The sequence below is a fragment of the Galleria mellonella genome, unplaced genomic scaffold (genome assembly GCF_026898425.1).
Source record: "Galleria mellonella isolate WM207_F2 unplaced genomic scaffold, CSIRO_AGI_GalMel_v1 utg150, whole genome shotgun sequence".
Lineage (NCBI taxonomy): Eukaryota > Metazoa > Arthropoda > Insecta > Lepidoptera > Pyralidae > Galleria > Galleria mellonella.
In genome coordinates, this window is record NW_026442002.1 from 367472 (window position 1) to 432002 (window position 64531).

The 64531-nt window shown below is 38.6% G+C and overlaps 4 protein-coding genes and 1 long non-coding RNA gene across 6 annotated transcripts in view; 3 read left to right on the top strand and 2 right to left on the bottom strand.

Moving 5' to 3' along the window:
* The first annotated feature begins 17351 nt into the window (after positions 1-17351).
* LOC128200068 (uncharacterized) lies at positions 17352-24579 on the top strand. The gene is made up of 2 exons (XR_008252519.1): positions 17352-22240; positions 22919-24579. It is a non-coding gene; the product is annotated as an uncharacterized LOC128200068 (long non-coding RNA).
* A 2768-nt stretch (positions 24580-27347) lies between these two features.
* LOC113522233 (uncharacterized) lies at positions 27348-30364 on the top strand. The gene is made up of 2 exons (XM_052892176.1): positions 27348-27623; positions 29513-30364. Exons 1-2 carry the CDS (start codon positions 27360-27362, stop codon positions 30332-30334), a joined length of 1086 nt encoding a protein of 361 aa, XP_052748136.1. The 5' UTR covers positions 27348-27359; the 3' UTR covers positions 30335-30364.
* Positions 30365-31253: 889 nt separating this feature from the next.
* On the bottom strand, positions 31254-50268 carry LOC113509280 (tubulin beta chain-like). Its single transcript, XM_052892175.1, has 12 exons — positions 50117-50268; positions 48264-48375; positions 47713-47838; positions 46560-46661; positions 45684-45811; positions 45045-45212; positions 44540-44654; positions 35603-35673; positions 34479-34618; positions 33862-34021; positions 32309-32410; positions 31254-31508 (listed from the first exon to the last, which is right to left on the bottom strand). Exons 1-12 carry the CDS (start codon positions 50171-50173, stop codon positions 31437-31439), a joined length of 1353 nt encoding a protein of 450 aa, XP_052748135.1. The 5' UTR covers positions 50174-50268; the 3' UTR covers positions 31254-31436.
* A 796-nt stretch (positions 50269-51064) lies between these two features.
* LOC113520943 (zinc finger protein 546-like) lies at positions 51065-60662 on the top strand. 2 transcript variants are annotated; one of them, XM_052892172.1, is made up of 2 exons: positions 51065-51389; positions 54388-60662. In XM_052892172.1, the coding sequence occupies exon 2, from the start codon at positions 54396-54398 to the stop codon at positions 55761-55763; it is 1368 nt and encodes a 455-aa protein (XP_052748132.1). In that variant the 5' UTR covers positions 51065-51389; positions 54388-54395; the 3' UTR covers positions 55764-60662. The 2 variants fall into 2 exon arrangements, with proteins under 2 accessions (XP_052748132.1, XP_052748133.1); XM_052892173.1 differs by lacking the exon at positions 51065-51389 and adding an exon at positions 52165-52310.
* A 1346-nt stretch (positions 60663-62008) lies between these two features.
* LOC116413332 (zinc finger protein 764-like) overlaps positions 62009-64531 on the bottom strand; it is a gene marked incomplete at its 5' end in the record, with an annotated part of 6354 nt that continues 3831 nt past the window's right edge. Inside the window, 2 exons of the mRNA XM_052892193.1 lie at positions 62009-63946; positions 64357-64503. Coding sequence (XP_052748153.1) covers positions 63803-63946; positions 64357-64503 — 291 coding nt within the window. The remainder of the gene's footprint in view (positions 63947-64356; positions 64504-64531) is intronic.

The window sequence follows — 64531 nt, forward strand, 5'->3', positions numbered from 1 at the left end:
GTTGTTATGCCGTATGTTGGTGCATACATAGTTGGGTTGTAACGGGTCGAATTGGAAGGAAACATACTGAATTGTGTTCAAGTACTTGTTAGTATCGGGTCGAATTTATTTGAAACTCACAGCTGGCAACAATGATGCACATATGTCGGGATGTCAGCACATTGAAAACTGACAGTTTGCAGTGCAGTGCACCAGAGACGATGTCGACGAGAGTTACTGCCGGTACAATTATGTCGTTGTACGATCGGCTGTACAACACGTTTATTAAATGCCACATGGATTCCTTATCAAGGCAGGCAATACAAAAACAAAATACAAACGAATTTTAAGTATCTTTAAAGAATATGAGTACTAAAAGAATAGAAAAGGTCTGGAGCATATCACATTTTTACTGAACTTTGCGAGTTGCAGATTAAGAAAAGCGTTCGTCTCCTCAATTTCTTACAAAAAATAAAAAGTGAAAAAAAAACAAAAAATACTTTTGGATTTTTTTTTATACAACTTCGAATGGCAAACAAGCTGACGTCCCACCTGATGGAAAGTGCTAACCGTCGCATATAGACATAGCCATGGACATAATAGAATATACTGTTTCGTCCATGATACCATTCCTGAGGGCTCAGGTTTTATTAACAAGTTTCTGTTACAATATGTTTTTACGTAAGTGTTTTTTACTTGATAATTTGTTTTTACTTGTGATAATAGATGTATACGCACTCTTGGTGTCACGCAGCAAGCGTCGTATTAAATAAAAACAAATATAAGTCAAATAATATTTGTGTTTTTACTTTCTGTTTGCAAACAAGCTTTTTGTTTTCTGTGTGCAACTGTATAGTAGTTAGTAGATTTATTTTTCCAAAAAGTAACATTGTTGTCAAAACCTCGAAGCAATAAAAGAATTACAATGTGAACATAATTTCCCTTTTCTCTCCAATACTATAACGCACCGATTTATAAACACGAATATGAAGCAAATTGTGTTGCTCAACAATTACATTAACAATGCAAAACTGGCGGGATAATCATTTACAATATTTACAGAAGCAGGAAGATATCTACTGAAGATGGGAGATCTACTCGTCGTTTAGATCCCGGCATAGAATGGGCCACCACTTCCTTCCCTGTGAGTGTCGTAAGTGGCGACAAAGGGAACTTATGGTCGAGGGATAAACAGCAACGTCAAGCTCAAAACATCACCAAAGGCCTAACTGCGTTTGCCAACCCGCCTGCCATGCGTGGCAACTACTGACAAAAACCCCCAGCAGTAAACACTATAAGGAAACGACCCCCAGTCTATAACTGTAACCCTATATCTCTCCAAAGAAGTGGTTATGGTAACGATGGAGCAGGGTGTGCTAAGAATTTCAGCTAAGATTCCGCTACCAAATAAAACGACTAAACCTGGCAACATACAATACACTAGTTGAAGTTGTACAAGCCGCTTTACAGTCCTCTTCACCGCCACAGCCACTTTAAACCCCCCTAACACGCCACAACGCCCTCATCGGCCCAGAACGGACTAGAACGAAGACGTTTTACAAATATTGCCCAAGAATTTCTTGACCACTGCTTGCAAAAGGGTTTAGATGTCACTACAGACTACAACAATGAATAATAAAAATGTATGTAGTGATAAAGGAAAGTTTGGGTTTTATATAGATGTATACGCTGTTGGAAAGTAACGGATCAAATTCGAAGAAAACATAACTGAATTATGTTCGGCTGTTATACTGTATACTGGTGCAAAAGGGCAAGCACAATACTTCACCGAGATTGTAATGTTACAGGATTTTCTGTTGACAAAGTCCATTTCTCGATTATCATAATAAGACCAAACATTACAATAAACCACCAAGCGTGTTACAACAACTAGCCAGCGACGGAAACAAAAGTGAACAAGAGACAAGAGAAATATTCAAACTGTCAGAAACGGACGACGAACTATAAAGCAACTTCTCGACAGTATATATTTGAGCATCTTGCTTTGTCTTCACTCAACTGAAGATATGAATTTTGAATACTTTTTTCTTTAAACAGATAGAAACTGCAGGACGTTATTTTAAAACAATAAAAAAATAATTTCTATGCTAATAAAGTTTCATTAATAAATAATTTTAAAACAACGGTTTGATCTGTATTTTAATACCGTGAAATAGTTGGGTCTGTTTAAAAATCTGTTCATTTGTTAAAGTATTCTACATAATACTATTTGCTTACAATAGTTCTAAAGTACTATAAGCATTTCTGCTCGCTTCGTTATTTATAGCTTTTTGTTTCTTACAGTTTTATTGACACTTGTCCAATAACAATTATGAAATGTGTCTTTATTTTTATTGTCGCTCGAACTCCACTGCACTTGTTCGGCTGCTGTGCCGTATATTGGCGCTTACGCAGTTGGGTTGTAACAGGTTGAATTGCAAACAAACACTGAATTATATTCGACTGTTGTGCTGTATATTGGTGCATATGTTGTTGGGTTGTAACGGGTCGAATTGCAAGCAAACACCGAATTATATTCGGCTGCTGTGCCGTATATTGGTGCATATGTTGTTGGGTTGTAACGGGTTGAATTTGAAGAAAACAATTTCTTTAGGCTGTTATGCCATATATTGGTGCATATGTTGTTGGGTTGTAACGGGTCGAATTGGAAGCAAATACTGAATTATTTTCAGCTGTTGTGCTGTATATTGGTGCATATGTTGTTGGGTTGTAACGGGTCGAATTGGAAGCAAATACCGAATTATATTCGGCTGTTGTGCTGTATATTGGTGCATATGTCGTTGGGTTGTAACGGGTCGAATTGGAAGCAAATACCGAATTATATTCGGCTGTTGTGCTGTATATTGGTGCATATGTCGTTGGGTTGTAACGGGTCAAAATGTAAGAAAGGACTGAATTACTTCCGGCTGTTGTGCCGTATATTGGTGCATATGTTGTTGGGTTGTAACGGGTCAAAATGGAAAAAAACGCTAAATTACTTCCGGCTGTTGTGCCGCATATTGGTGCATATGTTGTTGGGTTGTAACGGGTCAAAATGGAAGAAAAGATTGAATTACTTTACGCTGTTGTACCATATATTGGTTCCTACGTAGTTGGGTTGTATTGGTTTGAATTGGAAAAAAAAAACATAACTGATTTATGTTCAACCATTTTTTTTTGTTGTACCATTTTGTTTCACATAAAACGACATCATTTAGAGGCTTTTCTGCTCCCTGCTGGAACAATCTTCCGCCAACGTTGCGTGCTAACAATACAAGAAATACTTTTAACAAGCATTATAAAGCTTTTTGTTTGTTTATAAACATAAATAGCCTTGTAATTACTTATGTTTCTGTCCCCCACTATCAGTGGGGCTGTGGATCGTTGGATGATCGATGGGGCGGAGATGACCTATATGACTTGACCAATTACATTTGTATATTATATATATAAGTATATACATAGAATGGTTATATTTAATTCATTGGTCTGCAAGCGATCTCACTTGTATATATTGATATTTTCTTGTCATTTTGACTACTGTTTTATATGTATTATTATTATGTATTTGTTTATTATTTTTTGAAATGTGTATGTATTGTGCTTTTTTCATTATTGCTTTAAAGACGTATTTAGTCGTCCGTGAAATCACTGTTATGTCTTGCACAGAATAACAGCGCTGTGGCAGTAAATAAGCTGCCATGGCATAATGGCTGAGCGCTGGCCACGTTGACTAGTTGTAGCAAATTAATATTATTGTCTCTATTTTGTTCTATTTTGTTATTGCAACTGGTTGTCAATAAAGCTTTTTCTTTCATTCTTTCTAAAAGTTTTGTTAAAGTTACCTTGCTTGCACGCCAGAGATACGATTTTATTTTAGATGTAACTAAGCGCATGGCTAATTTTTAAAATTATTGCTTGATTATTATATAAACATTTGTTATTACTATTAGGTATTATTGTTTATTTAATTTTATAAATAATTATCATGTTTGACAAATAAAACGTATAAATATGCACTCAGGTTGAATACATTGCACGAATGCGTTATTACGAGGAATTTGTTGTAATATATTTTTTGTAAGATTTCCACAAACACCAAGAGGAAGAAAGCAATCATAAATTGATTAATATATAAATATTTAGTTAACAAGTTGTAATAAATATTACCTGTATGGCAAGACTACGCAATATTACCAGAAACAATTTAGTGACATGCTCTAAGAGTCGATACGGTCTCGGTAAACGCTTAGTTTGGTGGATCCACATCCAACTCCCATACACGGTCTATTAGCCAAGTTGAACTGGACGAACGCGTGGATTTTGTAAAAATAGTGAATAAACAACTTTAGTTATTAAGTAAGAACCTTTTAATATTGTTTACAATCAAACATAGAAACGAGTTCCATGTTCAGAGTTCTGGTCGAAGGAAATAACATCCGAATAATCCAACAGCGAAAAAGTTGAAATGAACATATTAGATATCATCTTAAGAAAACAACGAATAGGTAAATCAAGATCTTTAAAGTCACTAAAAAATAATAATTTAGCGAAAAACAAAAGCTAACACACGAAAGGATCCCTAAAATCAGTAACATAGTTTTGTTTATAACACGGAGATGGCGTTTGAGTTCAATATTATATGTAGCAGTAGCAAAAATGTAATAAGATCTTGCACTTAAACAGTAAACTGTCTGACCAACGTTGTGTGGTCTTCATTACATGGACTCATGCAGACCACAAAGAACTTAGAATAATAAATCGAACACGAATGCATAGCAAACGAGTAGTAGTATTTTTAAAACAAAAACTTGATTAATTTCCAAAAAAATAAAAAGTAAAAGACATCAAAGATATATCATTACCAGAGCCGACGGCGCCTGAGGTACTGGCGTCTAGCGTCCATGTTGTCCTTGCGCAAAGCTATTATTTCTTCGGACTACCAGTATTCCTAACGCCGAGGTGGTCGTGGATCGCCTCGTGGTATCGCTACGTAGACGTCATCCTACCTGAGTAGACACACCACATTAATTGTATCCTGTATACAATTAATGTGTTTTTCTTCTCATTCAACCTGTTACAAACCAACAATATATACACCATTAACAGGTACAGTCGAAACATAATTAATTAGAGCGAGCATGTCTCTAACGTTGCGTGACACGTTTGGACGGAAGAGAAGGCATGCTGCTGTATAATGTTGAATGAACTCGAATGAGTGAACAATTTAAAAATAGTATTGATTATCACAATCAAGGATACAGAAGGAGTGAGCCCCGGTATGACAGTTGGAGATGAGTGAAAGAGTAAGTCGTCAAACTGACTGCAAACAGTCTCCCTCTGGAAAAAATAATCTAGTCAAATTCTCTAATATAGATGGAATCAGCAAGGAAAAGTGAAAAGAAATATGACCCGAAATGTTTGAACCTTAATTTAACCTATGATCCACAATAAAGTCTTTATATTTGTATTTGTATTTATTTATTTATTTATTTATGTTTTGAACTAGCTGTAGATGTGACAGAAAGTAAGAAGATATCTCTTTCTCAAGCCAGTACAAAACTCCAGATCTCAATAATTACATTACATAATAAAATTCAAAGAAAATCTCTTTTATAATATAAAAAAGACCTAAAACACTTTTATCCGTCCACGAGGAAAATAAAAAAAAACTTTACGGATATTAAAAATGGCCAAAATTACCTACCATTTAAACAGGGACAATGTGAAGGAGACGGACTGCATTGACACATCAACCACTTCACCCCACACACAACCACAACGACATTCAAGCGGAGCATTCGTGGCCATGAGTCTTGTTGTGCATGCGAGGTCAGTCTTCAGATCAGACCATCAAGTGTTAAAAATAAATAAAACTGTTTCCGCAGATGTCTACAGATGTCAATTGCAGAAAATAAAACGACGTAGTGTTGCAAGAAAGACCAACAGTAGCGCGTATTATGCGGACTGCAAGCGGTGATCTGCAGCTACCGTCGCCAGGACATCGCCTTATAACAGCTGTATAACACTACGTGGCACATTTCCCTCTCTATTACCTTGTTCAAATAAGCGATACTTTCAGTGCTTCGGGACGGCTCCCCTGTTACTAATAATTCAGAAACAGAGTCCATCAATCCGTGGACACTAGGGCGACCGTAGTGTCGGCGGCCGATACCGCAGCAGAAACGACAAATAAAAACACAATATACAGCATCTTCAGATGAAAAAAAAAAACTGTAAGTATCGAAATTTACATCTGTGTTTGTAGAAAAGTTCATGACGATGTGGAAACCAGTTGAAGGATGAGTCTTTATCATTAGATGCAGCAAATCTAATGACTCAGAAGACTCTTTGCGAGTGAAAGACTGCAATAACACTGCTTTCTTTCAAGAACCAAAAAGATCCGGAAAAGAACATGTTTACGACACATCTGCCGCTAGTGAATACTCACCTCCTACTATACGACTCCTACTTCACGAATAATGAGGCTCCTTTAGGAAACTTCAAAAGTAAAAGAATAAATGCCGGGGTCCTTGAATATGTCCTACACCAGATGCATGGGGAGTCGGTGAACCAAATAAAGGTTTCATGATAAAAACCCATTATTATAGTTAATTTACATGTGATATAAGGTATCCATAGTGACCATGATCTGTAACTCCCCGTACAGAGCCTGCCTAGGGTGCATGGGAGGCAGAATACAATAGTGAGCATGGCATAGTACCAGTTGTGACTGAGAATACTCCTGGAAGGCTGAAGAACAGATGAAAGTGCATATCTAAGAGTAGATAGAGTTTTTCATTACAATCGAATAAAATAATAGCAAAAAATCACAATTCATTGTATACATCCCATACGACTAACAACGCTATCGAAGAACTAAATGAAGTTATCAATAAAGCTTTTTCTTTCATTCTTTCTAAAAATTTTGTTAAAGTTACCTTGCGTAACTAAGCACATGGCTCGACTAGGCTCATGTATAAAAGCCGTTAGCAGATTTTATCACGACGAGAAAAAAACGCCACAGTACATAATTTTTTAGTTTATCTCATATTGGATTTGCTGGAAGAAATCGCTTTTAAAGATAACCCCGCCCTTGTGCTGTGTTATGTTTGTTTTTGTGATAGCATTACTTTTTGTATACAATAAAGAATAAAGAAAGAAAGAATAATTTACGCCTGTAGCCCACTCATGCAGGAACAATATTTTTGAAAAATAAACTTTACATCTTGATGATATATAAAAACATCGCTGCTGAGAACTGACAGGAATTAGCAACAAACTTTAAAACAGGGGGCAAGCACAAATAGATCACCGAGGTTGTAGTGTTACAGATTTTTCTGCTGACAAAGTCCATTTCCCAATAGTAATAATAAGACTAAACATTACAATAAACCACCAAGTGAGTTGCAACAACTAGCCAGCGACGGAAACAAAACTGAACAAGAGACAAGAGAAATATTCAAACTGTCAGAAGCAGACGACGAACTATGAAGCAACTTCTCGACAGTATATATTTGAGCACCTTGCTTTGTCTTCACTCTACTGAAGATATGAAATTGATAAGCGGTTACTCTTTCAGATCACTTCACACGACGTGTTTCTTAGAATGTTATTTTTATAGTGTCAATGAATACGTGCAGTTTAAAATATAGTATAAATGTACTCTGTAGTTTAATTAATAATGACATTGAAAAATAATTTTTAAAATTATTGCTTTATTATTATATAAACATTTGTTGTTACTATTAGGTATTATAGTTAATTTAATTTTACCTATAACATTATTACGTTTTACAATTTAAATGTATAATCCGGATTGAACACACTACACCTAAGCAATATTGTTAAGACATATTTTTAATTTACTTTTTTTAAATAAATGATTTAATTTGAGAATTGGAAGTAGTAGATCATACCAATATCGAGCAAGATTCAAAATACCACGTTACATCTCCTACGATGAGACTGCGCACCATCAGCCAATCGGATCGATCAACGCTCCTTCCTGGATGACTGACCTCGCCTTTACCTAATGTTTTATTTTAGTTTCAGGCTAAACAGTCATATTTATTAATTGACTCAACGCCCAACCAGTCGCTGTATTAGAGAAATTGTAGAGGCTCTCAATAATCCTGCAAGAGCTAATAAATGGATAAAATTTCCACAAACACCAAGAAAAAGAAAGCAATCATAAATAGATTAATATGATAAGGTATTTAGTTAACAAGTTGTAATAAATATTACCTGTATAGCAAGACTACGCAATATTAACAGTAACAATTTGGTGATATGCTCTAAGAGTCGATACGGTCTCGGTAAACGCTTAGTTTGGTGGGTCCACATACAACTCCCATACATTGTGTATGGGAGTTGTATTAGCCAAGGTGAACTAGATGAACGCATGGATTTTGTAAAAATAGTGAATAAGCAACTTTAGTTATTAAGTAAGAACCTTTTGATATTGTTTACACTCAAACATAGAAACGAGTTCCATGTTCAGAGTTCTGGTCGAAGGAAATAACATCCGAATAATCCAACAGCGAAAAAGTTGAAATGAACATATCAGATATCATCTTAAGAAAACAACGAATAGGTAAATCAAGATCTTTAGAATCACTAAAAAATAATAATTCAGCGAAAAACAAAAGCTAACACACGAAAGGATCCCTAAAATCAGTAACATAGTTTTGTTTATAACACGGAGATGGCGTTTCAGTTCAATATTATATGTAGCAGTAGCAAAAATGTAATAAGATCTTGTATTTTAACAGTAAACTGTCTGACCAACGTTGTGGGGTCGTCATTACATGGACTCATGCAGACCACAAAGAACTTAGAATAATAAATCGAACACGAATGCATAGCAAACGAGTAGTAGTATTTTTAAAACAAAAACTTGATTAATTTCCAAAAAAATAAAAAGTAAAAGACATCAAAGATATATCATTACCAGAGCCGACGGCGCCTGAGGTACTGGCGTCTAGCGTCCATGTTGTCCTTGCGCAAAGCTATTATTTCTTCGGACTACCAGTATTCCTAACGCCGAGGTGGTCGTGGATCGCCTCTTGGTATCGCTACGTAGACGTCATCCTACCTGAGTAGACACACCACATTAATTGTATCCTGTATACAATTAATGTGTTTTTCTTCTCATTCAACCTGTTACAAACCAACAATATATACACCATTAACAGGTACAGTCGAAACATAATTAATTAGAGCGAGCATGTCTCTAACGTTGCGTGACACGTTTGGACGGAAGAGAAGGCATGCTGCTGTATAATGTTGAATGAACTCGAATGAGTGAACAATTTAAAAATAGTATTGATTATCACAATCAAGGATACAGAAGGAGTGAGCCCCGGTATGACAGTTGGAGATGAGTGAAAGAGTAAGTCGTCAAACTGACTGCAAACAGTCTCCCTCTGGAAAAAATAATCTAGTCAAATTCTCTAATATAGATGGAATCAGCAAGGAAAAGTGAAAAGAAATATGACCCGAAATGTTTGAACCTTAATTTAACCTATGATCCACAATAAAGTCTTTATATTTGTATTTGTATTTATTTATTTATTTATGTTTTGAACTAGCTGTAGATGTGACAGAAAGTAAGAAGATATCTCTTTCTCAAGCCAGTACAAAACTCCAGATCTCAATAATTACATTACATAATAAAATTCAAAGAAAATCTCTTTTATAATATAAAAAAGACCTAAAACACTTTTATCCGTCCACGAGGAAAATAAAAAAAAACTTTACGGATATTAAAAATGGCCAAAATTACCTACCATTTAAACAGGGACAATGTGAAGGAGACGGACTGCATTGACACATCAACCACTTCACCCCACACACAACCACAACGACATTCAAGCGGAGCATTCGTGGCCATGAGTCTTGTTGTGCATGCGAGGTCAGTCTTCAGATCAGACCATCAAGTGTTAAAAATAAATAAAACTGTTTCTGCAGATGTCTACAGATGTCAATTGCAGAAAATAAAACGACGTAGTGTTGCAAGAAAGACCAACAGTAGCGCGTATTATGCGGACTGCAAGCGGTGATCTGCAGCTACCGTCGCCAGGACATCGCCTTATAACAGCTGTATAACACTACGTGGCACATTTCCCTCTCTATTACCTTGTTCAAATAAGCGATACTTTCAGTGCTTCGGGACGGCTCCCCTGTTACTAATAATTCAGAAACAGAGTCCATCAATCCGTGGACACTAGGGCGACCGTAGTGTCGGCGGCCGATACCGCAGCAGAAACGACAAATAAAAACACAATATACAGCATCTTCAGATGAAAAAAAAAAACTGTAAGTATCGAAATTTACATCTGTGTTTGTAGAAAAGTTCATGAGAATGTGGAAACTAGTTGAAGGATGAGTCTTTATCACTAGATGCAGCAAATCTAATGACTCTAGAAGACTCTTTGCGAGTGAAAGACTGCAATGACACTGCTTTCTTTCAATAACCAAAAAGATCCGGAAAAGAACATGTTTACGACACATCTGCCGCTAGTGAATACTCACCTCCTACTATACGACTCCTACTTCACGAATACTGAAGCTCCTTTAGGAAACTTCAAAAGTAAAAGAATAAATGCCGGGGTCCTTGAATATCTCCTACACCAGATGCATGGGGAGTCGGTGAACCAAATAAAGGTTTCATGATAAAAACCTATTATTATAGTTAATTTACATGTGATATAGGGTATCCATAGTGACCATGATCTGTAACTCCCCGTACAGAGCCTGCCTAGGGTGCATGGGAGGCAGAATACAATAGTGAGCATGGCATAGTACCAGTTGTGACTGAGAATACTCCTGGAAGGCTGAAGAACAGATGAAAGTGCATATCTAAGAGTAGATAGAGTTTTTCATTACAATCGAATAAAATAATAGCAAAAAATCACAATTCATTGTATACATCCCATACGACTAACAACGCTATCGAAGAACTAAATGAAGTTATCAATAAAGCTTTTTCTTTCATTCTTTCTAAAAATTTTGTTAAAGTTACCTTGCGTAACTAAGCACATGGCTCGACTAGGCTCATGTATAAAAGCCGTTAGCAGATTTTATCACGACGAGAAAAAAACGCCACAGTACATAATTTTTTAGTTTATCTCATATTGGATTTGCTGGAAGAAATCGCTTTTAAAGATAACCCCGCCCTTGTGCTGTGTTATGTTTGTTTTTGTGATAGCATTACTTTTTGTATACAATAAAGAATAAAGAAAGAAAGAATAATTTACGCCTGTAGCCCACTCATGCAGGAACAATATTTTTGAAAAATAAACTTTACATCTTGATGATATATAAAAACATCGCTGCTGAGAACTGACAGGAATTAGCAACAAACTTTAAAACAGGGGGCAAGCACAAATAGATCACCGAGGTTGTAGTGTTACAGATTTTTCTGCTGACAAAGTCCATTTCCCAATAGTAATAATAAGACCAAACATTACAATAAACCACCAAGTGAGTTACAACAACTAGCCAGCGACGGAAACAATAGTGAACAAGAGACAAGAGAAATATTCAAACTGTCAGAAACGGACGACGAACTATGAAGCAACTTCTCGACAGTATATATTTGAGCACCTTGCTTTGTCTTCACTCAACTGAAGATATGAAATTGATAAGCGGTTACTCTTTCAGATCACTTCACACGACGTGTTTCTTAGAATGTTATTTTTATAGTGTCAATGAATACGTGCAGTTTAAATTATAGTATAGATGTACTCTGTAGTTTAATTAATAATGACATTGAAAAATAATTTTTAAAATTATTGCTTTATTATTATATAAACATTTGTTATTACTATTAGGTATTATAGTTAATTTAATTTTACCTATAACATTATTACGTTTAACAATTTAAATGTATAATCCGGATTGAACACACTACACCTAAGCAATATTGTTAAGACATATTTTTAATTTACTTTTTTTAAATAAATGATTTAATTTGAAAATTGGAAGTAGTGGATCATGTCAATATCGAGCAAGTTTCAAAACACCACGTTACATCTCCTACGGTAAGACTGCGCACCATCAGCCAATTGGATCGATCAACGCTCCTTCCTCGGTGACTGTCCACGTCTTTATCTAATGTTTTTAGTTTCAGGCTAAACAGTCATATTTATTAATTGACTCAACGCCCAATCAGTCGCTGTATTAGAGAAATTGTAGAGGCTCTCAATAATCCTGCAAGAGCTAATAAATGGATAAAATTTCCACAAACACCAAGAGAAAGAAAGCAATCATAAATTGATTAATATGATAAGGTATTTAGTTAACAAGTTGTAATAAATATTACCTGTATAGCAAGACTACGCAATATTAACAGTAACAATTTGGTGATATGTTCTAAGAGTCGATACAGTATCGACTCTTAGAACATATCACCAAATTGTAAATGCTTAGTTTGGTGGGTCCACATACAACTCCCATACACAGTCTATTAGCCAAGGTGAACTGGACGAACGCGTGGATTTTGTAAAAATAGTGAATAAACAACTTTAGTTACTAAGTAACGATAGAAACGAGTTCCATGATCAGGGTTCTGGTCGAAGGAAATAACATCCGAATAATCCAACAGCGAAAAAGTTGAAATGAACATATTAGATATCATCTTAAGAAAACAACGAATAGGCAAATCAAGATCTTTAAAGTCACTAAAAAATAATAATTCAGCGAAAAACAAAAGCTAACACACGAAAGGATCCCTAAAATCAGTAACATAGTTTTGTTTATAACACGGAGATGGCGTTTGAGTTCAATATTATATGTAGCAGTAGCAAAAATGTAATAAGATCTTGTATTTTAACAGTAAACTGTCTGACCAACGTTGTGGGGTCTTCATTACATGGACTCATGCAGACCACAAAGAACTTAGAATAATAAATCGAACACGAATGCATAGCAAACGAGTAGTAGTATTTATAAAACAAAAACTTGATTAATTTCCAAAAAAATAAAAAGTAAAAGACATCAAAGATATATCATTACCAGAGCCGACGGCGCCTGAGGTACTGGCGTCTAGCGTCCATGTTGTCCTTGCGCAAAGCTATTATTTCTTCGGACTACCAGTATTCCTAACGCCGAGGTGGTCGTAGATCGCCTCGAGACATCGCTACGTCGACGTCATCCTACCTGAGTAGACACACCATATTAATTGTATCCTGTATACAATTAACGTGTTTTTCTTCTCATTCAATCTGTTACAAACCAACAATATATACACCGTTAACAGGTACAGTCGAAACATAATTAATTAGAGCGAGCATGTCTCTAACGTTGCGTAAAACGTTTGGACGGAAGAAAGGGCATACTGCGGTATAATGTTGAATGAACTCGAATGAGTGAAAAATTAAAAAGTATGATTGATAATCCCAATCAAGGATAAAAGAGTATGACAGCTGGAGATGTGTGGAAAAAGAAGACGTTGAGCTGACGATAAACAGTCTGGAAAAATTAATCTGGTCAAATTCTCTAATCCAGATGGCATCAATAAGGAAAAGTGAAAAGGAATACGACCAGAAATGTCTTGAACTAGTTGTAGATATGACAGAAAGCAAGCAATCTATTTCTCAAGCCAGTACAAAGTTCCAAATCTCAAAAATTACATTACATAATAAAATTCAAAGAAAACCTCTTTTCTAATATTAAAAAGACCTCAAACATTTTTATCCATCCATGAGGAACGTTCCATCATGGAGGGCAATCGTGAACAGCTTGTGTCTAAAATCGAGAGAACGTTAACTAGAGTCTCCGATTGAGGACGACAAAACTTAGTCCAGTTTAACCCCGCTAAGACACAAGCTTGCGCGTTCACCGCTAAGAAAACCCCATTTGCTGTGGCTCTACAGTTCTAAGGCACGTCTCTTAACATCTCAATGTGATGTACAATTCCGTGGCCACCTCGAAGATAAGGATAAGCTGGCATCCAAAAAACTCGGTGTGCTCAATAGAGCAAAGCTGCTATTTAATGTTGAATAAAGCGAGTAAAAAATAAAAAAGTAAGATTGAAAATTCTAATCATGGATAATAAAGGAGTTATGTTCGGCTGTTGTGCCGTATATTGGTGCATATGTTGTTGGGTTGTAACGGGTCAAAATGAAAGAAAACACTGAATTACTTCCGGCTGTTGTGCCGTATATTGGTGCATATGTTGTTGGGTTGTAACGGGTCGAATTGAAAGAAAACACTGAATTACTTCCGGCTGTTGTGCCGTATATTGGTGCATATGTTGTTGGGTTGTAACGGGTCGAATTGAAAGAAAACACTGAATTACTTCCGGCTGTTGTGCCGTATATTGGTGCATATGTTGTTGGGTTGTAACGGGTCGAATAGGAAGAAAAGACCGAATTAATTCCGGCTGTTATGCCGTATATTGGTGCATATGTTGTTGGGTTGTAATGGGCCAAAATGGAACAAAACACTTAATAACTTCCGGCTGTTGTGTCCTATATTGGTGCATATGTTGTTGGGTTGTAACGGGTCGAATATGTAGAAAACACTGATTTATGTTTGTTAAATATGAGTCAAATTATTATTGTTTTTATTTTCTTTTTACAAACAATCTGTTTTCTGTCTGCAACTGTATAGTAGTCAGTGGATTTATTTTTCCAAAAAGTAACATTGTTGTCAAAACCTCGGAGCAATAAAAGAATTACAATGTGAACATAATTTCCCTTTTCTCTCCAATACTATAACGCACCGATTTATAAACACGAATATGAAGCAAATTGTGTTGCTTAACAATTGCATTAACAATGCAAAACTGGCGGGATAATCATTTACAATATTTACAGAAGCAGGAAGATATCTACTGAAGATGGGAGAAGCTAGATCGGAGGCCAACGGGGAGCAATTTTTTACGCTTTTAGAATTAATGGCAAGGTAAGATCTTTTAAATTTAGCTTTTAAATATAATCATAGTTCAATCTTAGACAGTCGAATAATAAGTACAAATAACAAGGTTTGGCCTTATGGTCGAGGAAGAAGTAGCAGCGTCCCTGCTAAAACATCACCAAGGTTGTCAACCCACCTGCCATATGAGACAACTACTGGCAAAACCCCTAGTGGTAAACACCATAAGGAAACGACCCCCAGTCCACGACTGCAACACTATCTATCCAAAGTAGCGGTCACAGTAACGTTGGAGCAGAAGGTGCCAAGAATCTTCGGCAGGAATTCCGCTACTAACCACAACGACTGAACCGAACCGATCAGAAAATTGTGAAGCTAGAGGAAGAAGTGAACAACGACTGAACCTGCCAACATACAATCTGTGACCCATAAAAGTGAATCGGCCAAAGTGTGTATGCAGTCAAGGCCTATTTTTAATTAGGTCATATTTATTAAATTTTTGAATAAATTAGGTTATAAATAATTGTAATTAAGCTAAGATATCTGACAACAACAAAGAAATACCATCTAAGATGCCACTCAGATACCACATTTAATAAAACGGGAATTACAAACACGTCAACAGGACTTAGGAGCTTTAATTTATCGGCGCTTGTCTACTTCGTAAAACGCAGCGTCTAATACAAAGAGTTCAAAACGCATGTTGTCGGTTTTATTTCGACATTTCTCCTCGTAGTCGTATTTATTATTACGATTATCGAGAACTGACCGGCCGAGAATGAGTATCAGAGTCGGTATACTCCGGGATGAACGACCGGCGGAAGAGCATGCCGATGCTCGTTACGAACTATAATTCACGGAAACCGTTGCAACAGGCAGCGGCCTCGATACAGCGCATCACACCTTCCACCCACACGTGATGCCGAATCAGCGAAAACGTGGGACTCGCAATATTCATGGAAAGAGCCGACAGCCATTATCGGCACTCTCGATACATACATCGACCAATTGACACATCAGTATGTTATAAGTTTTAATTAATATTGTAACTGTATTTTTACTTCATTAAATTTAGTTTAGAATATTAAAATGAATTATGTTCAGCTGTTGTGTCGTATATTAGTGCATATGTTGTTGGGTTTCAACAGGTCAAAATGAAAGAAAAGACTGAAATACTTTAGCTTGTTGTGCCGTATATTGCTGCTTACGTAGTTGAGTTGTAACGGGTAGAATTAGAAGAAAACATAACGGAATTATATTCTGCTGTTATGCCATATATTGGTGTATATGTTATTGGGTTGTAACGTGCCGAATTGAAAGAAAACAATATTTTAAAGCTGTTGTGTTCTCGTTGTAACGGATCTAATTGAAAGAAGACAATTTATAGACTTTAGGCTGTTATGCCATTATATTGGTGCATATGTTGGTGGGTTGTAACGGGTCGAATTGGAAGCTAGCGATGGTCAAGCCATTTAATAGTCTGCGGAGGAAGCCGCGGGAGTGGACTCGCGGCTCGTTGAGGGCAGACAGGTCAACAGCATAGTGGCAACCGCAAGCGCACATATGCGTTTCGTAAATTGTCGGGCTAAAGTTGTACTTTGACACGAGTAATTATTAAATCAGCTTATATTATTATACAGTCCGCTCTTATTCTACCCTTAAAAAACTATTTCTTTAGGCTGTTATGCCATATATTGGTGCATATGTTGTTGGGTTGTAACGGGTCGAATTGAAAGAAAACACTGAATAACTTCCGGCTGTTGTGCCGCATATTGGTGCATATGTTGTTGGGTTGTAACGTGCCGAATTGGAAGAAAACAATTTCTTTAGGTTGTTATGCCATATATTGGTGCATATGTTGTTGGATTATAACGTGCCGAATTGGAAGAAAACAATTTCTTTAGGCTGTTATTCCATATATTGGTGCATATGTTGTTGGGTTGTAAGGTGCCGAATTAGAAGAAAACAATTTCTTTAGGCTGTTATGCCATATATTGGTGCATATGTTGTTGGGTTGTAACTGATCATATTGGAAGAAAACAATTTCTTTAGGTTGTTATGCCATATATTGGTGCATATGTTGTTGGGTTGTAATGTGCCGAATTGGAAGAAAACAGTTTCTTTAGGCTGTTATGCCATATATTGGTGCATATGTTCTTGGGTTGTAACGGGTCAAAATAGAAGAAAAGACTGAATTACTTCCAGCTGTTGTGCCCTATATTGGTGCATATGTTGTTGGGTTGTAACGGGTCGAATTGGAAGAAAACAATTTCTGTAGGCTGTTATGCCGTATATTGGTGCATATGTTGTTGGGTTGTAACGGAATTAATATGAAGAAAATATAACTGAATAGTACTCGTCTGTTGTGCCGTATATCGGTGTATACGTTGTTGGTTTGTAATGGATCAAATTTGTTGAAACTCACAGGTGGCGACACTGAAGCGCATATGCCGTTACATTAGCTGACTGATAACTGGCAGTTTGCAGTGCATTGCAGTTGACAAGCACTTGCTCAACAACTGCGCTGCACTAACATACATCAATCTTCAAAAAAAAAAATATTACTATTATTATAATAAATAAATTTTATCAAGTACAATATTTATGGTATTCTTTCACTAGTGCAATGCACCAAATGCCAAGGCTTTGGCCACACCATAAGTTCTGTAAGAACGCGGAGGACGTCTGCAGTCATTGTAGAAGAGCACACGCCTGGAAATGTAAGGACAGGAATAAAAGACTGTCTGCTCAGTACATAAATTGCAACGAGGCCAAAAACCAACATCTTGAGAACAAAATGCATTCAGCGAGGAATGCCTATAAAGAAACAAATGGGACCAAATAGTAAGATATAGTATCTCGTATTGCTACTAAGTGTAGCCAGGTAACGGACCAATCACCTCCGACAGACACAAGGAACAACCAGATTAATATCATATAAGCTTATCAGCTCCAACGGATGCGTGAGACAACGAGCTGAAGGTCATACAAGCCACTCCACCAACGGATGCGGGGGATGACGAGCTCAAGATCATACAAGTCAATATTCAGCACTCCAAGTTAGCGAATACGAAGGTAAAAGAACAAAGATGTCATCGCATACGCTGCATCTATGATGATGTAACCTCAAAAATAATAAAAATTAAATTGATCGACTTAAAAAGACTCACAAAACTTGTCTTCATATAAGCCTTTCACTGTCCACTGCTGAAGTAGTTTTGCTAATAGCAGTCACGCTTGGTAGGCGGATTGGCAACCGCAGTTAGGCTTAGATCACAACTCAAAATTAATGGCAAATGATCCGACCAATAAATATCCCGACCCACATTTACATCTGTAACCGTACTCCAGGCCGCCTGTGTAACAATACAGCGGTCCAACCATCGTGTACAGCCATGCTAATTGCTAATAGCAGTCACGCTTGGTAGGCGGATTGGCAACCGCAATTAGGCTTTGAAGATTTCGCCCTTCCTAAGCAGCAGATCCTACGACACCAACGTGAAAGGAACGCGTGGTTTATTCTATGCCAGGATCACACGGCAACTTATATGTGTGTTGGAATTCATAAAATTTGTTAATGTTGCCAATCGAGACGTCACGTACCGATAGTAGAACAAGAAACAACGGCGACCCTGTCGTCGGACGCCAGTAGTGGCGAGATGTTTTAATTACAGCAACAATGAACTATAGTGTTCCTTCTACGTATTTGTTACTATTCGTATGAAACTAGTGCCCCACTGTTGCTCGTTTGCTTTGGGGTTTGGGAGCGTTCTTAGAGTGAAGCTTAAGTCGACGAATACTCAGTTACGCTTGTGCGTAACGTACTGTTCAGACAATTCTGACAGCTAAAAATAACCAGCTATTTAGCTATTGGCTATTGTACGAATGACTCATTATAACCGATCTTATAGCGTGATACTATTTAGTTGTATAACTGTGCAGTTGCATTACATCGAGTTCGATTCTCGACGCAGTAACATATGTTAGATAATGCAATAGAGGCTGCATTTAATAAAAATACTGAATACACTAGTGAGGGCACATATGACAATCAGGGAAATATCCTTCCACCACTAGTTTTTTTTTTTTTTTTTTTTTTTTTTATTAAACAAACTGCTTTGTTGTCAATATTATGTTAGGTATATCCATTAGGAAAAAATCTCTTAATTTTGTTCATAGTGGTGCCACCTATGTAATAAGTTAAGAAGCTTTAGGTATATCAACCAGAATTGAACAGACTATCCCAAAGTTTAAGTTCATATATCATAGATGTCGCTAACTCTTGCTGATAAAGTGAATTTTGGTTACTTCATTAATGGCATTGCTGTTAAAGTTTAAGATATTTCTTATTAATAAATATACTCATAATTTATCGGCCATCATACGCTGTCGGTTTAAACAGCTATGACAGCTACGCATCGCTAGTGCCCTCTACAGGGATTGTGTTAAACAACCATGGTACCACAAAAACGAAAATTGATCATAGAAAGTTTTTGACAACAATAAACAAATTATCAAAAATGATATGTGCAATTTTTATGAACAAAAAAAATTTATTTGAAAATTTTTTATGAAATGTCTTTTTTTCGAAATTCAATGACTAGTACTTAACACAATTAATGAAGTCAAGTAACATCAAGATAAAAATGATAAAATAACTTGCAAGTTATTGTCTCAAGAAAATTAGTGAACTATACATTAATTCATTGTCATATCACGTGAGTGGAAGCAGGTGGCTCAGGACCGCTCCTTACGACAGTCTATGGGGGAAGCCAATGTCCAGCAGTGGAAGGATAATAACTGACATCCTCATGACTTATTCACTTACAATCGAAGACAGCCTCTAAACGACAAGTAATCAGTACCGTAATAAACCATTATAAAAAAAAAAATTAAAAGTATATTCTTTATTTTTCTTTTTAATTTAAAATTCGTTTAATTCTTTATTTTAACGAATCAACCATTTATGCATCTTCTAAAGGTCGACTCAAAGGCATTGTATATGCCATAAATGTATTTTTGTTTATTTTAAATAAAAATCTGCATTTTAATCAAAGTTCGCTTTTTTTTCCATAATAGACAATTCGAATATTATTTTTAATTTTACATAAACTGTCAAAACAATGTATCATACAAAAAATAGTAAAGAGGTTGCATTACTTAAATATATTGCTCTTAACAGGCATAAGGATTTTTTTTTTCAGCTACTACACGAAATACATTTTATATAGGTTGATGGAATTGTAAAACATCAAAGCCATTGAAAACTTTAACAATGTTTACACAAATTTTCAAAAATATAATGGCCGCCAAAACGAAAATAGACACAACTGACGGGCCTTTGACAAAACAAATGACTAGAGCTAAAGACTGGAAAAAAGACGGGACAATTTTGATACAAGAAATTTGCCTTTATTTTTATGATACTTAGACGACCAAATTCAGTCCCTCGACCCTGCGACTTTTCGCACATGACAATATTTTTGCTAAACTACAAAATAAAAATGTTATACCAAATAACTTGCAAGAGTTATTGTCTTAAGCAAAGAAACTATCATTTATTTATTGTTACCTGCAGTTGACAGATAACTCTGTAACTAAATGATAGAAGCGTGCCATAAGAAAAAAAAAATCATAGAAGGTAAATAGGGAAACGATATTGCAGCATGGTCTCCGACCTTAGCCTGTTCCACAACGGAACAAACGTACTAAAAAAAAAAAAACGATATTCATGTTCAATGAAATGTCAACGTCAATATCAAACTAAATGTCAATTACAGATATGTCATAGACTCTATGCCAGAGAGAAAGCAGGAATCTATAAGCTGCTTCGACCAAAATTATTAAAACATATATAAAAACGTAGTGATGTATTCGTTCTGTTACAATTGAAGTGAGACTAAACGACTAGACGACGATAAATCAGTGCAGTGAAACCATTAAAAAACAAAAATTAAAAAGTTACTTTTACGTGCCGGCTCTACTGAGCCGTTATGTGAGAAATTTTGTTGTGAATAACCTATTTGTTTATTTGTACCCAATATTACGTAAATAGGCAGAATCCAGTATTAGATAAAGCTAGGGATTTTTACTTATCTTCCTTTTTATACATCTCTCATTCTCACACCTCAGTTACAATTTAATTAATTTAAAGCTTTATGTATTGTTCTCTAGCACATGTTTGTATTAATAAAGTATTTTTATTCAAGTAAACTCAATAATAAGCATTTTTAAATAGTTTTTTTTTTTTTAATACATCTACCATTTGGTTCAGAATGTAATTTCAGCTGAGAACAGACAAGAAACACAGCTGTTGCTTTTTTCCAAATAAAAGTCAAATGTACAATAACAAAAACTTATATGAGCGAATAAAATGACTATCACAAACTCCTTATTGATAAAAATAAAAAATATTTATATACTTTGTCAATGTGAATATGCAACAATGCAATTTTGATCTGCATTTATTGCATACCATTGTTATTGTTGTTTATATTTATTTATTTATTCTTTATTGCACAATAAAACTTTGTATTGATTGTAACCTGTACTGAGTACTCATAAAGGGAACTATTGTAAGGAGACAAAAACATTTTTGGTACATATTGAGAATAAATAGTTACTTTTAGTAATCAAAGAAAAAGATGGGTGGAAAGTGATCAGGATTAAAATTATGATGGAGGAAGCTTTTACACCAAAAAACAAATAAAATTGTTAAAAAAAAATCATTAATATCATAAAATTTTAAGAACAAGTTCCAAATTAAATATTTGCACGCCACACGGTTGAATGCAGAGTCTTTTCTTTAACATTAAATACTTCTAATGTATTAATCTGTATTCATGCAAATAAAGTTATCCATTATTCATTAATTCAAAAAAAAAAAAAATTTACTTGTAAAGTATGGGAAATAAAGCTTATATTAAAAATTAGTAATATACAATCCCAGACATGTGCTTTAGGCCTATGTCCAGCAGTGGACAGATAACAACCGATATGATGTTGACAATAACAGAGATTAGACACAAGTTGTCAAACATCAGTAAAAATGTTTTTTTTTTCAAACTCTTCTTATGCTTTTCAAAATGTTATTTTTTTTCCATCTTGATGATTTAAACGGTAAATTAATGCACAATAAACCTCCTCAAGTATAAGGCAGAATAAATATATAATTGCGAAGAGAATAAATCTATCAATAATTCTAACAACTGTTTCATAAAAATACAACGACACAAATATTAAACAAGAAATATATCCAGCCTAACCTTGGACCCTTACTGCAGCAGATGAGCAGAAGATAGAGCTCAGTGGAGAAAGCTGGAGAAAGCTTTTGCCAGGAGCCACTCCGAATTAAGAGACATATTGTAATGTGAGACTGGTAAGTATGTTTTACCAAAGTTGTAGCAAATTTTGAATAAAACGGCTTTATTATTATATCCAGCAATTAGTTCAATCTAAATATTTTAAAAACAAAACAACTGTAAGAACAAAGAAATCCAGAGTTTTCACCATACAATATAACATACAATTCCATACTACCCACATTTGACGGAATACAATAATCTTATAAGATAGTAATTACATTTGTTTGGCACTTTTTTACCAGAGGGAGACTTTGTACAAAAGTCGATTGCTTGGGTACCTCTGTCCCATTCGTGTTTCAACCGTGAAGCAGTTGTGTTTGCATGGCTGTGTTTCGGTTTGAAGGGTGGGATATGGCGTGAATTTACTGGGTACAGAGGAATAACACCTGAGTCCTCAGGAATGGCAACGCATGGGGGGTATCATGGGCGAAACAGTATACTCTGTTATGTCCATGGTACTGCTCATGTCTATAGGCGACGGTTACCACTTTCCATCAGGTGGGCCGTCAGCTTGTTTGCCATTCTAAGTTCTATAAAAAAAAAAAAAAAAAAAAAAAAAAAAAAAAAAACTTTTTTATTATCTTTATGGTTTTTTTTTTATTAATAAACATGCATTTATTGAGCTAAAGCTTATATTGTATTTGTAATTTTCGAACATATGTTTTTTTTTCGATCAACCTTTCTCGTTCCAGAGTCCAGACTACCCACGGATGTAGTGATACTCACAACCAACAATTCCCCTTACAACACAGAGGAATCTCAGAAAAACAATTCAAAACAAATCTGAATAGTTACTCAATGTAAATTCGAAGTCCCATAGCAAATCTCTGATAGCTATCAACACTGCCACATCAACACTTTATAAAAAAAAAATTATCATCCATATGGATGCCCTGAACGACTAGAAAGCTGCGTAGCTAACTTGCATTGATGTTAGAAAAAAAGTCAGATGCAAAATTATACAAAAGGCAAAGCGAACATATTGTTTCTATTTTTTTTTTCTTTTTGATTTACTAATTTTGAACATGTAGGTACCACAACAATCACCGATCACAAAAAAAAGAATAAAAATGACCAGATCGAACATGATTACCAAGTTAGAACCACTTTTATAGAACTACAATGCAATGCCACGCTGGAAATGTTGAAATTTGATGAATATGGAGAATATTTCAAAAAATTTACCATCCATATGGGTGTCCTGATTGACTAGAAAATCTTTTGAAAACTCGCGTTGGCACCAAAAAAAAAACAAATGAAGATCAACTAGATTCGAGACAATTCGACGAGTATGCACTGACCTAATTTTTTAAAAACTGAAGCGAACATATCGTTCATTACATTTTTTTTTTTTTCTTTTTTTGAATTACTAATTTCGAACATGTAGGTATTACAACAATTATCGATCACAAAAAAAAATATAAAAACAACCAGAACTTACACCAACGATTTAGAAATACTTTAATTTATTAACTACCAAGTTGGAAATACTTTTATAGAACTACAATGCAATGCCACGCTGGAAATGTTAAAATTTTGTGGATCAGCAAAATATTTAAATGCGAGGGTAATATTGCTGCAATAAATGCAATTGCATTTAAATTTCGAGTACACTTCAATGGTGCAAATAACCAAACAATTTCAATTAAAACGTAACAAAAACGAAAAAAAAAAAAACAAGAATTATATTGTGAATACGAAAAAAGAAAATTTTAAATTTAATCGAACTTAACAGCACGACAACCCAACTCAACTAATACAGATTTAAAGACAGAACCAGTGTTCTCACCTCATTATTGAGTTTTCCGGCTAAGCAAATTAGAAAAAAAAAAGCTAATAAATTTGAAATAAATAGTAATTTTATTAAAGTTTTAATATAACTGTCATTAAACAAAAAAATATTGAATTCTGGAAATAATAATTGTACAAAATTTACTAGACTATAAAACTCAGGCCAAAGTATTAAAACATGAGAACTTTTAATATGCTATTCATAGTGGCACTCATATATTATTATTACTGTGAACTAAGATGTTATGCATCCATATCAAGTCAATTTAAAGCCCTATTTAATATAAAAAAAATATTCATGCCAGTGAATAATAAATGTTCTACTAATAAAAAATGAAATACTAATTATATCATACAAGACGTTAACTGTCTGCTATTAAAAATAGGTCTCCCCGTTGGAGGATTTTGAGACCAATCTTGATAGGCGGGTTGGCAACTATCAACTAAGAAAGAAAGGGACCACACAACAAACTAAACGATAACTAAACATATGTAAAATTTTATATTGATACGGTGATAATTGCTAGTGTGTTAACTGAAATAAACTTTTGTTATTTACAAAGATTTGGTTAATTATTATGCTGTGATGTAATTAATGAATGCTTATTCATTTATTACATTACAGCATTGTTTTTGACCTTAGATTATATAGAGAGAATGTCCCAATATAAAAACTTCCAAAAAAGCAGATCAACTTTTTCTTACAATTTGCGTGATTAAATAATTACAATAATAAAATAATTAAATACAGATATATCAAGATACATTAAGTGCGTAAGTATATAGAATACTGATAAAAAAGGAGTCAGCTAATTTCGTAATTAACTAATAAAAAGTTGATCCGTTTTAAAGACTAAATCCTCTATCTATATAAGCTAAGCTTTAGCCTAAATCAAAATGTAATTGCTAAATGAAAAAATAAACGCTAAATAAGTACATGAACGGATATGTTGACAACACTGGAGAAAATTGTGCCACAGATTACCTATACTTCCTTTTTTTACCACAGATTATCTTGTTTTTCTAAATACAGGAATTAAAAGGAATGAATTTCTTTCACAACAAACTACCAATAAGTAAAATATCAATATTATTTAAAGTAGATGATTTTTTGGATGTTCATGTCACTGTTTATATGATTTAAATGATTCCGTAATAAAAATGTATAATGCATTTATTTAACCGTCTATGGGAGTCATTATATAAAGGTACCATCATTATTTATTTGTAGTTTGCATACTGGGCAACGTTACCGAAATCTTTGATGTTACACTAATTGTGTATAATTGTGACTTATTTTTTCAAGTAGACTTGGCCTTTTTGAAAAAGGTGTATATGTACTTTCAGACATGCCTATCGAAGCTTCTGTGATAGGTAGGGGTAATATCAAAAGATTTCAAGGCGGACACAACCCACCCGGCCTCTCTCTAAATATGTCTAAGAATATAATGATTAAATTATTATTTCGCCATGTGATACCGAAACAGAATAGGCCACCCCTTCCGTTCCTGTGTTTTTAAGAAACAATCAAGAGAGAGTGAGGGATGGGCGGCAGCGTTCTTCTTAAAATATCTACAAAGCCTAACGGCAAATGCTAATCCGCCTGCCAAACGTGGCAACTATTAGCAATTATGGCTAAAGACTGATAATTATTATTTCTGATTAAAGGCTAATTTATGTTTATTGGTTTAATTATATAAATAACATAATCATATCTGTTTCAACAAACAAAAAAAAATTTGTTCATAACCAAAACAGAACTAAATGCTAAAACTACCTACTTCTTCTTCTTTTCGTTAATGAGAATCGGTTGCTATTTTTACTAGCATTTCTGTCAGCGTCATGGATAAGAGGCTCGTACTGGAGATAGAAATTACATCTAAACAACTGATCTAATTTTGGACTTTTTATTATAAAAATTAAAAACAGATAATTATCAATGCTAAAATCAGGGGGGAGAAGAGATTGTTAGTAATGGGGATTAGTAGCCCAATTGCTAGCAATATACCCTGTCAGGTCGATCTGCACGCGGTTCCCCTTGGAAACCATTGTGGTTAATTCTAATGGAATTCGTCACTATGGGCTAACTGACCTGCTTCATTTTCACTAGTGATGGGACTCGAGTGATTTTTTTTCACTCGAGTCACTCGGTACTGATAAGTTACTCACTCGAATGCCACTCGAGTGAAGATAAAACTCGAGTGATTTTTATTGACTCGAGTCACTCGGAATATAAAACTCGAGTGACCAAAATTTTAAAACGAATAAAACAGTATTAATTTTACATAGAAAATGTGTATCCATTTTCTTAAAAAAAAAATCTAAACAAAATGTAAAAAATAGAATTTTCCTTCAAACTAAACCTGTCATACATATTCAAGAAACCTCTTATATCAACTATCAGTCAAATTAAAATATTATAATCTACTACTAATAAGTTCTAATCCAATTTAATTTATTCTAACAAGGAACTTTCATGAGATCCAAATATAAACAGTTTTATTATGTTCTTACACAATTTATGTAATAACATACGTGTTTTAAAATTAACTTAAATAAAACTTAAACATAATGTATCTTTAATGAGATAACAAATTTAACTGAAATTGGTGTAATAACTACTTTAAAAAAATAAATTGATCAATTTTTCCCCTACCAAACGGCTTCGATAATATCGACTTCAGCACACTTGCTAAAATAATAGAAGAATGTTTCTCCGTAACCTCTTTAGTAGTAACAGTTTGCGAAAAAAGTTTTGAATTATAAGTATTGTAATAGTTAGGTATGCTTTATTATTGTCAGAAGTCCATAAATCTGTTGTAGCAGCCGTATATTCAACTAAATGTAGAATATCTACAATTATAGTGCATGCGGCATGATAAGCATCAGGAAGAATTTTCTCTCTTAAAAGTTTCCTGCTACCGCGGGTAAACTTGTCATAATTTGAATTTCTCACTCGGTTCGGTATAAACCACTCGAGTGGTACGAGTCAACTCGAGTCACTCGTAATTCGAGTCGACGCGAGTCACTCGAAACTCGAGTCGTCAAAAATTTAACTCGAGTGCATGTATTATAAAAACTACTCGAGTGACTCGAGTGAAAAACAACTCGAATCCCATCACTAATTTTCACTTATTATTCCTCACTGGTGCCCCGCCAGCGTATACTGATAGCGAAGGCAGGGTTACCATTCTATTGTCAGCCATTAAAAAAAAAGTCGCTCTTCAGTGACCACTACAGATTAGATTAGAGAGAGTATGCAACAAAATGTCAAAATAAAATTTGACAGAGGGGATAAAATTTCAGATTCCAGACAAATTATCATATTGAAGACTAGGCAGCATGGTCTCCGACCTTAGCCTGTTCCACAACGGAACAAACGTACTAAAAAAAAAAACATTTCATAAACACGAAAAATTTTTCCGTAATCTGCGAACGTTTATTATTATTCTTTTTATAAATACATTTATCATCAATAAACGAAATAAAAATAGTAATATGTCAAATGAATGTGAAAAGGAACAGCTTTTATTACACCACGTACAACAGCTATTGTGTACAACCCGCCTGCCTTACAGGCAAGGAAGGAAACTGACTGCTGTTAAGGTAATAATATAATTTCTTTATACAAAGATAGTAACCAGTTATACCAGAGGGATTTGTATAAAAGTCGTTTACTTATACACCTCTGTCCCATTCGTGTTTCTACCGTGAAGCAGTTGTGTTTACATGGCTGTGTTTCGGTTTGAAGGGTGGGATATGGCAGTGAATTTACATGGTACAGAGGAATAACACCTAAGTCTTCAGGAATGACAACACATGGAGGGTATCATGGACGAAACAGTATACTCTGTTATGTCCATGGTACTACTCATGTCTATAGGCGACGGTTACCACTTTATTTATTTATTTATTTAATAAGGTACACCTACAACTTTTACATTTTACACGCAACTTAATCAATAACACAAAAAATAATTTAGCCTAATGTAAAAGTGTTTTACAGGCGAACACCACATGCACTATTATAATATTTAATAATTATTAACAATCACAATAACAATATCTGAATAATAAGTAGATTAAGAACTTATGTCTAAGATTTTCCTCAGTAAGTTACATCTGCTGTTGATGGCTTTATGATAAATAGAGTCCGTGTTATTTATTATAAAGATATTTAGGAAAAAATAAGATTACGAATTGTTCAAAGGAAAAATAGATAGAATTTTTTTATTTAGATACAGAATGACATCTATCGTAAGTATAACTAGCCAGTAACAGGAGGGTAACCATAGTTTCATCTACATAGGTTGATATGCTACAAAGTCTAACAGATGGATCCAAAATGGATGTCAATTTGATCGCTGTGAGCGTTCAGAGTCCTACATAATCCGGGTACAGGCGAGTTGGCTCCTAACACTGACCATCTTCACGCCTCTGAACACTTTCCATCAGATTTGCCATTAACTTGTTTGCCATTCTAAGTAGCATAAAAAAACCATGTAAAGGTCAACCTGACAGGGTATATAGAATATAGAACCCAACTCCATTGCCAGCAATTTATCCTGTCATATTAGTGTATTTGTTTTTTAAAATATAGTAGAAGAGAAAGGAGGCAAAAGTCATTGGAGCTCATTTATACGCATAAGATATGTCAGTGCAATAATCCAGGGACAAATCTGAGGATAGAAGTTTTTCTTGTTAACCGACTTCAGAAGGAAGGAGGTTCATGGTTCAGTTTTCTTGATAGGTGATAATGAAATAGTATCCCCGCCCGCGCTATTGGTATACACCGGTGGGGCACCAGTGATGGATGATAGGTTAGGATGAAGCAGGTCAGTTAGCCCATCATGATGAATTCAACGAGAATTGTTCACGATGGTTTCCAGGGGGAATCACGTGGAGGTTAACCTGATAGGGCATATTGCTAGCAATGGGGCTGTCAAACTCCATTGCTAACAATCCCTTCCCCTCTTCATGGTACAGTTGCTTTTATGTTTCTTACCTCACGACTCTACCAGCTATAAATTGTATTCAAAAATTTCTTATTTTTTTACTGAACGGATATACTCACAGATTTGGTCCTGTAGAAATTTTATCAAAATTGATCCATTGGTTTAGTTTTTAAATCAAAATAATTGATTTTGATTGAAGATGGGTTCTTTGTGGAACACATTTTTTTTTATACCACTGAGGTGGCAAACAAGCATACGGCCCACCTGATGCTAAGCGGTTACCGTAGCCTATCAACTGCAATACCAGAGGTATTACGCGCGTTGCTGACCCTGAAGCAACCTGTTTACCCCCCCCTTTTGAAGAACCCCATGCTGCAGTCTCTTGGGAAAACCTCAGCAGGGAGCTCATTTCATAACCTGAGTGTTTGTGGGAGAAAACATCTCTGAAACCGTATTGTATGCGACCATTTACAATCCAAATTATTTGAAAGATTGCATAAAAAATTTGTTTTTTTTTTTCATTATTATTAATTATTGCAGGTATATACAATCAACAACGAATCCAACCATCTCCTCATCTTCGGAGTCCCATCGTTGAATCTACGGCAAGAGACCAAAGCGTTGTTTGCTAAATTCGGCAAGCTCCTTCAATTCAATCTAACGAAACACCAGTCAGAACAATTCACGGAAACATACCATGCAAGGTACGAAAAAATACAATCAGCTAGAGTGGCCAAACGGATGGTGGACACGAAGAATTTTTACGGTGGCTCGTTGCATGTGTGTTACGCACCCGAATTTGAAGACATCAACGAAACGAGACAAAAATTGTCACAACGGAAACGAGATGTTTTGTTTCGTTCGAGAAACATACATAACGATGCTATAGCTGAGAAGGACAGAGAGGAATTGCTTAATAAAAATATAGAAAATACAAATAAAGAAGGAGAAATCGAGAAGAATGTAAATAATTCAAATAAAAGATTATTAAATATGGGTGAGGTTAACACGATATATAATGAAAATAGAGTAACAAAGAAGAAAAGAGAGATAAAAGAGGATGCTGCAACAGAGAATGAGTTTAAACCGTGTTATGTTAACGAAAATAAAAAAGTTTACAGTGGCAACACTAAAATTGGTAACAAAGATAGAGAATTAAGTTCTAACAGTAGTAAAAAAGTAAATAATGATAGAATTAGTGACAATATTGAAGTAGTTGACTGTACATCAGTTGATAACGAAGTTGTAACAAATATAAATGAAAGCTTAAACTACAAGAGTTTCGGTAACGAAGTAATCAAGAGAGTGCCTGAGAAAACATTAAATGTAATTAAATTTAATATTACAAATAAAAATACATGATTTAAAATACATTCTTTTTTTACAACACCAGCATGCGGCACACCTGATGGTAAGTGACTACCGCCGCTTGTGATCACCCACAACACTAAAGGCATTGTAGGTGTGCTGCCGGCCTTTTAAAAAGGAATATGCTCTTGAGGTGGGAAAGAGATTGTTAGTAATGGAGACTGAGAATCCCATTGCTAGCAATATGCCCAACCAGGTCCACCTCCTTGCGGTTCTCCCTGAAAACTATCATGGTTAATTCCTGATGAATTCATCGTGACGGGCTAACTGGCCTGTTTTCATTCTCATCTATCACCCTTCACTGGTGCTCCGCCAGCGTATAGCGTTAGCGTAGGCGGGGTTACCATACCATTTTCACACAAAAAAAATGCTCTTGAAGGTTATAATGTCGTATTGATTCGGAAATACTCGTTGCTAGCATTATACCCTGTCAGGTAGACCTCCACGCGGTTCCCCCTGGAAACCATCGTGAACAATTCTTGTTGAATCGTCGCGATGGGCTAACTGACCTGCTTCATCCTCACCTATCATCCTGGTGCCCCGCCGGTGTATACCGTTAGCGCAGGCGGGGTTACCATTCTATTTTCACCCATCAAAAAATATGGTATGGTAGGGGGGAAGGGATTGTTAGTAATGCGGGCTTTCAGTCTCATTGCTAGCAATATACTCTGTCAGGTCGACCTCCACGCGGTTCCCCCTGGAAACAATCGTGCTGAACTCCAGGTGTATTCATCACGGTGGGCTAAATGACCTGCTTTTTTTTATTATCCACCTGTCATTCCTCACTGATGCTCCGCCAGCATATACCGTTAGCGCAGGCGGGGTTACCATTCCATTTTCACATATCAAAAAAAATATGGTATGAGTTACTAATTAGAAGAAAAAAAAATACATTATTAATTATTACATTATTTTTTTATTTATAACAAAATCTAGGAATTTTTAATAAGACAAAAACTTTATTCAGCCATAGAATATAACGCCATATTTTTTAACAAATAAAAAGTTACGTTTCTGCTGCAGAATGAAATAAACTGTACCTTACTAATATCACACTATCCGAATAAATGAAAAAAGAATAGACAAATCGTTAAATCTATTCTTCTGTGTAATCTTCTGGGGGCATTTCTTCTTGTTCGTCAAATTCTCCATCTTCCACTCCAACTTCCTGTTAAGAATCGAACAATCTGTGTTTAATAACATATTTTTTTTATACAACTTAGAATGGCAAACAAGCTGACGGCCCACCCTATGGAAATTGGTAACCGTCGCCTATAGACATGAGCAGTACCGTGGACATAACAGAGTATACTGTTTCGCCCATGATACCCCCCATGCGTTGCCATTCCTGAGGACTCAGGTGTTATTCCTCTGTACCCAGTAAATTCACTGCCATACCTCACCTTTCAAACCGAAACACAGTCATGCAAAATTTCGGAAAATTTCATTAATTTCGGCGTTAGTGAACTCCATGTTTACACGTCTATAAGTGTTGGACGCAATATCCAAACCATTTCCTATATAATACAAAGTACTCTGTGATCCAAACTAATGCATAGCGTCGTTTTGTAGGTTATGTCAAGACCTTTCAAATGATGTACAGTACTGCCAGATACGAGCTCCGTAGCGCTTTGTACGTAGCCGCGAAATTTAAAAGACAAAAAGGCGGAAGGGAAAATTTTTTTTGTGGGTGAAAGTGGTATGGTAACCCCGTCTGCGCTAATGGGATACGCTGGCGGAGCACCAGTGAAGGGTGATAGATGAGAATGAAAACAGGCCAGTTAGCCCATCATGATGAATTCATCGGGAATTAACCATGATAGTTTCCAGGGGGAACCGCTGGCAGGTCGACCTGGTTGGGTATATTGCTAGCAATGAGATTCTCAGTCTCCATTACTAACAATCCCTTTCCCCCCGAAGGGAGATATTTGACAAGCATTATAAATAACTAATAAAAAAATACCATACCTCGTACTGCTGGTACTCGGAGACGAGGTCGTTCATATTACTCTCTGCTTCAGTGAATTCCATCTCGTCCATACCCTCGCCGGTGTACCAGTGCAGGAACGCCTCATGTCGGTAACAAGTTTACATTAGTCAAGCCACTGCTTTTTTTTTAAAGTGTGGGTCGCGACCCCTTAGGGCAGTGATTCTCTACCTTTTTTTTTGTTGCGGCACATATTTGACGATTTCAAAATTTGGTGGCGCACAAAGAAAAAGTTAAAAATTATTTACTTACTACAACACACTGCATAAATATTTTATGACAAAAGTTTTATATATTTGCAAAATTTGGCAGCACACTTTTAAAATTTGGCGGCACACAAAAGTGCCGCGGCACAGTGGTCGAGAATCACTGCCTTAGGGGGCCCCAGAGCCTCTACAAGGGGGTCGCGCAAGGTCGCGAAGCAGTGAAAAATCAACAGTTCTTACGGAACTATTATGTATCTATGAAGTATCTATAAGAGACATCGATTACATGTCTGTTTTAGATACTTTATTATGTATTATTTATTTTTAATTTTATCGATACCAAACTGTGAACATAAATACAACTGTACTCATGTCCTACAGCCTCAACGGTCGCGTACTGCGCGGTTTCAGAGAACACTCAGGTTATGAAATGAGCTCCCTGCCGAGGTTTTCCCAAGAGACTACAGCATGGGGTTCTTCAAAGGGCGGTAAAGAGGTTTCTTCAGGGTCGGCAACGCGCGCGTAATGCCTCTGGTATTGCAGGTGTTCATAGGGTACGGTAACCACTTTCCAGATGGGCCGTATGCTTGTTTGCCACCTCAGTGGTATAAAAAAAATCCCTTTATGGGGTAAGTAAGATTTTACAATACAATACAATTTATCCCAACTTTGACTGGTAGAGAGTGCTACTAGAATTAAATTCGTCTTTTGTACCATATTTTTTTTTTCGGTCAATAAAGTTATTTAACTAAAAAATAAGGGAAGTTTTGTCATTACTCGCCACGCTTGGCAAGCAGGTTGGAAACCGCAGTTTGGCTTTAAGAGAGACGCTACAGTCCATTCCTCAAAAATTAGGTTTTTTTTTATACAACTTAGAATGGCAAACAAGCTGACAGCCCACCTGATGGAAAGTGGTAACCGTCGCTTATAGACATGAGCAGTACCGTGGACATAACAGAGTATACTGTTTCGCCCATGATACCCCCCATGCGTTACCATTCCTGAGGATTCAAGTGTTATTCCTCTGTACCCAGTAAATTCACGCAATATCCCACCCTTCAAACCGAAACACAGCCATGCAAACACAACTGCTTCACGGTTGAAACATGAATCGGACAGAGGTACCCAAGCAATCGACTTTTGTACAAAGTCTCCCTCTGGTAGGTTTCCCTAGTCGCCTCTTAAGACATTGGATTGAGCGTGGGAACTATTGCCGATTCCCTCCAATGGAGGGAAGTCTATCTTCAGTCGGGGACAGTTAACAGCTGAAAAAGAAAGAAAGAAAGAAAAAAAAATGATGATGAAAACTAAAGTTGGTAGCAACTCACCTTCCTCCTGAACATGACGGTGAACTGCTCGGAGATGCGTTTGAATATTTCCTGTATCGCGGTAGAATTGCCCACAAACGTGGCGGCCATCTTGAGACCCCGCGGTGGAACATCGCACACGGCCACTTTCACATTGTTCGGGATCCATTCCACGAAGTATCTGAAATTATTTCACTTGGTATACGAAGAGGGAATCGTGCCTTTAAGTCTAGACCGAGATTTTGTCCCCAATTGTGTGTTCTAACGCTTGTATAACGGGGAAAGGATTATTAGTAATGGAGGGGGTTAGTCCCCATCGCTATCAATATACTTTATCAGGTCGACCTCCTCGCGATTTCCCCTGGAAACCATCGTGACTAATTTATCGTTGAATTCGCCACGATGGGCTACCTGACCTGCCTTTTCACCCTCATCAACCATCCTTCACTGGTGCCCCGCTAGTGTATACCGATAGTGCAGGCGAGGTTACCATTCCATTATCATCCATTAAGAAAAAAAACACTAGGGTTGTCACGTGCACGTTGCCGACTCTGAAGGAACTTTAATACTAGTATATCCATTTTGAAAAACTCCATACTACTTTACATTTTACTCTCCACTAAATGGGATAACATTACCCGGAATTCTTGTCCTGTACGGTCAGCATCTGCTCGTCCACCTCCTTCATGGACATGCGGCCGCGGAAGATGGCGGCGACGGTGAGGTAGCGGCCGTGGCGAGGATCACACGCCGCCATCATGTTCACCGGGCTGAACATCTGTCGGCACGGTAAGTGTGGGTAAGATATCATCATGCCAGACATTATCCGTCCACTGCTGAACATAATACTCGGTCCTGAGCCACTTGCATCCACTAACTCCCTGCAACGCATTTCAGATCGTCACTCCATCTAGTGGGGGATCGTTCTATACTGCGTTTACCCGTACGCGGTTGCCATTCAAGAACCTTTCTTCCCCCTATCACTTGTCGGTTCTTCAAGCTATATGACCAGCCCATTGCCACTTCAGCTAGCTTATCCTTCGGGCTATGTCGATTAATTTGGTTCTTTTGCGGATATCCTCGTTTCGGATTCTATCACGCAAAGTGTCTCCGAGTATAGCCCTCACTTATAGCCCGCTGAGTAGCTTGTAGCTTTTGCATACGGGCAATCGTGTAGGATCATGTTTTGGTTCCGTAAGTGATTATTGGCAACGCGCATTGGTTAAAGACCTTCGTCTTCAAATTCTGGGTAAGATATAGCAATATCTATATATATATATATACAACTTAGAATGGCAAACAAACTGACGGCCCACCTGATAGAAAGTGGTAACCGTCGCCTATAGACATGAGCAGTACCATGGATATAACAGAGTATACTGTTTCGCCCATGATACCCCCCATGCGTTGCCATTCCTGAGGGCTCAGGTGTTATTCCTCTGTACCCTGTAAATTCACTGTCATATCCCACCCTTCAAACCGAAACACAGCCATGCAAACACAACTGCTTAACGGTTGAAACACGAATGGGACACAGGTGGCCAAGCAAACGACTTTTGTACAAAGTCTCCCTCTAGTTTCCCGCGCAATGTAATTCTTGATTAATCCGTCTTCATACGTCACCGGATTTCACCCTTATGTACCACTACTCACTGATGCCCCGCCAGTGTAATACAGTACCGATAATGCAGGCAGGGTTACCAGTCTGTAATAATCAATTAAAAAATATACCTTATTAGGCATAAGTATCTGGGCCACAAACCTGTTGTGTCAGTTCTGGAACTGTCAACGCTCTGTACCCCTGGCTGTTCCTTGCAGTCAGTGGGGCAAATCCTGGAATAAAGGGGAATCGGTATTTATTTATTTACTCTTTATTGAATTAATTAAATAACAATACTGTTAAATGTTAAATCTTATTATCTCTCACTTTAGTACTATTTTCCTGTGTTCTCTCTTCGTTTTCCTTCGTCATTTTTTTTCTGTTGTATGTGTGCTGTTAAGTATGTGTATGTTATGTATATATTTAATTGTGTATATATTATCTATGTATGTGTATGTATGTATGTATGTATCTATATATGTTTGTATATGATAATATTTATATAATAGTGCGCCACCTACTCTTTGTCTTTTTCTCAATGTCCTCTACCCAAAGGTTGTCTGGAAGAGATTGCTCAGCGATAAGGCCGCCTTTTGTATCACTTCTCATTAGTATTTACTGTATTTGTTATCTCTCTTTTTACTTGGTGCAATAAAGTGTAAATAAATAAATAAATACAGAAATATATGGCGAGTAACAGAGGGCGAGAGATGGGCAGCAGCGTCAGTCTTAGGACATCTCCAAAGCCTAACTGCGGTTACTAATCCGCCTGCCAAGCGTGACAGCCACTGGTAAAACCCCCCTAGGGGAAGGCTTATGTTCAGCCGAGGACAGTCAAAGCTGATAATGATGGAAAATAACTTATAAAGTACAAAAGGCGATCTTATTGCTAAAGTAATCTCTTCTAACAATCTTTGGCTAGAGGAGAAAACAAAAAAATGGTAGCTATCGGGCGCAAGCAATATATATGTATTGTGTATCTTTCTCAACGTCCAGCGGCTCACAAACTTATCATCATCATCATCATCATAAGTCTTCTTGCCCGCCTTGTTGTGTAGGCGGGCGAGGTAGGGGCCTCGGGGTAAACCCCTCTACCCCGGCTTCATCTCTGGAGGCGACTACCTCCGGGTCACTGGGTTCTTGAGCCAGCATACACTGGTGGTCTGTGTATGCCGGCGTGGTGTCTTCTTATGTTTTGTCGGCCTCTTCTTCGCTCTTGTAAATGTTTATATATATGTATATATATATATATATATATATATATATATATATATATATATATATATATTTTTTTATTATTTTTTTCTTTTTTTTTTATCAGTAAAACGGTAATACTTTAATAAGGGGTTCATCCGCAGCCCTTTACAGGGTTGCAGGTGCGGGCCTCGGGTGTGTACCCTTTGCCCGAGCGGTCTGCACAGGCTGCCGCCTGTGCGTCAATACGTTTCAGCCCGTTGGGCTGAGCCGACACTATTGTGAATAGCGCCGGCTAGGGAAAATATAAAAAAAGGAAGTAAAAAGGAAAAAGTGAGCGGGGAAATATGAAAATGTATGTCGTCGACCGTGCAGGGCCGGTATTAACCGTCGCCCTGCGGGGTGCCTGCTGTGCGCAGGAGATCTCGCGGCAGTGCGCGTGTCGCGTCCGGTGGGCGCGCGTGAAGTGGTGCGAGGTCCCTCAGGTGTGGGTGGTGACTGCTGTCCGCCCGGCTGAACATTGTGCGTGCCAGCCGGCGGACAAACTCTTCCACCGTGGGGACCGCGAGATCTCGGGCAATTACGTCATTACGAACGTAACGACCCGCGCCTGCGCACAGTCGCAGAACGCAGTTCTGTTGGACCTGCATGCGCCGCCTCTGTGAGTCAGAACACAGTGCGTACCACGCGGGGGAGGCATAAGTCAGCTGCGAACGAATATAGGTTTTATATATCCCTAACTTCGTTCGCAGCGGGAGATTGGAATGCAGGACCGGCCGCAGCATGGCCCGCGCGGTCTTAGTCTGTGTGACCGCGCGGTTTACCTGTGCTGTCATTCGCAGCGACCGGTCGATCTCTACCCCTAGGTAGCGCACTGAGTGCTCCCATGATATGGGTAACCCACGGAGATGGAGAGGCGGCGGATAACGTGTGCGGCTACGAGTTAGCAGCGCCACCGTCTTCCCCACATTGACGGCGATACGCCACTTGTCTAGCCACACAGGCAAGAGGTCCAACAGTCGCTGCATTCTACGTGCAGCGATGTCGGCGTTGGTCGACGACGTGAAATACGCACTGTCGTCGGCAAATAGAGCGAGGACGACATCACGCTCTCCCTCAAGGAGCTCATCCCCCAAGGTGGGGATGTCGTCCGTGTACGTCGCGTACAATGCTGGTGAAATACAGCTGCCCTGCGGCACTCCGGCGGCAATAGGGTGGACTGCTGAGTCCACGCCCTCGACCGTGACATAAAAGCTCCGGCCGCGTAGGAAATTGTCTATTACCCGCACGTAGGCTTGCGGTGTGCTTGTGTGCACCAATAACTTGTATACTAGGCCGTCGTGCCACACGCGGTCGAACGCTTTCTCGACATCGAGAAAAACACCGACGGCGTATCGACCGCGGTTATGTTCGACGGCCAAATGATGCAGCACACGCGCAAGTTGGAGCGTTGTTGAGTGGCCGCCCCTAAAGCCGAACTGCTCGTCCCGTGGAGTGACGGACGGGTACAGCCGGCGGAGCAGCGCGCGCTCAAAGGTCTTCGCTACGTGCGGGAGAAGTGTTATCGGCCGGTAGCTGGCCGGGAAGCGTTTATCTTTCCCGGCTTTCGGGAGGGCGATTACTCGGCCAAGTTTCCAATTAGTAGGAAAGTGGCCGGTGCGGAGTATGCCGTTGTAGAGCTTGGTAATGAACACCAATGCTCTACGGGGCAGCTGGGCGAGTGCCGATGTGGGAATTTTATCCGCTCCGGGCGCCTTGCGCCTAGGTAGGCGCTCGATGATGCGCCTTACCTCGCCGGGCGAAACGAATTTAACCTCCGTTAAGTCCGGCGGCGGAGCGGTATGGAACTCGCCTACGCGACGTACAACGCGCTCGTGGTGCTCGACGACAGTGCTATGTGCGTCGGCGGCAGTCGGATTGGCAGTAAACTGCCCCTCCAGGTGGCTGGCCAGGATTTCTGCCCGGTCAATAGCTGCGTAACAACGCCTGCCCGTTTCATCGAATAACGGGCAGACGGGGGGTCGTGCCTTAGTGAGCTGTCGGTTTAGGGCGTACAGAGAGTCGTCGTGTTCGCCCGCGCGGGAGATTACACCCTCCCACGCGGAGCCACGCCAGTCGCGGACTCCCTCCGACAGCTCCGCAGCGAGACAGTTAAGCTCACGCTTGACCCGTGGACAACGGGTGCGGGCCCATAGGCGGCGGAGTTTGCGTTTGCGCGACAACTTATCGCTCAAATGTGCCGGCAATTCGACTCGACGACGAGCCGCCGAGTGAACGGTGGTGGTGGCCGCCTCTAGGGCGCTTTGTATGCGCTCTTGTATAGCGATAGAGGCGGCCTCTATTCCCTCGGGCGTGGTAAAGTCGCCGTCGAGGGGTATGTGCTGGAGGCTTGAACGATAAGCCGTCCAGTTTGTACTCCGCCGCTCCGACTTGTGCGATGTGGTGACCGCACCTAGGTCGAGCGTGGCTAGAACTGGGAGGTGTTGTGTGTCCATGTCATACAACACCTCCATATTGACCGGGCAGGGCACTCGCTGCACGAGTGCTATGTCCAGAACGTCTGGATATTGTCGACGGTTGGTAGGAATGTGTGTTGGGTGTAAAGGGCCCAACACGTCGTAACCGTGACTATCGGCGTCACGGAGGAGTCTGGTACCCATAGGCGATATCACCCGGCTACCCCAAGTCGGGTGTTTTGCATTAAGATCGCCCATGAGTAAAGTGGGACTCCTCCCGTCCAGAACGTTCCGGACATCGGAGGGGCAGAATTCATTAACCGGGGGGCGGTAGGCGGCGTATACTCTCAGTTCCGCGCCGTCGATGTTTATGCTAACTCCTATGGAGCGCATGACGCGGAACTCGGGGAGCGCCAACTCACCGTGCACAATGTCGCGGCGGACCAGTATAGCGGTGCCGCGGTAAGCTACACCTGCGGGGGACCGCTCGTCCCGCCTGTACACGAAGTAGTTGGGCACCCTCAACGTCTCCCTGGGAGCCAACTTGGTCTCCCCCAGGAGTATTAAATGGATATCCTGGGATTGAGCAAGGAGACGGAGGCCGTCCACCTTATCCTTTATCCCCCCGGGGTTCCAGTACAGGACGCGGAGCGAGTTACTCCGCGCCTCTGTACTGGCTTATTGTGGCCAATCCGGACAATGCCGCCGACTTAACGTCTTTTCCAGCCGCTAAGGCTGAAAGGAGGTCGACTAGGAGGCCTAGTATTAAATTTAGGGCTCCGTTATCCGCTGTAATAGTAGTGGGGAAATCGCGCGTCTGAGTCGGCTGTGGTGCCGTGTGAATCGGCCGCCGAGGTACGTTACTAGGTGTAACCGGTGCGTCGGCCAATAGCGGCCGGGCACGCACCTGTTGCACTCTCGAGTTTGATGGCGCCGTCTGGCGGCGAGCGAACGAGACAGCATTAGTTTGTTGCTGTTGCTGTCTCGTTCTATTGATTGCCCCGTGCAGCGAAGACGATAACGGGGGCTGGTGTTGGGGGGGGGCGAATGCCCCGTGAGACGGTTGCGCTCGAAAGCGTGTTGTCGCCGTCTCGACCTCCTCTAGCGGTGTGGACGCCGCCGCCATACGGTTGCGGCGTTTTCGACCGGCGCGGTTGCGCTTACGGCGCTTGGGCGCCTCGCCTCTCGCTATGGGCGGATTTGCTGGGGCCATAAGTGTGCCCCGCTTGATTGTTGGTACCGTTGACACCGGCACCGGTGCCAGCGGTAGGAATGAACGTTGGGGCGCTGTGGTGCGCGCGGAGCGTTGCTCGCGCGTCGGGGCCGTTTGAAGCGGCGCCGGGCCGCGACGATTGGGCCCGGGTGTGTCCGCAGGCAATGGGGGTGCGGCAGGGCGGGGTTGGATACCCCTGCGGCGGGCTTCTCTTTTGTACACGGCACACCGCCTATCGTTGGCGGTGTGCGGTTTGGCGCAGTTGGCGCATGTGGGCTTCTGGTCGCGCGGTCGTGTGCAGTCGACGGCCGCGTGTTCGCCGGCACAGCGGACACATTTGATCGGCCGGTGGCAATTGGCCGATGAGTGTCCAAAGGCTTGACACCTGTGGCACTGTGCCAGCGAGGAGGTGGATTTCCAACCTTCAATAGTTATGCCACGCATGCAAAGTAACTGCTGCGTGGCATATAGACGTTCCAGCTCGTCCTTGTTAAGTGGATCGAGCTGGACGTGAAATAGGCATCCTGGGCGGCCGCGACGGGCAGGTATGCCCCGTACGAGGCGTACAGGGAAGTTTAGCTTTTTAAGTGCCTCGGCCACTACGTCCGACGGCGTGTCGGCCGGGAGCCCCCTGACGGCGACCTTGATTGGGAGCTCGTTGGCGAGGCTGTAGCAGTACCAGCTTATTGCTGGGTCTGCGGCACCGGCTGTAGTAAGGTGGTTCTGTACAACACGGAACTCTCTGTCCGTCTTGCACAGAAACCGAAAGCCTTGCCCGTATGGTCGGGCGTTGGGGGGCTCACCTAGTGCGTAGGTGAGCTCGGAGAAATGCTTCGTCCAGTTGGGCAAGCATTCGACGACGATGGGCGGGTATTTTCCCCGCCCAGGTTCCCTGGATGGTGCTGTGCCCGGCGCGGACGCAGCGTTTACCTCCATAAGGGTTGGAGGGGAAGGGGGGCGCGGCACAGGTGCGGCCGCGGCCGCGTCGGCAAACGTACGTGTGGGGGACAGTGTCCCCACGGTGCGGACGTGGACATCGACGCTCTCAATGCCCACATACGACGTTAGATCGTCGTCCGGGTGACCTACGGCGCCGATGGCGTCGTACTCCATAACTCGCTCGTCCTCGCTGTCCATAGAGGGGGCAGGCGAGGGTGAGCGGGGGGGTGTGGCGCGCCGTGAGTGCGGGCGCGCATCGCACGGTGCGTTCTCTGAGTGAGACGCACGATCCGCGTAGCGCGGTGTGGGAGCGAGACGGGGCGACGGTGGTGTCTCGCCGGCGTCTAGCCGCTTCTCGGATGGGATCTCCGAGAGAGCGGGCGATGGTGGTGTGCGGCGTTTAGCGGCCGTAGACGGCGTGGCGCCAGACCGATCGCCGCTCGGCTCGGCGCGTTCCCCTTCCGCAGCAATTATGTTGCGGTTGGCGAGCGCGATCCTTGCCTCGCGGCGGGTGTAGAAGGGTCCCAGCTCTGTCTCTGGGACCGGTCTGCTGATTGTCGGGTCCGCGAGGTCCCGACAAACCACCTGCCTCGGCACGGCTTGCCGCTGCGGCAGGGGCGCCGGCGCGCTGGGCGCCGACGCGGAAGAAGAGCGGGTCGGCCGCTTGGCCGGCTCGAAAGGTTTGCGGGGGGGTTTTCCCCCGCGCTGAGACATGGTCCCTAAAACCCTAAGGCCCTACGTAGTAGCCCACGAAGGGCGAAGGGGTTGCTGAACCGACGCCGCCCAAGTGGGGACTCAGGCGGTGCCCTCAGTCTCGCCGTGGGTGCACTTGTTCTCCCCGTGAGACGACACCCTACGGTTTGAAAGAGGGGGGTGTGGGGGTTGGAACCCCACGAACGATCCCTACTATGCTGGAGGGGGGGGGTGGAGTCGACACGGCCGGGAAGACCGTGCTCTCGACCGTTACCGTGAGTGCACTTGTCCTCCCCGTGAGGCGACACTCTCCGGAACGGCCGAGAGGGGTGCGGGGGGACAGAACCCCCGCGACGACCTACGGTCCCTAGCCCTACGACTCGACCGTGCCCTGGCGTGTAGCACACGGGTGCCTACACTGGTGCACCCAGGTGCACGGACTATCTCCCCGTCGGCTTGTAGCCCTCAGAAGGGCTGACGGCCTCGAGTTCGTCCTGAAAAGGACGGTCCTACTCGGTGGCGGCGGCACGAAGACACGGAGCACGAAGCTCCGGGCACGTGTAGGAGGAATCCGACTGTACAATCTTACGATTGCACAGTTGATTCCTCGGCGGTGAGCTGTAGCGGCGGCTGTGGCGTCCCACGGCGCTCGGCGGCAGCTCTGGAGGGCTCTCGAAGGCGCAGGAGTCACGACGTGCTGGGGAAGACGCTACTCGGAGTCTCGACGGTCGCCCGGAGTACTCACGAGAAGGATCACGCACGAACACGACGGTCTCACTGCAGGCACGGGAGCTCTCTGCTGCTGCTGGTAATACTTTGAGTGTCGCTAGATGGCGTTGTGTTTAAAGTTATACGCGCACGTGACACCCCTAATTTTACAGGCTTCTTTAGACTACAGTAACCGTTTAGAATCAGACGGGAGCTATGTTTGCTTGCCAGCTTTGAGGTATAAAACTTGTAACCTACTTGTTTTATTTATTTTTTTATATGCTTTTCTAAATTCACTTATATAGTACAGATTATTTTTTTTTTTGCATGGTAACCCAGCCTGCGCTATCGGTATACGCTGGCGGAGTACCAGTGTGAGATGATAGGTTAGGATGAAAAGGCTGGTCAGTTAGCCTATTATGACGAATTCAACGATAAATTTGTCACGACAGTTTCCAGGGGGAACTGCGTGGCGGTCGACCTGGTAGGGTACATTGATAGCAAAGAGTACTAACCTCCCCATTACTAACAATCCCTTCGCCCTATAGTATAGATATTAGGTTATAACAAAAATGTAAACAGGACTTATCCCTTGAAGGGATTTCTTCCAGTACTTAGAAGTTTTCTTTTCAATAATCTCACATTAAAGTTTAAATCCATAAATGTGCTGTGTTTCGGTTTGAAGGGTGGGATATGGCGTGAATTTACAAGGTACAGAGGAATAACACCTGAGTCCTCAGGAATGGCAACGCATGGGGGGTATCATGGACGAAACAGTATACTCTGTTATGTCCACGGTACTGCTCATGTGTATAGGCGACGGTTACCACTTTCCATCAGGTGGGCCGTCAGCTTGTTTGCCATTCTAAGTTGCATAAAAAAAATATAATTGACGTAATTTTAATATATGTATAAAAAAATGTAGTAAAAATGTATAAAAGTATGCTGTGCTTCCATTTCCGTGGGTTTCGTAAGAGGCGATTAAGGAAAATTTATGGTAGAGGCAGGAATTATGATAAAATTATTTTAATGTTTTGTTTAATAAGTTTTTATATTTGCACGCCTACAGTGTGGCAGAATAAGATTGGACTATTTTTCTTGTAAAGTAACACCTAAAAATGTACCTTATTCCAGCAAATAAATGATTTCAATTTCAATTTCAAACAACAGCGTCCTACTTGTATAATAGTAAACTTATTATAAATACAAACAATTACAAGAAAATATTACAGCTGATAAAACAATGGGCGGCCTTATCGCTGAGAGCGATCTCTTGCAGCCAACCTTTGGATGGAGAGGAGTAGTTATAAGCAATAATTAAGTTTACTTGAATACAAAATATTTTTATTTATTATTATTCTTATTTATTTAACAGTGTGTTACGGGTGCAAACCCCTTCCAAACCATACTACAACATACCAATACATATTGCACAATAGCTGTTCCCACCACACAAATTCCCAGAAAGTATGAAGACACACTTTACAAGGGAAATTGATAAAAGGGAATACGACAGGGCAGTGAGAGGCCAATATGTTTTAAGTCGCGAACGTACGGTGTACATTTTAGGAATCAATCACGATTCATAGATATAATACTGTTGCTGTGCCCAAATAAATAAATAAATAAATATAATTAATATTATATAATTACTAATTTTAAATAAAGACTCTGTGTTAAATTATATTAAACGACATTGTGAACTTGAATAGTATGCGTTTTTTTAGAAAAAAAATCCTATCACCGACCGTCAGAACGTAATTAGCGTTCAAACTTTTTCTTATTTTCTTTTTTGTCAATATGACAGCAAACGCTTTATGTTAGATAAGCTGTAAAATTTTAAGACATTTAAGAAAAAAATATTTATAAAATAAAATGAAACTTTTTTTTCATTACCGGGCATAAAGAAGTGTAGCCTAGGAAACGGCACCATGTTGACCGCCAGCTTCCTGAGGTCCGCGTTCAGCTGCCCCGGAAAACGGAGGCACGTCGTTACCCCAGACATTGTTAACTGAAATAAATAATATAATATGTGGGTAATTCACCAGAGGGAGACTTTGTACAAAAGTCAATTGCTTGGGTACCTCTGTCCCATTCGTGTTTCAACCGTGAAGCAGTTGTGTTTGCATGACTGTGTTTCGGTTTGAAGGGTGGGATATGGCGTGAATTTACTGGGTACAGAGGAATAACACCTGAATCCTCAGGAATGGCAACGCATGGGGGGTATCATGGGCGAAACAGTATACTCTGTTATGTCCATGGTACTGCTCGTGTCTATAGGCGACGGTTACCACTTTCTATCAGGTGGGCCGTCAGCTTGTTTGCCATTCTAAGTTGTATAAAAAAAAATAGCAATATCATCGTTACAAACTTTTAAAATTATAATATTAATAGTATTTACCGAGACCAGATGGTTCAAGTCGCCATATGTAGGCGACGCGAGCCTCAGCGTCCTGAAGCAGATGTCGTAAAGCGCTTCATTGTCGATGCAGAACGTTTCGTCCGTGTTCTCGACCAGCTGGTGGACTGAGAGGGTCGCGTTGTACGGCTCTACCACTGTGTCTGACACCTGGAAATGATAATCATCATAGAAAGCCTGTAACTGTCCCATGCTGAACATAAGCATCCCCCTTGGGGGGTCTTGCTAGTAGTTGTTACGCTTGGCAGGCGGATTGGCAACCGCAGTTGGGGTTCTTAAAACATCTCTAGATGTTTTAAGAGTTACGAAAGAGATTTATCGAGCCAGAATGAATGGAGATGTCGGTAGGTGCCACCCTAGACGGACGTATGTCGACCGAGTAGGCGACGTGCTGAAGAAGGGCCAAATTAAAAGTACCCGTAACCGGCGAGCGTGTGTGAAAAGATTGATGAATGTGGAAGAAGCGAAAGAGGTCTGTTTGAATCGAAGCATTTGGCGTTCCATTGTTTCTGCCTACCCTAATGGGAGACAGGCGTGACAGATATGTATGTATGTATGGCGATTTAAAAGCGCTACTGCTTGAATTTTAATTAAAACTTGTAGTTAATTTATTCTTATGACCTTAGGTGATGGCATAACGCTGAACGTGTTCACGATCCTGTCAGGATACTCTTCGCGGAGCTTGCTCAGCAGCAACGTTCCGAGACCAGACCCAGTGCCTCCGCCGAGCGAGTGCGTCAACTGGAAACCTGGTTACGAAATAAACTATTATTTAATTATATACATTCACTATTTCCCCAAGACTTTTGTATTTTTTTTAATGGATGATAATAGAATGATAGCCCCGCCTGCGCTTTCGATATACGCTGGCGGGGTACCAGTGAGGAATGATAGGTGAGAATGAAAAGGCAGGTCAGTTAGCCCATCGTGACGAATACACTCGGAACTCAATACGATGGTTTTCAGGTGGTCCACGCGGAGGTCGACCTGGTTGGGTATATTGTTAGTAATCGGGCCTCTAGTCTCCAATACTAACAATCTCTTCCTCCTGACTTCGTCCGTGTACAAACCCTAAATATTACGCCCCTTATTCATAAAAAAATAAAACCCTTGTATGAGAGTATATACTATATGTCAATATATTTTTTTTATTTATTTATAAATGAGATCCACGCCAAAGTTTGAGAACCACTGACCTAACCAAAGCGGTCTGGGGGGGAAACGGATTGTTAGTGATTAGGTTTGCCAACCCCATTGCTAGGAATATACCCTACCAGGTTGACCTCCACGTGGTTCCCCCTGGAAACCATTTTGAATATTTTTTGTTGAATTCGTCACGATGGGCTAACTGACCTGCTTCATCCTCACCTATCATCCCTCACTGGTGTCCCGCCGGTGTATACCGATAGCGCAGGCGCGTTACTATTCCATCATCACCCATTAAAAAAAAACTAAATGTTCTGGATCTATATGTTAAACCAAAAATGCACCTCTCACCTTGTAAGCAATCGCAGGCCTCAGATTCCTTCCTGACCACGTCCATCACCGAGTCCACCAGCTCAGCGCCCTCTGTGTAATGACCTTTCGCCCAGTTATTACCTGCAGAATAGAATAGAATAGAACAGAACAGATTAGAAATAGAAATATTTTTTTAAATAATAATTAGTAAGTGTTTTAAAAACACAATCGGGACTTAACGCGATATGAAAGCCTTTCCAGGTACATAGTACCTACATACCTTTTTTTTTATACAACTTAGAATGGCAAACAAGCTGACGGCCCACCTGATGGAAAGTGGTAACCGTCGCTTATAGTCATGAGCAGTACCGTGGACATAACAGAGTATACTGTTTCGCCCATGATACCCCCCATGCGTTGCCATTCCTGAAGACTCAGGTGTTATTCCTCTGTACCCTGTAAATTAACACCATATCCCACCCTTCAAACCGAAACACAGCCATGCAAACACAACTGTTTCACGGTAGAAACACGAATGGGACTGAAGTACCCAAACCATCGACTTTTGTACAAAGTCTCCCTCCCTGCTTTAGCAATGGGACTTATACGTCATTATTTTTAAATAACAAACGCTCAGGCTGTGGAATCAGCTCCCTGAGGAGGTTTTCCCTAGAGCGGTGTTTCCCAATGTGGGGCCGACGCCCCACAGGGGGTCAATTTGATAGTTAAGGGGGAAGGCAATTAAAAAATGGACTCGAAGTGATTTTAACCCTATTGCTCGTGCCAAATTTAACAAAGATAAAGTAATTTAAAAAAAATGCTGTAAATATTTATTAGGTATAATTTCGTTTGACGTTAGCAAAATATCAACTGGGCGATTAGAGACGTCAAGTAAACTTTGTCGGAAAAAATTAAGTATGGGGGCATATAAATTCTAGAAATGTTTATGTGGGGCGTGGTACAAAAAAGATTGAGAAACACTGCCCTAGAGACTACACTATGGGGACTACAGTATGGAGTTCTTCAAAAAGGCTATATTAAGGTTCCTTCAGGGTCGGCAACGCGCGCGACACCCCTAATATTTCAGGTATCTATAGGTTACAGTGACCGTTTACCATGAGACGGGCTGTATGCTTGTTTGCTTACGTACTATAAAAAAAATCTTTTAAAACTCTTTAATAGAATTACATACCAGCTCCGCTCTGACCGAATACGTAGTTGTCAGGTCTGAAGAGTTGTCCGTAGGTGGCTGATCGAATCGCGTCCATTGTCCCCGGCTCCAGGTCCACCAACACAGCCCTGGGCACGAACCGCTTGCCTGGAACCAGTCGAGTTTTTTTTTATACAACTTAGAATGGCAAGCAAGCTGACCGCCCACCTGATGGGAAGTGGTAAACGTCGCCTATAGACATGAGCAGTACCGTGGACATAACAGAGTATACTGTTTCGCCCATGATACCCCCCATGCATTACGATTCTTGAGGACTCGGATGTTATTCCTCTGTACCCTGTAAATTCACGCCATATCCCACCCTTCAAACCGAAACAGTCATGCAAACAACTGCTTCACGGTAGAAACACGAATGGGACAGAGGTACGTTATGAATTCATCATGATGTGCTAACTGGCCTGTTTTCATTCTCATCTATCACCCTTCACTGGTGCTCCGCCAGCGTATCCCGTTAGCGCAGGCGGGGTTACCATAACATTTTCACCCATAAAAACAATAAAATGTTAACGTACCGTCAGCCGCCTCATTGTAGTACACCTGGATCCTCTCTAGTTGCAGATCACTGTCGCCAATGTAGTTGCCAGTCGTATCTATGCCGTGCTCATCAGATATTATCTCCCAAAACTGGCGGGAAAGACAGAACTTTTATAGACAGATAGATACACTTTATTGTTTCCTCCATAAGATCACAATAGTAAACTTATTATAGATACAAACAATTACAAGAAATAATCACAGTGAGAAAACAATGGGCGGCTTTTAGCTAAATGCGATATATATATTTTTAGTACAATTATTTAGTCGATAGATGGCGTTTTTTCTTTAAAATTTTATCAGAAATGAATTTCCAGTAAAATGTAATCATACTAACACTACGCAATGCATGGATTTTGTAAAATTTCTATAGAATAAACCTAAAAATATATACTTACTGATAAAAAAAAAGTAATTTGCAAATCGCCTTACAACTGACGGAGTTATGAGGTAACAAACATAAAAGAAATACTATCGAATTAAAAATCTGCTACTTTTTTTAAATCGGTTCATAGTATGTATCCATTCAGCGCCACTTCCTATCTATTGTTTTAAATTATCACTAAATAATGTCCCATTTATTTGAAAAATGTCGAAAGGCATGTTACATACTTTACCCAAGGGCAAATTTAATGAGTAATAACAAATAATTGTTTATTTACATAATTTATTTAACTAGGTAATGTTTTTAAATATATGTACATAATAGTTTTTAAGACGTGTGGCCCCGACACAGAGTGGGCCACGGTTCTCTCTGGAAACCATCGTGTTTAGATTTTTTTATTGTTTTTTTTATACAACTTAGAACGGCCAACAAGCTGACGGCCCATCCAATGGAAAGTGGTAACCGTCGCCTATAAACATGAGCAGTACCGTGGACATAACAGAGTATACTGTTTCGCCCATGATACCCCCCATGCACTGCCATTCCTGAGGACTTAGCTGTTATTCCTTTGTACCTTTTAAATTCACTGCCATGTCCCACCCTTCAAACCGAAACACAGCCATGCAAACACAACTATTTCACGGTAGAAACACGAATGGGACAGAGGTGCCCAAGCAAACCACTTTTGCACAGTCTCCCTCTGGTAAACTTATTTGGCACCACCAAGTTCATGGTATAAAAAAGTCTATGTAATTTATATACATTTTTTTTTATTGCGACAAATATGTTATTTTTTTTCGGTCTCCCCGATCATTATAGATTTATAGTTATTAGTCATTTATTAAAAAAAATAATGTACATTGCGTCTAAAATTATGTGTGATCATACAGAAAAGCAATAAATTAAATTGAATATTCCAATTATAGATTTATAATAAATATATTTTACAATCAACAATGTCAACTTCATCCATAGTATATATATTACGTCAAATTTATTTTTTAATTCTGGTATTTACGTTAAAACACCAGTACAAAAGTCATTAACGGAGTAACAGCATTTTTCCAATAAAAGGGATCGTAGTTTATTTTTTAATTGTGAATTTATTAATTTTTAAATTACTTTTTAAAATTTTTTCCCGCTATATTCAAAAGCTGTTTATATATTCACTTAAGCTCTAAAAACAAGTTTTTTTTTTATAATAAACATCACTTAAAGATCTTATGAAGGTTATTCTATTTCTTATATATATCTTTATAAATGACTAGATAGATGCACTTTACGCTCGCACACACTCGTATTAGATTCCTATAACGTTATTGCACCGCAATAATAGCTCGTCACAGTTACATTACGAGTGTGTCGTAAAAATAGATTCCTTTACACTCATTATACATATTAAAAAAAAAAAACTAAACTAAAAACTATTAAAAAATAGTGATGCACCTTCGACCCGATTTGATTGCCGCACTGGCCCGCTTGTAGGTGCACTATTTCTCTCATTTTCCTACAAAAATGTACTAAACAAAATGCACGGTTACTTAGCGTGCGAAAACTCGCGTACTATTTTAAGATCGTACGTCTCACGTCTCACGTGGTGTTAGTTTTTCATTGACCATTTTCTCTTCGTAGCGGCGTATAATCGTAGGCGATTTGAATGTAACAATTTGTGATTTCTTGAATTATAATACGTAAATATATTTATATAGGTATTTCATTTAATGGTTTTAAAATAATATATTAATTTTGATTGTTATCTGAGAACAAGAACGAAGTTTGTTCACGACAATCTTTGAAATTGTTCAAGCGATTTTAATGAAATTTTATAAATGATTATTGTTTGTTCTAACTGGAGAGATGGGATAGTTTTTATACCTAAAAAATGAACCTAGTAAATGATAGGTGGGATCCTCTCCCACTCAATATACTAATAAAATTGTATAGTGACTCTATTGCTAGCAATATATTCCTTCAGATCGGTCTCCACGAGGTCCGATGGAATAGCCGAAGTTATCGATCCATTTCATCTCTAAAAATACGACGTAGTAACATTGTATAGTATAATAGTAATGAAATATTGTATGTATGACAACATACAGTTTGTTACACAATTCTGAGCTAATTTACGAACATATGTACAAACAAACTGCGGGAGATAATTTTATTTTCTAAGTCGGTTTAGACCTACACGTATTTTGTAATTACATCTAACAAATGTTGCTATAATTAAAATAAACTTCATTCTCTTAACAATTAACATGTTTTATTTTATTATATTTCCATATATTTTACATGTATTTATATATTTTAATTATACATGAAAATTAATTATCATAGTTACAAATGTTACTTTCAGAAAATATTAGTTACAAACAAAAACAAAACGCAAAATGACAGATCGACAAGAAAATGACTGAAAATGTCAAACATTGTAATTTTACTTCGGATTTTGCGTGATTTTTCCTTGTAATTCCTATCTATAACGCAATACGGCTTTATAATAAAGGATCCTTTACTGTATTTCCTTTATATTTACAATAATTATCGTATTAATAAACGTACAACAGTTTATTCGCCATGTTGAATATAAATATTTTGCCCTCGGGGGAATAGGCCATTTTATAAATTTTAGCATTTATTCGTCGCTACTAATTGTGTTATTTGTTTGATATGACGTGTTAATGGTATATAGAATTGTATTGCAGTGAATTAAGCTACAGTAAGTATTTATAATTGAATTTATTTTCATTTTAGTGAGTACGCTGATTCAATGTGATGTTCTCACGACGATTAGCGAGCCGCGGAGCCGCGCCGCTGTACGTAGGGCATAGTTAATTGAATATTTTATCGAATTGAACTGTAAATATATGCAAGAACCTGTATTGCACTAATCTGGGACATCACTATTAGTTTTTTTTATAGTTTGCAATTATTAAAAAAAAAGATTATAGGATGTAGGACTAAGGAATTCATGCACAGTTATCAATAAAGTAGATGTAAATTATGTTTTTATTTTAGGACATTCTGTTGTATTTTTTTTATGTACAAATAAAATACACATATAGATACCACTAAAGAAGTAATTTTCATTATCTTATCAGAATCTTATGATTCTGTTTATTTATATTAACTAGATGAACTAACGTAAAATGTTTTTTTTTTTTTATTTTTATTTATACTTGTGATCCAAGGCCATTGACACAACAGTTGATTGTAATCTTTATAAAAGTCTTATTTATTTGGCTGATAATATATGTATTTTGTACAGTTTTTTTTAGAATTTAGAATATCAAATTGAAACTAATGACCCTCCATTGGCTGTAGACTTAAACAGCACAATAGACATTATAGAATTTTGATAATATAGATAAAGTAGTAAGTATCAAAAATGTGTCAAAATTTAGTCAGCTGATTTGACTTTTGCCTGACTAAATTTTTTTTTTAAAGTGCACTTTAGTGTTGCAAACGATTGAATTAAAAATTACTCCCTCCAGTTTGATTTTTAAAGTTTGAATTTGGAACAATATTCCTGATATAAATATACATATGTATTTATGTGTTTAAAAATTAATATGCATGTATTAATTAAAATGGTGTCTAAGTTTCAATAATTTAAATCATGCCTGGGATGCCTGGAGTGGTTGGTATCGATTCCTTGGGGTCGAAATTGGTTTCCCAGGGGTTAACTTAAATAAAAACTGACTTTAGAGGTTGACAAGATTTTTTTTTTGTTGGGTGAAAATGGTATGGTAACCCTAATACGCTGGCGGAGCACCAGTGAAGGGTGATCGATGAGAATGAAAACAGGCCAGTTAGCCCATCATGATGAATTCATCAGGAATTAACCATGATAGTTTCCAGGGGGAACCGCGAAGAGGTCAACCTGATTGAGTATATTGCTAGCAATGGGATTTTTAGTCTCCATTACTAACAATCCCTTTCCTCCCTGGTTGACAAGATTTAGAAATCGACCCCTATTAGTTACCACAAGTTTTTATTTGAAACTTTCAAGATACTCTATTTATTATGTATATTAAACTGTTATAAAATATTTTATCAGGTAAATATTTTGTATCAATAGGAAAAAAAAAACAGAGATAAGATTTTTAAAGTAAGTTGGCTATGGGGTTGTTTTTAATGGGTGATAATGGAATGGTAACCTCACCCGCGCTATCGGTATACACCGGCGGGGCACCAGTGAAGGATGATAGATCAAAATGCAGGTGGGTTAGCCCAACCTAATGAATTAAACTAGAATTAACTGTGATGGTTTCCAGGGAAATCCTCATGGAAGTCAACCTGACAGGGTATATTGCTAGCAATGGAGCTATTAGACCTCATTACTAACAATCCCTTTCCCTCCATTATGGCGGGTTAGTTACATTTTGGATTAGGGATCTCTTGCTTTAAAGTGTTATTGTACAAAAGTCGATTGCTTGGGTACCTCTGTCCCATTCGTGTTTCAACCGTGAAGCAGTTGTGTTTGCATGGCTGTGTTTCGGTTTGAAGGGTGGGATATGGCGTGAATTTACAGGGTACAGAGGAATAACACCCGAGTCCTCAGGAATGGCTACGCATGGGGGGTATCATGGGCAAAACAGTATACTCTGTTATGTCCATGGTACTGCTCATGTCTATAGGCGACGGTTACCACTTTCCATCAGGTGGGCCGTCAGCTTGTTTGCCATACTAAGTTGTATAAAACAAAAACTTTGAAAGAGGGGTTTGTTAGGCAGAATAACCTGTGACACTGTGACCTCTCCATGATCCTTTCTGCTTGAACATTTCTAAAGTTCACTGCATATTCCTATCGGTGATAGGAATTTTAAGATGTTCTTCATAGGGACATTTTTTATCTCCTCAAGGTATAGAGTGTGTTTTCCAAAGGAGATATATCGTTTATGTATGAATGGGCTACAATCACACATTAAATAAACAAAGCTAATAACAATTACTTGAATGACAAGCGTGCACGGTGTTAGTCGATCATGCACAGGCTTTTAACGACCATGTAATTTTAGACATAGTACATTTAAATAAATACACATAATGGTTTTTTTTTGATGGGTGAAAGTGGAATGGTAACCCCGCCTGCGCTCACGGAATACGCTGGCGGAGCACCAGTGAAGGGTGATTGATGAGAATGTAAACAGGTCCGTTAGCCCATCATGATGAATTTATCAGGAATTAACCATGATAATTGGGGGAAAAGGGATTGTTAGTAATGGAGCCTAAAAATCCCATTGCTAGCAATATACCCAATCAGGTCGACCTCCTCGCGGTTCCCCCTAAAAACTATTACCATTCCATTTTCACCTATAAAAAAAAGAAAAAAAAACATGATAGTTTCTAAGGGGGACCATTTACTAACAATCCCTTTTCCCCTGAATAAACTGTATTACATGGGGTAGCTTTGAGTGTACCTATTTCACAGACAAATCTCACCTTTCTGTTGTGTAGGTCCCACCATAGAATGGACAACCCCTTCCTTTTCCATGGGTGTTGTAAGAGGGTTTGTAAGAGACTAAGGGAACTTGACAGTAGAAGGATGGGCAGTAGCATCCATCTTTAAACATCACCAAAGTCTAACTGCGGTTGCTAACTCGACTGCCAAGCATGGCAACTACTGGCAAATCTCCCCATGAGAGTAAATGAGAACATACATAATTCAGGGTGTAACATTTAACAAAATTAACCATTGAAATATCTGTTTCCAGGTACAAAAATGGACGGAACCACCACCGACATGAGTCACCAGATGGAGTCCAGTATGAACCATCAGATGGACCCCGGCATGAATCATCAGATGGACTCGGACATGAGCCACCGGATGGAGAATGAACAAATGGAGTCCGAGATGAAGCACCCAATCGAGCGGCCGCGGCCCCCGCCCGACCAGAAGGTGATGAAATTCATCAGCGTCACCAGCGACATATTGACGGACGAGCAACGCCAGATGTACGAGTCCGTACTGTCCACATGGAAACCTATAATGTTTCCGAAGCGGGTGAAACGCTACATATGCCAGAAGTGCAACAAGGAGTTCAAGAATTACCAGAACCTGTACCTGCACACGACGAGGGTGCACTCGTCCGAAGAGTCGGCGGTCATATGCGACATCTGCGACAAGACCTTCAAGAACAAACACTATTTATACATGCATAGGATGAATAAACACTACTCCGAGGACGAGAAGTGCTACTGCCAGTTCTGCCTCCAAGAGTTCAGAACACGCAGAGCTCTGCATATGCACGTGAAGAGGATCCATCCTAATACGCTGCCAGAGATTAAGTGTCCCGAATGCGGAAAGGAGTTCTCTGTTCCATACAAACTGAGATACCACATCGACGCGTGCCACCGCCCCGATAAAGAGAAGTACAAATGCCACATCTGCCAGAAACTCTACAAGAGCCACCTGAACCTCAACAGGCATTTGCACTTCCAACATTCGCAAGTGGAGAGGCACCCTTGCGTTTTCTGCTCGATGACCTTCAAATCCCGTCATCATATGAAGCGGCATATCCTCAACATCCACCCGCCTCTAGAGTCGAAGGTGACCTGCCCGGAATGCCTGAAGGAGTTCAAGAACGATCAGTACCTAAAGGAGCATATGCAGGTCCACTCTGCGGCGGATACGAAGGTGAAATGCGACCTGTGTGATAAATTCTTCCATTCGGCTGTCCGTTTGAAGAAGCACAAGAAGATTGTGCATCCGTCTAAACCCAAGATTCGGTGCGAGAAGTGCGACAAAGAGTTTGCGCACGCGCACTACCTGAGACGCCATAACAACTCGGTGCACATGGACGTGGACGAGGACAATTATGAACACGAGTGCGACCAATGCGGCAAGAAGTTTAAACTGAAGAGATACCTGAACAACCACCTGCAGAGACACGAGCAGCAGCATCTGAAGAGGATATCACAAATGGTGAAGACGGTGATGGGCGATGAACGCGCCGAGAAACCGTCGGCGCCCAAAAAGCGCGGTAGGCCGCGAAAATCCTCGAAGCGCGAGGAGATAGAGTTTATAAAGTGCGAACCTGTGTCTACCTCGGAGTCAGAGTCGGGCGAAACCGATTCGGAGTCGGAGTAAGGTCATATCGTTTGGATAAAGTTTTAAGTGATTAGCGTATGGCAACACCTGGAAAACGGTTTATGGTTAAAAGTGTGGTCGAAGAGTCGCAATGTCGCTATTATCTGTCAATTTTACAAGAAAAAAAATTGAATTTTTCAATATTTCTGATGGATTGTCCAAAAACTGCTGTGATAGAGAAACTAAATAATTTTAATCAACTGACCAGCAAATTAAAATGTCAATCGTGTCAATAACTTACACATAAATGTGCAATTTAATTTGGCGGGAAATTTACTTCTAAAGTTTTATTTTGAAGAAAAAAGTAAGTATTTGATACTTACTTTTTTACCATATTTATCATCTGGTCTCGTTGATTGATTTATGTTACTGTTATATTAATTATTTATGTTTTAGGAACTGTATATTTCCACAATAAAGTAAAAATAAAATAAAATACTTTTTTGTCTCAAAATAAATTTTATCAATGATTTAAGCAATATGAATTTTTTGTTCATTATCTGAGCACCTTTTAAACAATCGAATCAATAAACATTGTAAATGGTTCAATTGTTTATGGAACTTGACAGATAATGTCGTTGTTGCCACACTACGACAATTTTGGTACGAATGCTCTTAATATTTTATAAAAAAAAAAATATCGTAGTGGATCGATTATTGATTATGGTATATGAACTCTGAATCTTACAGAGTACATATTTTGTGTTGTAGATATTTGCAAAAGATAAAAGAAAAATGTTTTGAATTCCTCAATATTATATATTCTATAAATTAAAAATATCTAGGATGTAGATTAGATACGCGTCAACATTTTTGGCGGGAATAATTCCCGCGCGCACGATTACCTTCTCTGTACGCTAGGGTTGGACTTCGATGCTAATAACTTTTTTCTGCTACTTTTTTTGCGTTTTTTTTTTTTTATCTTAACTAGAATTATAAAAACGTTTTCCTGCAATCACTTTTAAACGATAATTTACTACAATTTTAGATAAGTTAAATACAATGTTGGTGCAATAAGGACTTTGTAAATTGGCATCGGTCAATGCTGGTGTTAAATTATTTTGATGTTTGATAAAATGCGTAGGAATCAAAATTTAGATAGAGTATTTGTCGTATATCTGTTCGCCAGAGGAAGACTTTGTACTCTAGTTGTCTATCAATCATGAACAACCCGGTCCCACTCGTTTTTCCGCCGTGAAGCAGTTGTGCTCGCAAGATTGTTTTTCAGTTTTGAAAGGTGCGATATTGTAGTGAAATTACGGAATGTACTTCATAGCAAATACACTAGTGGGACAAATATATGCGTAGACATGAGATGACTTGTACAAACTTTTCCTCTAGTCAAAATATTAATGGAAATAAAAAAATTGTTAGCTATTTACTTTTAATGTATATGTTGTGTATGATAATTGGTTGATACATTGTCAATTTTATGACCTTTTTTTACATTGATTCCTAAACTTTTTATGTTTTAAAATTTGTCCAAACAATAAAATTGTAAATATTTTTCAAATTATCATTTGTTGAATTAATGTTTCCAGCTCTGAATAGATTTCAAAATATAGTTTTTAGATTTAATTAGATGTGGCATAGATTTGTATATATTTTTTTGGGTAATCACAGATGTTATATTATATTATAGGGTATGTATTGTTTTTTTTTATCTATATGACACCCGCGTGGCAAAGGTAACGTTACGATATGTTACATGTCCTTAAAAATTATATTGCCAGTATCTACTCTTATGTTTATTCAAATAGCGCTTTACAAATAAAATTAACAGACATTTTATAACAAAATAATATGGTCAGTAACAGGTTTTCCTCAATTAAATTCTGTAGATTGTGTATTTTTATTTATTTGTTTATTTATGTAGATGACAATTGTTTGACAATTGAGTTGTAAAAAATTCTAATCGGTTATTTAATTGGATTTAATTTTTAACTCAATTGCTCAATGCAACATTATTTATTTGGAAAAGCAAACAATTTTACAATTATTCTTTTTTATACAACTTAGAATGGCCGTCACCTATAGACACGAGCGGTACCATAGACATAACAGAGTATATTGTTTCGCCCATGATACCCCCCATGCGTTGCCATTCCCGAAATAAATTCACGCCAAAAACATAATAACATAACATTTATTGTAAAATCAATACCTTTATCCGCAGATTACTATGTTATTTTAATTTTATGTGATTATTAGGGGTTATTCAAAACTTCTATTACTTTTGTTTTTAACTTACTACGTTCTGTAATAGTTTTTTTTTATATGACTTTTTTATCAACTTTTTTTTTAATGTTTTTAAACAGACATTGAAATTAGCATTTTGCACTTTCTATGCTAATTTATTAATCTTTTTATGTCTCTAAATTAAAGCATAGTTTTTATTTTTTTTTATTTTACATGGATTTATTTGCAAATAGGGATGTATTGTTACGATGAAATTTTATTGTCTATTAATATTTATTTATATGTTCGGGCGGAATTTAGGAAATATTTATTTATTGTAGTATTTTACGTGCAGTTTACAGATGATTAAACTCCAACACATTACAAGCAATTATATTTTTATACATATCAAATTATATATATAATTTTAGTATCAATAATATATTTAATATAATGTACTATTTTAAGTAAGTACTGTTTTCCCGTTTTCTTTTTATTTATGTATTTTATTATTTATTTTGTATAAGTAAACATTATTAGTTGTTATTTTCTTTATCTATCCCACTAATGAAATACCGCGTTCGTGATTCACTGTTCATCCCCAAAGGTTGACTGGTAGAGAATGCTACTAACATTGAGTCCGCTTTTTGTACCATATTTTCTTTTGGTCAGTTAAGTTATTTAAATAAATTTAAATATCTTGAGGATTTATTATTTCAGGGTGTCGTATAGATAATGTTAATTTTTTACTATATACAGCTATCCGGCCCGTCCTAACACCGCCATTGTCGGCTGTTTACGTGTATGCATGACACTTGATAAATAAAAAAAAACTGCAACTTTTTAATGCTAGGTATTGAATTTGATATTGCAGATATCAAATTATAGCTATACACTATATATATACTAGCGGCGATTTTTGGAATTAACTTAAAATTAGGCGGCAAAAAGGTAACAGTGACATGCGTATGTTTTTAAGCGATAAAGGAACGGTAACCCCGCCCGCGCTATCGGTAGACGCTGGCGGGGCATTAGTGAGGGTTGATAGGTGAAGATGATCGTGACGGATTCATCAGGACATAAACCCTCATGGGTTTCCAAGGGCGACCGAGAGGAGGTCGATAAGACAGGGTATATTGTTGGCAGTAGGGCTTGTTAGAATTTTTAGTGCTAACGTTATTTTGCCTACGAGTTTGTTAATATTGTTTTTTATTTTGTACATAGCTAGCGGACAGTTTCAGATGATATATTGAAAGACGGTTAGTTCCGAAAATCCTCACTAGGTATATCAGGTAACAAAAATTACAGATTTATCCTTTTATCCATAAAAAAAAAAAAATGTATAACCTGTTTTAACTATAAGTGTTTTTTTTTTTTAAATTGAAAAATTGGCGCGAAAGTAAAAGAACACTTCAATAGCTAAAATAGGTTTGTGACATTTGACACTTTATGAATATAGATATAGAACTTTTTTATTTTAAAGTCATATTGCTTTACTAAAAGGGATAATTAAATGGCAATTTTCTTGTTAAATGTGTCGTAAATACACATTATATTTTAATGTAATAACAACCGGTTTAACTTACGTGTAATTTGGTCGAAAAGCTGAACTAGTTTCGAGACTATCCGGAGCTTTTAGTCGTGAGCGGCTGACATGAATGCGAGCCTGTCTTATCTAGCTAGTCGAGCTTCCTTGACCAAATTACATGTAAGTTAAATCGATAAATATTACATTAAAAAAATAAATAATTTATAGTTTACCATCAGACGGGCTGTGTGCTTGTTTGCCGCCATTGTGGCAAAAAAAATATGGCGACAGGCTCACGATAGGTAAATACTAGAATATAGGGATGGGTAATATGTAGCAATATCTATATATTTTAATTACAATAGTTATATACTGGTCTCAATAAAGAATATGTTAAAAGTTTGTTATCCAAAAAAAAATAACAAACTTTTTATTTGAAAAAATATATCCAACCAATAGGGGTCATGACCTTTTTCCCGCCATAAATGTACAGAGCAACCCAATATATAGATACCGGATCGATATCCATATTACCCATGCCTTGTATGTAAATAGCGTATACATTTTACATTTGTTGGCATTACTGAAATTTATGCATTAGTAATTTCCTTTCTAGTATAATTAATGTCGATTCGGTTGCATTCTATAAAAAGTACAGACGTACAAAAGTATATTTTGTATTAATAAATAATAAATACGTATCACAGAGCCTAGTCCCATATTAAGCAAAGCTTGTATTATGGGCACTAGACAATGTATAATTAGGTTGTTAATGGATGAAAATGAAATAGTAACACCACCTGCGTTATTGGTATACGCTGGCGGGGCAGTGAGGGGTGATAAGTGAGGATGAAGTCAGGTCATTTGGCCCATTGTGGCGAATCCACCAGGAAAATTGATTTTCGTGGGGAACTACGTGGAGGTCAAATCGACAGAGTATTTACTGCAAGCAATGGGGTAGTCCACTCTCTGTTACTAACAAATTAAAATATTTAATCCATGTTCGAAATTCAAAATTTGAAATCGTGTAATTGATGTGTTAAAAAAAATAAGATATCGGTGTTATTTTTAATGTTTTTTTTTTTTTATTTTGTTTTTAGAATGCAACCAGTAATCGTTGTCTTTGGATTGTTACTAAGATTAAGTACAATTTTAAATTTATCTATATATATTACATTATATGTGCACACGGGTGTTGTCTTTTATTTCTTTACAACTTACTATCATCACCACGTAGACTATTAACCGTCCACTGCTGGACTTAGGCCTCTCCATTGGCTCGTTTTACTAATAGTTGCCACGCTTGGCAGGCGGGTTTAAAGCCGCAGTTAGGCTTTTATTTGTTAACCCTTCTTTGCATGATTTTTTTATTGATGTAATAAATCCAAGTGATACAATCCATGTTCAAAACTAAAGGAAAAATGGATAAAAAAAATAAATGTGACAGCTATGTTTTTTTTTTCTGCAATGGACATTAAAAAGATATCCATACACGATCAACTTAAAGTGAACTTGGTCTTTTATATAATTTTTGAGCATTCAATGTTACGATGGAAATTTCCACCATTATGCAAAGAAGGGATAAGAGGGACGCTGCTGCTGATGCATCATACTATAACCATCGTTATACTATTATCTATACCGATACCAAAATCCTTTCAATTCCTTTTTAATGTCCCGTCTCGTTTCCCATTTGTCGTAGCATAACGGGCAACACTAGCCCTTTGCCAAAAAAAAAAAAATGGTCGATATAAAATTAAACAACGGATTTTAATAAATCTTTATTATTTACAATTACAAAGCACATTTAAAAGAACACTTTAATAGTAAATAATGTCATCGATTTTCCATGTTAACTTTCTGATCGCCCCACACGAAGTCGTCCGACAGGGAGCTCCTTTATATATTTGCTTCTTCCATATATTTAACTGTCTTATATTATATAGATAGAGCATCGAGCCTCAAACGTCAACTTTTCGCCAGCTAATTGTCAAATTGACTCGTGTTTTTATCAGTGTTCTATATACTTACGCACACAATGTATCTTGACGTATTGTTTAATAAATAAAATGAGTGTTTACACATTAAAAAGATGCGGAAATTATAAGACAAAGTAAATATAGAAGTTATAAAGGAATCACTCGTAACTATGTATCACGTAGAATTGTATGAAAAAGTTTATCCGTTTTTCTCGAAGCATTTGTATGGAGACACTCTATCTATGTAATCTAAGTCAACGACCCACTACATTGGATACAGTAATTAAATAAAGGTAGAATATAGAACAGTTTACTAGTTATAAAAAGACTCATTATAGATGGAAATATAAAAAAATAATTTTATAGCACAACCTCGATTATCCGAATCGAATAAAACCAGGATTATTCCGTATAATCGAAAATCCGGAAAATCGATTTGAAACTTTAATCAAACAATATATAATTAAATTTTAATATTTTTTTATTGTGTAAAAGGTTTTACATACGTCATTTAGACAATACGATATAAAAAAAAAAACAAAATATAAAGAATGGATTACATAAAACCTGTTTACCCAATTAATACATAATACCATTTCAAAAACAGCTCTAATTGAGCTGTGAATAATAATAATAATCGAGATTTAGACTGTATTATAATCTAGTTTTTCAACGCGACTTCGCGTGACCGGGTAAAAGGTAGCCTTTAGCATTCTCCATCCCATAAAGTACGTATGTACCAAGTTTTATAAAGATTGGTTCACGGGTAACGATTGGAAGTCGCAGGTAAAGTACAATATAAAGTTGCCGATTTGAGCCGGGCGCTAGGGGGCGCGGCGATCGAGGCGATGGCGAGCGGTCAAAAAGTTAATGTATCTAGTATACAGAGAGAATTGCATGCAAATAAAACCTATTCAGTCACACATATTTAAAATGAATGAGCGCCCGTTCACACAGGCTGGCTTTGAGGAAACCGTATATTGATTGTGTCCGAAATATGAGTTTTAAATCATTGAAATAAGATTTATTTTTACAATAACGACGTGTCCTGGCTTCGAACGAGGAGTAACAGCATATATTTTTAGCCATTAACTGTCCACCGCTGAACATAAGCTTTCCCCATAAGGGGAGTTTAGCCAGTTGTTGACACGCTTGACAGGCGGATTGGCAACCGTAGTTTTTAGAGATGTTTTAAGAGGCACGCTGCTGCCCATTTCACGCCTTCTTAATCGCCTCTTACGGGAAAGGAAGGGGTGGCCTATTCTATGCCGGGAGCATACGGCGAATGTTATTCACTCTTAATTTAGATTTAACAAAAAGGTAGAATTGTAAAAAAATCTTCTTTCAAAATTAATAAATGCCACATGATCACGCCATCGTCTGCTCCTCCAGGATTCCCTGTGATATGAGGAACCGGGCGTCGAACATCTGGGGGCATCGCTCACAACACTCGGACCCGAGACAAATCTGAAAAGTGCGTTTCCTAAATTGGCGCGGCCGGGGATCAAACTCGAAACCTCATTAACGCAATGCAACGTAACCACCGCTGCGCCACGATACAATTACCTAAAAACAATTTTAAATGCGATCAGCCGCTCTATGTGAACGGATACTTATTATCGGGGCACTTCACAATTAATATTAAAAATAATTATACTAAAATATTTAAAATTCGTGATGTATTTTGTCACTTTCTCTCAAATTAAGAAATTAACTCAAAAGAAAGGGACGGATACACTGAAAATATTAAGATAGTTCCACAAAATTCGACGTATTCACGAAACAAGCGTACAAAAATATTTACTACACTAATTTAGCAAACTAAATATAAGCGTCATCTATCGGTTGCATGCTAGCAACTAAGTTTGAGTTGCTACCTAACAGATGGCGCTGGTTTGGTACCATTAAAAGTACAAATGAGATCATATTGTAAAGGTACAATTGGAGGTGTAAAGAGGAACCTATATTTTTTAAATTAGTTAATGTGTGGTTTATAAAGGCAGATTTACATTGAAACAAGCTAATATAAATGCGGAGAGTACGTAATACTTTGCGTAAGTAGCGCCACTGTTGGCACACAACTTAAACGACAACACATCGTATTAATGAAGTGACTTCCATACGGGACAAGTTTTTATAAACTAATCCGCCATCTTACAACTGCGGCTGTTTTAAAATCATGTTATTTATTTTATCATTATCCATTCTTCAAACTCTTTTATTTGATACCCATATTGAGAGGGTTGACAAAATATGTAGGCACAATCCGCCATGATGTAACGGCGGCCATTTTGAAAATATATAAATAACTCAATGTAAATCTGCCTTGTCTTAAACCCAGTCGACATTGACTCCTAAGGTCCAGCGGTGACCTGGAAATAGACGTCGCAGGGCGCCATCTGTGGTCGATTCCAGCTTTCAAACTCGAGGGGTTGGTCTTCCTTAGTAAATAAATCGATTTTGGGTTCGCGGACTTCCAGCGGCGTTTCCGGCTTTACCTGGAATATAAATGTACCCATTTTACTGAACTAGGTGTTGTCTTGCGAAGTCCATATCACTGGTTATTTGAATAAAATTACTTCGTTTAATTCCGCTACCATTAGTATGTGTGCAATTGCTGACACTTGAAGAATGGGGGGGATGCAATGTGGTCTAACAGCTCTATTGCTGAAATTCCCCTGAAAACCATCGTGGTTCATTCTTGTTGAATTCTTCATGATGGACCTGTCTTCATCCTCACCTATCATCTCTCACTGGTGCCCCACCAGCGTATACCTATAGCGCAGGCGGGGTCACCATTTCATTATCATCCATTAAAAAAAGGGAGGGTACGTTATTTGTACCATTTGACCTTAAAAAACAGTTTATAACAACATTATCGTTACCCCCGGCAGGGGAAGCCACTGACCTTGGCCTGCCTCCGTATCTTGAGGTGCACCAGGTTGATGTGGGTCCTCATGGCCGTCTTCTGCGTGAACTTGCGTCCGCACTGCTTGCACTCGAACGGCTTCTCGCCCGTGTGCGTCCGCTCGTGGTTCACTAGCACACTCTTGCCCTGGACAATTACATTTTATGTTATAAAA

Excerpts from the sequence above, each read along its gene's own strand:
- LOC113522233 (XM_052892176.1), top strand. The coding sequence starts at position 27,360 with ATGGTCTCCGACCTTAGCCTGTTCCACAACGGAACAAACGTACTAAAA. Across the intron at positions 27,624-29,512 it reads GGAAACTGACTGCTGTTAAG|GTATATACAATCAACAACGA; the intron begins GTAATAATATAA and ends TAATTATTGCAG.
- LOC113509280 (XM_052892175.1), bottom strand. The coding sequence starts at position 50,173 with ATGAGAGAAATAGTGCACCTACAAGCGGGCCAGTGCGGCAATCAAATC. Across the intron at positions 45,812-46,559 it reads GGCCTGCGATTGCTTACAAG|GTTTCCAGTTGACGCACTCG; the intron begins GTGAGAGGTGCA and ends TTTCGTAACCAG. Across the intron at positions 34,022-34,478 it reads GTACAGGACAAGAATTCCGG|ATACTTCGTGGAATGGATCC; the intron begins GTAATGTTATCC and ends AAATAATTTCAG.
- LOC113520943 (XM_052892172.1), top strand. The coding sequence starts at position 54,396 with ATGGACGGAACCACCACCGACATGAGTCACCAGATGGAGTCCAGTATG.